General features: G+C 43.7%; 1 protein-coding gene across 1 annotated transcript; it reads left to right on the plus strand.

Annotated features, from left to right (window-relative positions):
• Positions 1-9,606: 9,606 nt before the first annotated feature.
• LOC309552894 (phospholipid scramblase 3-like) lies at positions 9,607-57,083 on the plus strand (the record flags this gene model as incomplete). Its single annotated transcript, XM_082253802.1, has 7 exons — positions 9,607-9,748; positions 16,849-16,949; positions 23,616-23,643; positions 29,219-29,373; positions 42,772-42,927; positions 51,564-51,704; positions 56,826-57,083. The coding sequence occupies 7 exons, from the start codon at positions 9,607-9,609 to the stop codon at positions 57,081-57,083; spliced, it is 981 nt and encodes a 326-aa protein (XP_082109928.1).
• Between the last annotated feature and the right edge of the window lie 15,006 nt (positions 57,084-72,089).

Raw genomic sequence — 72,089 nt, forward strand, 5'->3', positions numbered from 1 at the left:
TTTATAGCAGCATACATATAGCAAGAGCATGACAGATATACAAAAAAACGCCAAGAGATAGGCAAACAAAATACAGTTATGGCATGCAATTGGATATGTATATTGATATTATCTATATATTTATTAGGCGCTTTTTAGGGTGTTAATATGCAAATACTGACACATCCTCTCAACCTCCTTAGCGATATTCCCGAGTGTGGCTCTGGGTGAAATTTTAGTGCCATTAGCGGTAACCCCGAGCCACACTCAGGGTACAGCCAGGGAGCATACCTGGATTCTGTTAGAGGGTTACTTACCTTGTCCCCGGGAATCCTGCGATGTGTCACTCACTGCAGCACACGGGGGCCGGATCTTCCGTCTGATGCTGTGAGCCTCGGCTTACGTCTCCTGTGACGTGACGCTCGCAGGGGAGTAGAACCGGCAGCAAATTTAAAAAGTAAAACACACAAACACACTGATATATTGTAATCCTATTAGATTACATTACAAAATAAAATACATTGACATTAGTTTGCCCCCCAGTGCCCCCCTTTCCTGCAGTTTTACTGTACTTTATATATATATATATATATATATATATATATATATATATATATATATATATATATATATATATACACACACATTATATATATATACAGGGCTTTTTTTCTCAGACAATAGGTGCAGGAACTCCCCTCTTTCCGAGGTACTCCTTTTCTCTGGCCCTACAAACCTCCGAGCACCATTCCTTGGTCCCACCTCCGAGCACCATTCCTTGGTTCCACCCCCTACCCACCTCCGAGCACCATTCCTTGGTTCCACCCCCTACCACCATTCCTTGATTCCATCCCCTACCCACCTCCCAATACTGCCCCTTTAGACAATACAGAACCCAATATCATTTTGTGGTGCTAAGTAATTTTGTATATAAATTTGGGAGTGATAACAAGAAACGCAGTAAAATAGATCCCCTGCAGCCAGCAACAATAGAACCTCCTAACAATGGACCACAAAATCTCCCCCCCCCCAGGAACAATAGACTCCGGCAGCAACAAAGATCTCCCTACAGCTAGCATCAATCGACCCCTCCCTCAACAGTAGATCTCTCCCAGCAAAAACTGACCCCCCCAGCAACATAGAACCCATCCCCAGCAACAATAGATCCCCCACCAGCAACAATAGACTCCCTTGCTAAAATATATCCCCTCCAGTTAGAGTAGATCCCCTCACAGCAAGCATCAATAGACCCTGCAGCACACCCCAGCACCCCTTACTATTACATACAGTCAGTTCTGGAGGTGCCGGAACTGCGTTCCCTTGCGTTTCCGCTGAAAAAAAGCCCTGTATGTATATATATATATATATATATATATATATATATATATATATATATACTTTAACTTATTTATATTTTTTTACTATATTATAATTTATGATTTTGTGTTTCAAATTTTATCATACCCGAGATGTTATAAAGAAGAACGCACAGTAAAAAAAAAAAAATCATATGTAAATAGTTGGTTTGGGCTGCTCGTCCTTAAGAATTACATGCAAAATAATGGTACCGCTTTCAACACCTAAAATCGGAAACAATCATACCACCAGGGAAGTTAATAGATTGTTTAAGAACACTTTATAAGCTATTTCAAGGCAGCACTGATTCATTTGCACTCATTCACTTTCAAAGGAACTTTCCTTTTATTCAGCAGCAGCCCCCTCACCCAACCTTTTAATATAAGTGTATTTTCCTAAGCGCAGGTATACCCCCACTTTTTTTAACTTTACTGTTTATTTTTTTTTTAAATTGAATTCATTAAAGTGTATTTTTTTTTTTCTTTTTAATTGTGTTTGAAAGACCGCTGCGCAAATACAGTGTGACAAAAAATATTGCAACGGCTGCCATTTTATTCTCTAGGGTCGCTGTTAAAAAAAAACCCAAAATATATAATGTTTGAGGGCTCTAAATAATTTTCTAGCAAAAAAAAATGTCAGAAAAAGTCTGGGTTTTAAAATAATCCTTGCTGAAGGGGAATTCCTGGTGAGGGGACACCTGTGATTCCTGTGTATGTGTAGCGTGAGGTCATGAAAAGTTATTGACTAGCAATCAGAGCATTTATCATCGCAGCCCACAGACACTTCTTCCTGCAGAGCGACATTACACAATCCGAATTATGAAATAGGAAAATTATTGATATGAGGAGGGGTCAGAGAGGAGGAAAACACAGATTGACTTCCAGATCTGTCACTCCGCACAGAACCCAGGGAGCTGAGACACAAGAGCTGACAATCTACACCCAGCTGCTGCATACAGGTACTCACAGCACTCTCTATACATCTTTAGTGTCTAGATTGGCTGCTGACTCTCTTCCTGCTGTTATAGTAATATACAGACAGCCAGCGCTGAGATCCTCCTGAAAATACTACTCGCCTGGCTGACCCTCGGATACTTACCGAGCCAGGCGTCCTAATTCCAGGACCTGTGAGGCAGCCAGGCTGCTAGCATCTTCAGAATAAGCTCAGCAATGTAGAGGGAGCAGATTTTGAACCAGCATGCGCCCGTAGCTGGAATTTCAGTTTAGGTCAGAGTGAGCTCAGGGTAATATTTACAGAGCAGAGTTTGATTTTTGTACACGTGGCTGAAGTGGGAACATGGATTTCCCCTGGGATTGCATTGTGTGCGATGGGATTAGATTCACAGGTGTACAAGCCGGGGGGGAATGCCAGAGCTCCACCAGCCATACACTGACTGTGACAACAATGTAACAAAAGTCATCCTTTAACCACTTCAGCCCCGGAAGATTTTACCCCCTTCCTGACCAGGTCCTACTTTGCGATTCAGCACTGCATTACTTTAATGGACGATTGCGCGGTCGTGCAACGCTGTACCCAAACAAAATTGACATCCTTTTTTCCCCACAAATAGAGCTTTGTTTTGGTGGTATTTGATCACCTGTGCAATTTTTATTTGTTGCGCTATAAACAAAAAAAGAGCGACAATTTTGAAAAAAAAAAATATATATTTTTTACTTTCTGCTATATAACATTCTCAAAAAAAAAAATGTAAAAATCAAAATTTTTTAACACTTTAAGCCAATTTGTTTTCTGCTACATATTTCTGGTAAAACAAAATCGCAATAAGCGTATTTTGATTGATTTGCGCAAAAGTTATCGCTTCTTCTAACTACGGGAAAGATTTATGTAATTTTTATTGGTTTTTTTTTTTTTACTAGTAATGGCGGCGATCTGCAATTTTTATTGGGACTGCGACATTGCGGCGGACAGATCGGACCCTTAACTGACATTTTTGACACTTTTTGGGAGGACCAGTGACATTACTACAGTAATTGGCATTGATGCGGGATGCAGTGATTGGCAGTGATGCGTGGCACGGCCTGAAGAAGGAGCGCATGCTCTGATAACGCGTCGCCGTAGCATCCCGCATCACTGCCAGGAGTGACGTCAGGATCCCAGGACCCACGAGTGCCAGCGTTCCACCAGTTGACGGGGAGCCCACGGACACCACCGAGGCCATCCCTGTACACACGGAGGAACCCCCCCTGCCGCTCTCACCGGGATCCACTGCCTCCACCACCAGGACCCGCTCCAGTGATGCTCCTGATGATCAACATTACTTGACTAACTGCATCTTATTCACCGACTAAATGTGAGTGTAATACTGCTGCACATACTTTAATAAATGTCTTGCTGCACTTAGAAGGCGCTGCGCTGTCTTCCCTCTTGTCTTCCCCCAGAGATCTCTTCTGTCTCTTCTGCCGGCAGCTGCTACAGTGGACAGCTACCCCCTGAACTGTTTGGGGGTCCCCTTACCCCTGGTGTTTCCCTTCTCCCTTCCCCCCCTCCCCCGGGTCCTCAGGACCAGACTTTTTTGAGACCTCTTCTTGCGCCAATTCACCACTAAACCATTTTGTGAAACTGCCAGCGGTCTTCTTTCACATAAGGGTGGTCCCAGTGGCGAATTCGCCCCCCCCCTCCCTCCTACCGCTTCCCATTCACTTTCCTGGCTTACCGGACCTGCCGGTAGCGGGGAAAATGGTCCAGTCAAGGAAGGCAGGAAGTTGAGTGAGGGCAAGATGGCCCCCACTCCACTCTATGGCCTTGGAGGACCGGAGCAACAACAGAAAATTCCTATCAGATACTTACCGTAATTTTCCTTTCCTGATGGTCTCCATGGCAGCCTATGTGTGTGTTAACCCCACCTCCTCTCCAATGGTATAGGACCCCCATCTATAAATTTCAGCTTGCAGGTACAGCCAGTGTTCCATATCTTAGCCAAATCCAAGACCAGAGGGTGGGAACTCCGGCTGCCATGGAGACCATCAGGAAAGGAAAATTACGGTTAGTATCTGATAGGAATTTCCCGTTTTCCTGACAGTCTCCATGGCAGCCTACGTGTGGGAAATAACTAGCCCAAGCCACACGGGTGGGAATGTTTCAAAGAAAATTTTACTTCAAATTATTAGCAGACAAAACAGTCAAGCCAAAATTAACTGAAGATAAGGAGGCTGGCTCCACACAATAATGTGTCATAAACGTATTTACAGAAGACCAGGAAGCCGCTCTGCAGACTACTTCTGGCGCAACATGATGTGAAGCCGCCCAGGACGTTGAGATGCTTCTCGTTGAGTGGGCTGTCACCGCCTCCGGAGGAGCCAAACCCTCTACACAGTAAGCTTGTTGAATAGCAGACACAATCCAGGCTGCAATTGATCTTGACGAGGCCCGCTTTTCTCTATTTCTGCCTGAGAAGAGGACGAAGAGGTTATCTGATTGCCTGAAGGAAGATGTTGACTGGAGATAATCCGTTAGAGTCTTCCCTACATCCAAGGGATGAGGTTCATTATACTCAGAAGATCGAAAGGTAGGAAGCACAATCTCCTGGTTTTCATGAAAAACCAATGTTACTTTCGGATTGGAATTGAGCATCGGAATTAAGACCACTCGATCCGGAAAGAACGTAAGAAAAGGTTCTTTATGACCAAGGGAATTGATCTCAGAGATCCTCTTGGCTGAAGTGATTGCCACCAGAAAGGCTGTCCTAATGGTAAGTTCTCTGGTAGAGATGGAATCCGTTGAACTAGTTCTTGAAAGGACGTTAAGGACAAGAGGAAGGTCCCATTTTGGAAACCTTGGTTTCCTCTGAGGTCTGAGTCTGACCGCACCTTTGAAAAATTGCTGTATAAGTACATGCTTCGCCCAGGGGAACCCTGAAATCACAGATAAGGCTGATATTTGCAGGCTGAGAGTCCCAACTGAGAGAGATTTATCCAGTCCAGCTTGAAGGAACTTCAGAACTTCTTGAACTCCAAAATTCGAGGAAGAATTTCCCTCCGGGTACGTGAATTCTAAGAACCTAGACCAGACTCTGCAGTAAATTCTGTTCGTGCTAGGTCTCCTGGAGTTCATTAAAGTAGGGATTGCCCCAGGAGGGCATCCGAGTGATTCCAACCTCTCCCTCTCAAGAACCAGACCGTTAACCTGGGCAGAGCAGGGCAGGGGTGTAATGTTGTTCCCTGCGAGAGAAGGTCTGGTCTGAGAGGCAGGGGAATCGGGTTCCGATAACTGAGATGCAGGAGAAGTGGGAACCAGGGCCTGTTTGGCCAATGAGGGGCCACCATGACGATCTCCATATCTTTTGCTTGGAGTCTTTGAGGAAATCTGAGGATGATGGGAAACGGGGGAAAAGCATATGCTCTGCTGAATTCCCATCTGTCGGTCAGAGCATCTGTCCCGCAGGATTGGTGACACCTGCTGCGTGTGAAGTACCGTTCCAGTTTGTGGTTGCACGGAGATGCAAACAGGTCTACTTCGGGTGAGACCCCTAGTGACAGAATCCACTTGAATGAGTCAATGTGGAGAGACCACTCGTTGTGATTCAACTGGACTCTGGAAAGGAAATCTGCCTGGACATTCTGTGGCCCTGGAATGTAGGCTGCTGAGATGTTGGACAGATGAGCCTGGGCCCATGTCATGATTGGGTCTACCTCTTGAAGAAGGGAGAGACTTCTGGTTCTGCCCTGTCTCTTCACATAAGCCACTGCCGTGGTGTTGTCCATTCGGAGAAGCACGGACTTGCCTTCTATCATATGATGGAAAGCTTGAAGAGCTAGAAAAGCCGCACGGAGCTCCAGGATATTGGGGACCAGGGAGTGGGCTTGTGGAGGCCATTTCCCTTGAGCCACTTCTGCCATGCAATGGGCTCCCCAACCAGAGTCGCTGGCGTAGGTCGTAATGATGTCCCAAGAGATGGGAACTAAGGAATGGCAATTGAGCAGGATCTTGCGTTGGAGCCACCATAACAGGCTGCTTCTCATGCTGTGAGAAATAAAGATCCGCTGCTCAAATTCCTCCGGCTTCCATTGCAGAAGGAAGCCCCTTTAAAAAGGCCGTGTACGCCACAGTGCCCACTTGACCATAGGGGCCGTTGAGACCATAGTGACGATAATCTTGAGACACTGAAATGCCGTCAGAAAGGAGGAGGAGAGGGCTGGACGGATCCTCTCCCGAACCACCGGGATTTTCTCTAGAGGAAGAGAAAGTGTATTTTGAACGGTGTTGAACTGAGCCCCTAGATAGACCAGATGTTGAGAGGGCTCCAGATGACTTTTTTGTAGATTCAACAACCATCCAAACTCCATGAGAGTTGTAGTGACCAGGTCCCTGTGGGACAGAAGTTGATCCTTGTCTTGCGATAACAGTATAAGATCGTCTAAGTAGTGGTGAAGACGCACACCTTTTGTTCTGATTAGAGCTACCACAGCCAGAAGGACCTTGGAGAACACCCTTGGGGATATGGACAGGCCAAAAGGAAGGCAAATGAACTGGAAGTGCCAAAGCTCTATCACATAGCGAAGATACTTGTGGAAGTTTACTGCTATAGGCACATGGAAATATGAGTCTTTGAGAACTATTGACACCAGCCAATCTCCTGGAAGCACTGCTTTCTGAATGGTAGATAAGGTTTCCATTTTGAACTTTTTATTCTTTATGAATATGTTGAGATAGGTGAGATCTATCACAGGTCGCCATGATCCATTCTTCTTCTGTACCAGAAAAAGGGGCGGAAATATGCCTTGGAATCTTTCTTGCACGGGCACCGGAATTATTGCGCCCTGAGCCACCAAAGTGCTTACATAGTCGAGCAAAACACTTATTTTCTTGTCCTGAGAAGGCAAGCGTGTGGGAATGAACCTGGAAACAGGATCTGCCGAGAAGGTCTATGTGTGCCCAATGGACACTGTCCTGATGGTCCAGAAGTCTGAGATTGAGGCCGCCCAGACACGCTGAAAGTGGAGCAGGCGCGCCCCCACTTGGCATGTCTGAACGGGCCCAATCTTAAAAGGACTTTGAGGTTTCTTGTCCAGAAGGAGCTGAGCCTCTGACCGTCTTACGGGAAGATGCTTGACCTCCTTTCCATTTTCTCCTGTAGTCTCGCCCAGGCCTGTATGAGCGGGCATCTCTTGAACGCTCTGCAAATTGTTTTCTTGGTTGCTGCTTTTTAGGGCCAAAGAGGCGCCTATCTTGGGGAAGAAAATGTGACTTTCCACCCGTTGCTCTAGTAATAGCGCTATCCAATTTATTTCCGAACAAAAAAGAACCTTCAAAAGGGATCTTGCACCAAGCCTGCTTGGAGGCTGGGTCTGCCAGCCAAGGACGCAACCACAGGGCCCGTTTGGCTGTGACAGAAGATGACATGGTTCTGCATAGGAGTCGTAGCACATCAATGGATGCTTCTCCAAGAAACACAGAAGCTAACTTGAGTTCTTGAACAGGAAAACTCTCCACTGCATCTTCAGACACACTCCTCAGCTTCAGTTCGACATCAGAAACCCAGGTTTCCATAGCCTTAGACATAGCTGCTAATGCTAGCACAGGCTTACAAGCCGCACCGGCCGTGATATAAATTCTTTTTAAATCTAGATCCATCTTCCTGTCCAGAGGGTCTTTAAAAGAAACCGCATCATCCAGCGGTAGGGTAACATGCTTTGCCAGTCTTGTGACTGCAGCATCCACCAGAGGAGCCGAGTCCAGGTGACTGACCTCTTCTGGTTTAAAGGGATACAGTTTAGCCAATTTAGAAGATAGGGAGGCCTTGCCATCCCCTCTGCTCCATTCTTCCAGAATGACATCCTTTAACTCTGAAAGGAGTAGGGCTGAAACAACTAATCGATTAATCGACAAATAATCGATTAATCGACAAATAATCGATTATGAAGTGGAGAATCAGTGCTGCTCTGTGAAAAATCATTACATAGAGAGGGTAAGTATGATGAGATTGTTGTTAAAAAGAAAAAATCCAAAGTTTACAATCACTTTAGGGCTCTGTGCAGGGAAGGTGAGCATCTGAACCCACAGAAGGTGGAGACCGATAGACTAGATACGATATAAGGCATTACAATTACATTTAAAGTAAAAGTTTACTAGTTCTGTGCATTATATTTAAAATTATTATATCCCTGAAAAAAAAAAAAAAGTCTCAGCTTTTAGTACTACTTAAATATAAGAATGCTATTTTCCCTCCTCCACCCTTCATATAGCTTCATGTCTGACTCCCAGTTAAAATATCCTGCATATCCGACTTCTGGGCATATTTTTTTTATATACATACACATGATACAAGATAAAATACTTTCACTGTTTCACAGTAGAAATTATAATTATATTACAGTAGCGATATCTTCTGTTTTTTTACTGTAAAGGGCTATTTTCTTTTTGTTTTAACCCTATCATGACAGGTGATAAAAAAAGCATGCTGCTGCTACTAAAGGTCTTCTGCTGCCCATACATGTATTGGATTTTTGGACAAAAATATTTGCATCTATATTTGTACAAAAATTATTTGTATATTCATTGAATAGACGAGTGTTTGAAACATCCACTTGCTTTTAACATTACATTTTAAAATTAATATAACTCCTGAGCAAAAATCACATACAGTATTTAAAGATTTATTTGATTGAGAAGTTTTCTATTCTGCTCCTTCAAATTTTCCTGTCACTGTGGTTGACAACGAACACCAAATGGACCCCCCACTAATCGTTAGAAAAATCCGATGAATGTTTTTAAAAACTTTCTAAAAAAAATGTAGTTTGTGTATGGTCAGCATAAGTGACAGCAGGCACAAGGAGATTGTATCAAACTACCTGCCTATTAATAAGGGAGTCTATCATGAACATTCTATGACAATCCAGTCTGAAAATTTGCAAAACTGTGTTTTAGGTCTTTTAAAAATATTGATCTGAGTCTGATATGTACCACATTTAAACCTATAATAATACATTTATCTGTCTCAGAGTGGGTTAAATAGCCAACTATATAGCTGGATATTTATATTTACCACTGCATATAGATATTCAAGAATATTAACGAAATTATACACCCAACTTTTATTTTTTTTACGTTTTTTTATCCGATTAGTCGATTAATCGAAACAATGATTGGCCAACTAATTGATTATGAAAATAATCGTTAGTTGAAGCCTTAGAAAGGAGTGGAAAGTTCAGCTGCTCTTTCCCCAAGTGTTTGAAAAACCTTTGCTGTTTCGTCTGTGGGGTAATGGGATCTTCCCATTTCAGAGCCTCTTTGACTGCTCTTATGAGAGGTGAAATGAGGGCGAAATCAAAGCCCCCAACTGCACCTTCCTCTTCTTCCGAATCACTTTCTGAAGATTTTCCAGAAGTGAAGCTTGTTGGAGAGGGGCCTTGGTCTTCAGGGGCCTCAGCAGGAGAGCTGAAAGTAGCAGGCCCAGGTATGGGACTAGCACCCCACTCTTTCAGGGATTGTTGGACAATCCGTTTCACCAGGGATTCCAATCTCTGATCTTCAGACTCTCTCTCACCAGAAGCACGAGCAAAACAGGGCTCGCAAAGGGACTTGTCCTCCGGGACATGCGCCCCACAACCCCAACAGGCTCTCTGGGCCGTATGGCTACTGTGGCGGTGTGTGCGGTGTCTGGAGGAGGAATTTGAGCGTCTCCTTTCATGCCTGCTCCCTGATGGAGACTCATGGCGTCTTGACCTTGAAGAAGATTCTTTTTGTGGCCTGACAGGGTCTCTTTCTTGACCAGACCTGGAGTAGCTAGGAGAAAGAGAAATCCAGGGAGACACAGGATTTAGCCATGAATCATGAGCCAGCATCCCCCCTCCATATCCCCCTAGAATGTACCAGCACTCACCTGTTGTGAGAGGGCTGGCCACAAGGGGGCGGTGACGCAGGATCCATGTTTCAGGCAAAACCACAACTGACAAGGGAAATAGAGAGCATACAGAGAATCACTACAAAGTGCAAGGAACTCTCATGTGTCATCTCTAATATCCATCCATCCGCTCCCCCCCCTGCACACCGCCAAAAGTATACAGCATCCGGCCCCTCATACCTGGAATCACGAAGGATACGGCACCAGGAAGATGTCGCTATGCCCACAGTGCTTCCCACTCGCACTGGGGCTGACAGGCGCTTAAATTCCGCGCCAGGATGACGTCAGCGGTGACGTGCGCATGCGCAGGCAGAGAGCGGAGCTCCAATCCCACACTGCGCAGGCGTCCGCCGGACTGAGCGGAGGGGGAGCAGGAAGGAGATGGCTGGAATGCAAGGAGCGTTCCAGCCGCCATTGGGCCACCAGGGATAGAAAGAAAGTACTTTTAGACACACATATAAAACAAATACGCTGCCATGGAGGAAGACAAATCTTCAGACCCTGTCAGGATATCCGTCGGCCATCTGAAGCACCGCACAGTTATCAGCCAGAGGGGATTTTGAATGTCACTCACCCGCCCGTGGCTGGGCCCTGGACATAGACACCGTCTTTCATACTGAGGTAAGCCAACCAAAATTTCAACAGGAACAATCCAAATAGGGTCCTTGGAGGAGGACAAAAAAGGAACACTGGCTGTACCTGCAAGCTGAAATTTATAGAGGAGGGTCCTATACCATTGGAGAGGAGGCGGGGTTAACCCACACGTAGGCTGCCATGGAGACTGTCAGGAAATCAAATGTTGTCTCCTAGCAACGCATTTAAAGAGTCCATGTTTTTCATTATGAAAAAAAAGGACTTTTTTTTTTTTCTTTTTTTAGTGTAGATGTGAGATGTGAGGTTTTTTTGACCCCAGATCTCACATTAAAGAGGTCCTGTCATGCTTATTTCTATTACAAGGGATGTTTATATTCCTTGTAATAGGAATAAAAGTGATCAAAACATTTTTTTTTTAAAAAACAGTGTAAAAATAAAAAATAATAGATAAAATAAATAAGAAAAAGAAAATGAAAGCACCCTGTCGCCGTTAGCTCGCGCGCAGAAGCAAGTCCCGCCCACATATGTAAACGGTGTCCAAAACACACATGTGAGGTATCCCCGCGATCGTTAGAGCCAGAGCAATAATTTGAGCCCTCTGTAACTCTAAGCTGGTAACCTGTAGACGTTTTTAAAATGTCGCCTATGGGGATTTTTAAATACCAATGTTTGTTGCAATTTTGAAGCATGACATGTTGGGTATCTATTTACTCAGTGTAACATTATCTTTCACAATATAGAAAAAATTGGGCTAACCTTACTGTTTTCTTATTTTTTAATTAAGAAAAGTGATTTTTTTTACAAAAACATTGCGTTTGGAAGACAGCTGCGCAAATACGGTGTGATAAAAAAAATTTCAACGATCTCCATTTATTTCTCTAGGGTCTCTGCTAAAAAAATATATATAATGTTTGGGGGTTCTAAGTAATTTTCTAGCAAAAAAAAAACAACTGATTTTAACTTGTAAACACCAAGAAATAGACCCGGTCCAGAAGTGGTTAAAGTAGATATAAACCCCGACTGGATGTCATTTAGCTTTCTGAAGCACTTTAACTCATAAATAATTTCCATTCTATGGTTCCTAAAATGCTGTTTTCTCCTTTTTACATCCTTATTGTATCTTCTGCAGGCTCTTTCAGCCGCTTCTTATCCAACATGAAGATAAATGACACGAGACGGTCACAGGTTTTATTCCTTTTATTGCAGTCCAAAGTACAAAGTTATATGATGAAAATCCGGCCTGCAAGCTCTCACCTTAGATCCCTGTTCATTCTTAAAGCTGAAGTACCCCCCCCCCCCCCCATCAATGGGCTAATGACATTGCTAAATAAAACATTTCTGTTTTTATTACATATCTTATTTTAGACCACATAATGCAATTTTTGGGTCTCTGCTTCCCTATGCAACGCAGACAGATCATGGCTTTGGGGGGGGGGGGGTGGCACTGGATGACACCAGGTAATACATCTATGATAGTCTCTCCTAGTTTGTGCAAGAGCAGGTGCCTGGGAGCAGGGCCGCTGATGAGGCAGTACAACCAGCCATGGGCATCCGCAGAACATTTTCAGGGGGTGGGCATCATTTTAAAGTCACCCATGTTCCTCCCCTTTTCACCCTCATAGATCCCCTTAAGAGCAGGCCAGACCAGGGTCCCCCATAGATTCACTTTAGAGCAGGCCATGGTCCCCACAGATCCCCCTTTAGAGCAGGCCAGGGTCCCCATAGATCCCCTTTAGAGCAGGGTCCCCATATATCCCCCGTTAGAGCAGGCCAGGCCAGGGTCCCCATATACCCCCCTTTAGAGCAGGCCAGGCCAGGCCAGGGTCCCCATAGATCCCCCTTTAGAGCAGGGTCTCCAATGATTCCCCTCTTAGAGCAGGCCAAGAAATCACCTGGGGGGGGGGGGCATTTGCCCCCCCCTTGCGCACGCCCATGCAACCAGTCCTGTTGTACTGGACCCAGGCCCCATCAGTTAAACGGGGGGGGGGGGGGGGCAGGGCAGCTTTATTGTGCATTTCTGCGTAAATAAATAAATTGATTTTACTAGACCACACCCACACTCCTACTTGCCTAGCAGGGTTTAAATGAGGTGGGAGCAGAGGAGGAACTTTTTTCCATTTGCGAAGTGTAGGCAGATAAAGTCAGTGCTTTATTTCCGCTGAACCCAGAGGGGTGTGGGGAGGGGGTGGGGTCCTGTCAGGAGGGCTATATGGGGCCCCAAGATTTCTAACAGCGGCCCTACCTGGGAGGGCCATGTACATCCCCTTATATTCTATTCATTAGGCTCTTTCTTCCTGCCTCAGTACCTCTCGTGACAACAACAGCCTCAGATCCCACCAGAATATGTTGTATTGCACTCCCAGCCTCACCCTAAGCAGAGATTTTCCAGCTCACAGGACAACAGTGTAGGGCACCAGCAGACTGTGAGTGTTCAGCAGAGGGGTCATTTAAAGCGGAGTTCCACCTAAAAGTGGAAGTTCTGCTCATTTGCTTCCACCCCCCCCCCCCTCCGGTGCCACATTTGGCACCTTTCAGGAGGAAGGGGGGAAGGGTAGCTGTTTTTGACAGGTACCCTTCCCCACTTCCAGGAGACGGTGCCACGGCGCTGTCCCTCGGAAGTTTGGCCCCTCCTCCTTCCCCCATCGCTGAGCCAATTCAAAGCCGCATGGCTTCACTGCCGTGTTCTCTTACCGGCAATGGCGGTGGCAGCACCCAACAGCCGATGGAAACATCAGTGGACTGACATCGCTGGACTCCAGGACAGGTAAGTGTCCCAATATTAAAAGTCAGCAGCTACAGTATGTGTACAAAGTATATACACGGTGGCGCAAGCAGATAGCATTAACACTAAATGGTAGTCCGTTGGGTAGCCATGTAGGCTGCCCTAATAGTCTTTGATGTGGGAAGAGAAACAGTCCATGGACTCAGGGCCAGCCTAGTGGGGAGCGGAAGCAACCTGCAGACCTGCAAGACACAAAGAGAGATCTAACTTGAAAAAGGAGCGCGCGCTGGTATCCCACCGCAGTGCGCATGCTCCAAAATGCGTCATCAGCACGCCGGAAGATCCATAGACAGCGAGTGCGGCTCACCCTGCGTCTCACCCTCTGGTCCTAGCCTCAGTCTGACTTCAGACACACCACCCCACTTCCTGCGGGACAGGAACCGGAAGGACAGCAGTGGCCCCATCCCGAACATGGATCCTGGAGGACCCATCTACCCACATTTACTTACTCTGATGTAAGTTTTTAAATGTACCTTGCTCATTAAATGTTACATGGAAATTGAAGGTGTAGCGCTAATCTCATAAGTGTATAGCAGATATGCAAGTCCATGTAATAAGGAAAGTCCACAACATGAGAGTGTCCACTCCACAAGCAGATGTGAAAAGCCAGAAGAACTGCCACCGAGCCCACCGAAGACACACTGCCTCTTACCAAAAAACAAGGACCCTCGTTACAAAGGTCTTGTACAGCATTCAGGTTATAGTCAAACGACTCCTCCACTAGGCTGGCAAGTGAAATCTCCTCCACAGGTAGGTTGCTCTGTTCTTATAAGCCAAGCAAGCCTATCCTACCAGTATGTGGCTGTCCCAAGAAATGCCATGTTCAAGGCCACGAAGTACAGGAGGCAACCAGCCAGCGACCAACGAATTGACCTGTCTAACAGTATGAGTTAAAAACAGGGGTTTAGTTGCACACATTTGCAAATACATGCGTAAGCTGCAGGCCCCGGCAAGGCATCCTGTGGCCTTGGGACAGCCAAATACTGGTAGGATAGGCTTGCTTGGCTTATAAGAACAGAGCAATCTACATTTTTTATATTATATGATTGTGCTTTTAAAGGTTTTAGCGCAGCAATTTTCCCGTTTATTATCTTCATTAAATGTTACAGTCTTTACTCAGAGGCGCCTGTTTTCTCTCTTTGTGTTTTACAGTATGTGTACAGTATGTGTAGCTGCTGACTTTTAATTTTTGGAGGGGGAGGCTGAACTCTGCTTTATAGAGGTTGTAAACCTCCCCAAACATTAAAAAAAAATAAAAGACAAAGGCATAATGAGCTAGGAGGCATTGCATACTAGCTCATTATAAAATACTTACTTTAGAACTAAGCCCCCCCCCCCCCCACACGGCGTCACCCACTCACCACTCACATGGCGTCCATCTGTACCCGGCCTTCTTTGTGGGTTTGGGTCCTACGGCCATCCTGCGGCCGGAGCCGAGATGACATCACTGCCGCGCATGCTTGCGGGGGCCGCCGTTCATGGCACAGGACACTGAAGGAACGACACGGTCGGCCGTTCCTCCAGAGCGCATCCGCCAGTGATGTCAATGGCTGCATGCAAAGTAAATATGCAAAGTAAATGTCTCCTAAACGGTGCAAGAAGGAGAATCCGTGTGACAATAGGGAATATTCATTCGCTATTGTCACACAACTGGGTGGGCTCAGGGCGCAGTGCTCTGCGCCCCGAGCCCAACCTTTTGTTGAAGCCTATTAGCGCTTCTGGCTCTAATCAGGCTTAAAAAAAAATCCCCCATTGGAATCCAATGCGTCCGGCACCCTGCATGTAGATTAGGGGGCCGGACACATGGATAGGGGGGCCGGGCCCCTGCGCCCCTAATGGACGGGCCACCACTTGAAAGTTAGCCCAATTTTTTTGTATAATGTAAAAGATGATGTTACGCTGAGAATGGTGAGAGAATCATGATCTTTATTCTAAACAAAACAATCCTGATTCCTATTTTATACAGAATCATGCAGCTCTAGTTTGAATTAATAACAAAACTTCTGTCTGATACTGAAATAAATTGGGTAAAAAAAACTTATATTTATTTGGGTGTTTAAGAAGTTGTATAAGTGTGATTATTGAGTGTAACATGCCAATAGATTGACAAACGACCATGAGTGGCCTATTGCCAGTAGTCATTGATATGGAGAGCTTTTAAGAGAGAAAGGGGATAGAAAAGAAAAGGGGTAAGGAGGGAAGAGTGGGGTGTAGATGGGGTATGGGGGGAGAAAAGGGGGGAAGTTCCCTTTCTCAGTCTCCACTAACAACTGAACAATATCTATATAGTGACATAGTAAGGTGTGAGGATACAGGGAGTCACATCTTAGGTTATAGTAAGCTCCTAATTATACACATCGACATGGGTCCTTCCACATTCATCCCTTGGTTAGGGGTGAGAGGCCCTGTGTCACATTTTATAGTGAAGGGGTTGGGTAAAGCGTGTAGAGAGAGTCAGTGCAAGTCGAGTGAGAATTAGAGTGGGGGATCAGGTTGGGTTTGTCTTATCAGTAACTTGTATCTATGTGTGGTACGGAAGTGGTTCCAGCAAGCGCATGTATGGGAAAACTTAGCCGGAGAGTCTCGGGCTATAGAAATTAATTCCTCCATCTCTGCCATTTTTGCAATTCGTTTGAGCCATTCAGGGATGGTTGGGATGTGGGTTGATCCCCAGTGGAGAGGGATACACATTTTGGCCGCATTGATCAGGGGTAAAACCAAGGTTTTACTGTAATGAAGTGCTGACATGTCAGAGTGGTGGAGAAGAAGCTGTGCTGGAGTGTGCTTCAAGGGATAAGTGGAAATCTGTGTTATTTATTTGCGGATCTGCGTCCAGGATGGTTAAATTAGGTACTTGCTTGTTTTCGCGTGATTCGGCGTGTTGTATTTAAGGGGCCCATTCATTTCAATAGGCTTCCCAAAAGTGCAAAAATCACACGAGAGAAGTGCCTGATCCTGTTTTAAAATCATGTTGCAACAAACACATGGTGCTTTGCACCATTGGGGTGGGGGCGCCATTAAGAATTAATTTACTGAAAATATAAATACTTCTTATGATACTGATAATCTTTATTTTATTTCATTAGTGCAAGAAATAGATTCTGATTTTGTCTTCAGAAAAACATGTCTGAAGGTAAGGACCTCCACAGCAGGGACACTAACCCTTCCTTACTAGTTTGTGTGTAACTCTTCTTGCTCTGTAGAAACCCCAAATACCTTTGCTGCACAATATTTACCTTTGTTGCACAGTATTTTTTATTTTTTTTTTTTGTTACAGGATATTCTACACCTATCCAGTCTCAGCCACAATGGAAAAACGGCTCCACCTTCTCCAAATCAACAGCTATGGTGCCGCCAGGACTGGAGTGTCTTGTAGAGGTCGGTAATATGGCAACCAATAGGAGGATGGTTATGGTTGGGGGCGGGGGGGGGGGGGGGAGTTGCTGACATGTCTTTTCTTGCTGTGAGAATTTCTGTCAATTCAGCCAAAAGAGCATTGTGAGATTAAGAACTGATTTATGGGTGAGAAAACCTGATAATCACGTCTTCTCTTCTCTATCAGTGTCCCAATTAATTCCAAAGGTGATAAGTAGGGTTAAGGTCAAGGCTCTGTGCAGGACACTAGAGTTCCACCACACCAAACTCCTCACATGATGTCTTTATGTTGCTGGCTTTGTGCACAGGGGTACAGTAATACTAGAACATAATGCCCAGGTCTGTTCCTGCCCACCTCAAGATTTTGTGTGTTCCTGCCAACCTTTGCGTGTCCCAACTCCTCCGGTTGCATTCTCCATATTAAAAAAAAACATCCAGTAGGCATTTTTTGTGAGCCCCTCATGATGGGCAGAGCGAATGTGCACACCCAGAAACTCAGCACAGGGATGGTGGGAACCCCTCAAAATGGGCACAGCAGATGTTCAGACACGGGAACTCAGCACAGGGATGGTGGGAAATTGCCATTTTACTCCTTGACAGTGAGGTTGCTGGTTCCTTAGCTCATGTGCTTCAGGAAACCAGGGGCTAGATTTGCTTCTCTGCCTCAGGAGGGATGCTGGATCCTGGGGAGGACCCTGGTGGGGGCCCCCTCGATATGCCTGAGACTAGGCCTCAGTCTGTGGAAGACACTGGGACTGGCCCAAGGAGAGATGAGTCCCTGTCTGCCTTTAGAAGGAGGATTGTTGATAAGCTGATGCGGATTGATAAAGAGGAGGAGATATTGGCAGCTTTGAAGGCTGAATTTAAAAAGAAAAAGTTGTTTTGAGCCAAACTGTACAGCAAGAAAAGACCGGCTCTGAGGCCTGAGTTGAAGGACTTGGAGCAAGCTTTGAGGAAGCAGAAAGAACTGGTGAGCTCTCTCAAGGAGAGAAGTGTAGCATTTAAAGAGGAATATAAGAATGAGGAATGTTTCTGCCAAATGAGGAGAGCAGCCGCTTTCAGCATAAAGAGTGACCCAGTCACTGAGGAGATACAGGTACTGACAGAGTAAGCAGAGAGTGAGAAAGTGGGTCCGGAGGTTGAGCCTAGCTCTTCAACACCTCAGACATCTGCTGAGCCTCCATGGGTAGAGGCCTCTGTCCCCCTCCCTCTGCAGCAGCAATATGGAACATCTGAGCAGGAGGTAGAGGGGGGTACTGGCATGCTGGAGTTCATTACTGAGCTGGAAACCCCTCTGGATGGACGAAAGTTCAATTTTTCTGCATATTCCTCAGATGACGATGAGGAGATGGATACCATTCCTCATCCTGTGAAAGAGAGACCTGTGGAGAGAGGAAGACTCACCATAAAATCTGCAACAACCAAGAGGAAGCTTGATTCCACCGTCAGCCATGACACTGCAGAGGTAACAACACAGCAAGCAGGTACAGTGTGTGTGTGTGTAAAACTTTAATAATGACAATGTGCTTGCTGAGGTTTGTAGTGCTATGGGCAGTCAGCCCAGACCCATCAACGATGTACTGCATGCATTGCAACCTGATGCACCTCCTGAAAAAAACTTCACATTCAAACCCAATTGGCGGGAAATCTGGAAATAACTGTGAGGCTCTGGGGGGGGGGAAGAGTCTGCAGAGAGGAGTGCCAGGGACATTGAGGAGGCTTTGCCTGGACCAGATAAAGCAGGTGTTCCAGAGAATGGTGGAGGAGGTGCTGAGAGCAGTAATGCCACAACTGTCTGGGAGTCTGCAGTAGACAGGACTCTGTTTGAACCCAGGAAAGCAGCTAAGTGGTCAGAGCAGGGGGGGGTGGTCTTGTCTCTGCTGCTCCAATGACTGCTATGGTTGTTTCAGACTCCTTGTCAGAAGGTGTGGTTGTGCCTAAGGACAATGCTGTAATTGCTGGTGGTGTCTGCAAGGAAAACATATGCTGGTGCTGCTGCAGGATCTGGGAGGGGGGAGCGAGCAGGGAAGGAGTATGGAAATGTTTTATCTTCCTCATTATTTAAAAGTTGTGCAGCTTCAATGGGAGGGTGGGAGTATTCCTCCACATAGGAGGGCAGTGGTTGATAAGATTCTGCAGATGGGGTTTAGGCCCGCAGATATCTTCACCCTGATCAGTTTGGCCGGTTCCTACGTGTACGATTTGTCCTTTATCCGTCCAGAGTCTTTGGTCATATTTTGGGAGAGGTATGAGCATGTGTGTAGGGGCCTGCTTGACTGGAAAGGGATCATTCCCAAGCTTGTATCATGCCAGCCACTCATTAAAATGGTGACAATTCTTGTCGGCAATAAGTCCATACCACAAGGGGATTTATCTGTATGGTTAAGGAGATATGGAGACATCCTGAGCCCTTTTAAAGAAAATTGTGGATGATCAGGGAATATGGATGGGGGGGTGGTCTGTGCAGCTAAAACTGAGAGTCATTGACAATGTCATCCAGCATCTGCCATCCTCAGCTTTCCTGGGGAGGGACAGGCTTACCATCTTCTATCCAGGCCAGCCAAAGCTGTGTAATAAGTGTGGGATAAAGGGCACTTTGTGTCCTTCTGTCTGGTGATGAAGTGCTCTCTGTGTCAGGGTTTAGGGCATTTGGCAAAGGATTGCAACATTATATGGTGCAACCTGTGCAATGCGGTGGGGTATCCTTATAGTCAGTGTCCTGAGGCAATGCACAATCAGCCTGAGCTCATAAGAGAGTTCTTTTGCCTGGACATGGAGGATGCTCAGAGCTCAGCAGCTAGGGTGCCTGCGATTCCCTCTGAGTCTGTGCCAATGCCCAGTGTGTCAGTGTCTTCCAAGTCTGTGGTGCCCCAGTCTTTGTGTTTGCATAGTGTGCCTATGTCTTCTCAGTCTGTGGTTTCCCAGTCTGTGCGTTTTGCCTAGTGTGTCAGTGTCTTCCCAGAGGCGGCAATAGGTGCTGAGGCAGGGGCATCAAGTGCAGTGCCAGTCCCCCCCTAGACATTGCAGGGCTTCTATTAAGTACCATGGGGTGCAGAGGAGTGTGGAAAATGGTGAAGAGGCTGGCCTGATGGCAGATAAGGTAAGGGAGAGTGGGGGGAGGGGGTGAAGGGGAGGGTAAGAGTGGGGAAACTTTTACTTCCGGTTTGTCAAAGGATGATATGCAATGGTTGGAGGAGAAAAGGAGGAAGAGCAAAAGAAGGAAAAAAGATGTTCAGTTACCCCAAGTCCTAAGGTTTTGCCTTTGGCAAATAAGTTTGGGGTCCTGTCAGATGATGACGATGAATGGGACTTGTTAAGCACAGCGTCTTCTATGGATGATGAGTCCCAGGGTGCACTGAAACGCACTGGTTCTCCAGGGAGAGAGAGTAGTCAGGCTAAGAAACGGCTGCCTCAATTATCCTAATGACAGTTCCCACTCCGTTAAAAGTGGCAACCATTAATGTTGCCAGCTTAAAATCAGTGAGTGCTTGTCATATGGCCTTATTTTTGCTCAGCGTGTTTGATGCTGGCAAGAGACCCATCTGAGTAGCCTGGCCGATACGCATCTGGCAAAGAAGGAATGGAGACGTGGTCCCTCCTTTTGGTCTCTTGCAGCCGAGCCTTACAGCGAGGTTGCGGTCCTTTTTTCCGGTATGGTAACGTGCCGACAAGTAATTGAGGTAGAGATTGGGAGATGCATGATTTTGGACATCTCTTTGAGGGGGCAGGACCTGCGCCTGATTAACATCAATGGTCCCCAGACGAAATGGGACAGGAAATGCCTCTTTACAAAGATTAAGCCTTTTCTTTTTATGGCTCAGCAGGTTATCTTTGGAGATGACTTCAACCCCATTACTAGGCCTAAAGACAGGAGAGGTTTCAGAGATAAGCTGTGCTATGACAGCCTTTTCCTGAATGCGATGGTTAGGGAAGCAGGCATGGTAGATGTGCACATTAAGTGCTGCCCAGACAGCACGGGGTTCCCTTTTCAGCGAGGTAATAGCCAGAGTAGGATAGATACTGTAGGTTTTTTTTAATGGCACTTTTTTGGCACCTGTGTGTCGGGCAGTGGAGTTTTCCGATCCCTGTGTTCTATCTGTGATTCTGAAAGCCTCAGGTATGCAACCTAGGGGAAGGGGTATCTGGAGATTGAATTTGGCCCTCCTGGATGACAAGGGAGGAAGTAAGACAATCCTTTGAGACATTTTTTCAGGCACAGGTAACTATCCTAGGCTTTTGCAACAGTAAGTCAGAATGGTGGGAGTTTATAAAACAGCAGACTGTTAGGCTTTTCAAGGCCATAAGGAGAAAGAGATAGCAAGATAAGTATATCACCTACAAGTGTTTGCGGAGGAAACTTGACCGCCTTGTTTCGAATGAAGGAGATTGTGAGGCGATCTCTGAGGTAAAGCTCCTTAGTTACATAGTAACTCCTCCTGAGGAGACATCAATATGACCGGAACGCCTCTTTGGTTCAGGAAAGGGACTATGGGACATACCGTTCGCCTGACCCTTACCAGAACTGTAAACCAAGCGTAGCAGTTAAGATGGTCAATGGCCTAAAGGACAGTACAGGCTCTCTGACGAAGTCTAGGGGAGGGATCCTGAAGGTCGTCAGGTCATACAATGCCAATCTCCTGGGAGGAAGGAACCTTGATCGGGCAAGGATGTTTTTTGGACTCTACACCAGGTCTAGAAAGTTCCTTTGATGAATTTGACATATGAAATCACTGCAGATGAGGTGATCCAGGCTATTGATAAACTAGCCATCAGGAAAACGCCAGGGCTAGATGGTTTGACAGCCACATTTTATAAATGTTTTAAGGCGATCCTGGCTTCATACCTTGCAGAGATTTTTAATGGCTGTTTACATGAGGGTTCTCTCCCTCCTTCCATGAGGCAATCTGCAGTGATTCTTCTGTCAAAGGGCAAAGATCCTTCGATGATTGGGAATTGGCGCTCCATTAGGTTGGCATTTTTCCTTAAGGGAAAAGGTTGATCTGATCAAGGCTTACGTAATTCTTATTTTTCTGTATGTCAGTTTTATTTGCGTTTTGCCAGTGTCTCTCTATACCAGGATCTATAGCTGTTTCTTCCAGATGTTATTGGTGGAACAGAATAAACCTTGTTAAAAGGAGTGTGACTTATCTTCCTGCGTGGGAGGGTGGTCTAGGAATGATCAACCCTGTAGTCTTTTTCTCTCTGATGTTTGTAAAGTACAATCTGGGTAACATGTTGGCAGAGAGACCTGGGTGGGTATTTTCCAGTCCTGAATTAGGCCCTTTCTGTGATACTGGGAAAATGGTGGGCCAATGAAAAGCCTGAGGGTCAAGCATGATAATTCCCGGCTTATGTTGCCCCATGTTTGAAAATACTTTGAAAATGCCACCGTACGGCAGTGGTAAGTAATGGCAGGGGAAGTCAGATCTCTTCCAAGGAAACTTCTTGAGAAGTAGATCATGAGCTCTGTTTTTTGCGAACCACTGGCCTTAAGGGATTGCCCAAGCCTGGTTTTGGGGGAGAGTTTGCGTTTTATTAATTTGGAGAGAATCCCAATGAAGTTTAGGGATCGGATCAGGCTTGGCTCGCTTTCCATGGAAATGTCACAAGTTAGCCTGTAGTTTGTTTGTATCTCTTACCTCCTTGCTGCTATCTTCACATGTGGTGTTTGGCTGCTCTGTTCTCCTATGGGCGTCGCCTGCTTCACTGTGGGTTATATCCTGTTCCTGTCTATTACTTCCTGGGTCACCTCCCTGTGTGCTTCCCTATATATGCACATGCTCAGTGCTCTGCTCCTTGCTTGAGCAACATTGCTGTTCACTGAGCTCCCATCCCTGTAACCTTGGCTATTGTAGCTGATCTCCTGTGTACCAACCCGGCTTCGTTTCTCCATCTATTTACGTCTGCTGCATGTCCTGACCTCAGCTTTTTCTCTTGGATATCCTTGTAGTCTCCTGTTTACACTGCACACGCCAGCGGTCTCCACATCTTCAGCTGGGCCTACCTGGGGGCCACGACCTGGTTCCAGTCTGCTGCAAGTCCATCCCCACCACCAGGGGCCCTGGTGAAGAAGCAGGCTGAGACTTAGACTCCACGCCCTGGGGAATCCTGAGCTGGGAATCTATACGGGCTCACTACCACAGACCCGTTGACAGGAAAACTATATGTGAAGGGCAACCTGAAGTTTCTTTCTGTGAGTGATATGGGCTGCCCGAGAGTAGAGTGTGGAGGAGAGTCCATGGATAATTTTCTGCTTCAGTGCCCTTTTAATGTACAAGAGGGTAGGGAGGGCTCTGAGTGTACCCTTCCTCCCCCATATGAGTTATGCAGACTGGGTGTATGGGGCATTCCAGACTCACCGGGATTATGATTTGTCAACACTTTTTTTAGTTAGTCTAGTAGCCCGTTATTTCACGTGGAGTGCATAGTGCCAGGTAACCTTACAGAGTAAGAAGTCTGTGGTTGCTCTGTCTAGACCCACATAGTTCACCCATAACTGGGACATTGTTTTTTTTTTCGTTTACAAAGAAATAAAATAATAAGAGACACATTCACCAAATGGGGATACATAAAAGTATAAAAACAGAAACAGGAAAAATAAAGAAAAAATAATTAAAAATATTACCAAAATAATAACTTTATATAACACATTTCATTATTTACTTTCAGGTGGAAGAAGTGATATTAAGGGATAAAGGTAAGAGAAAGGAATGATTAGAGAGTATTATAGAGCTTCCTGTCCCTGGTGCTGGTTGTTGTTTTTTATAGAAGAACAAAAGTCTCTGACCAAAAGCATTGCAGAAGGACACTTTTGACGCAATGCTCTCCTTCAATCCAGAGCTGTCACCTGCAGAAATTATTTTCTGTTACAAGATTCCCTGGGTATTTTGGGGTGAATGATGCTGCCAGTCACTTCCCCTGAGCCCAGGCTGTCATGGACTTGACCTTTTTTTTTTTTTTTTACATACTGTTACCAGTGCAGTACAGCGTCACATGACTAGTGTCACTGACTGGTGACTGTATGTGAAAAATAAATAAATAAATAATTTTTTATTCAAATTTTTTAACACGTTTTTATTTAAACATGTTTTTCTTTTTTAACATTTTTTTTACAATTTTTTAATTTTTTTTTTTACATAATTTCATCAAAGTAGTTCAGTGTCCCCATAGTTACACTGTACTACTAACTACTATAGAGGAAGATCAGGTATTATTTTTTTAAATATTATTATTAATATTAATTTTTATTCTAATTACTTTTTATTATTAGTATTGTTTTTTTTTTATTTTTTTTACACTTTGATTGCTGTTACAGTGATGACAACTGTAACAACAATGTTTTGAACTGTCATGAATGGGTTACATTCATACCAGCTGTGCTTTTTTTTTAACTGTGTGCTGTGATTGGCCCACAGCTATCACATGGTACAGGTTGTTATGAGTGGTCCAGGTACCATGTGATAGCTGAGGACCAATCACAGCATCACAATACTAAGCAAAGCTGGTATGAATGAAACTCATTCATAACCGTTGTGTTTGCATTGTAATCGTGTGATAGCATAGCGATCATGTGATACCCTGGCTGCTGAAATGGGCTGGGTACAGGGAGCAGAAATCCATTGGAAACAGCATACATGTTTCTCCTTCTGCAGCTGGGAAAGATGGTCACAGACAGTCGGCCTGGTGAACCTGGAGGTGTTGCTGAACTCAGAGGTCCAGTGTATGCTGACAAGTGGAGTTTGGAGGCAACGGTGACTCTGGAAAAACAGTGTCCGTGAGTACAGAGGAACTTGCCCAGGGGTCTGCCAGGAAGGGGACCACTCCAGAAACTATGGTCAGCGGACAGGTGTCAGCACACCGGTATTGAGAGTAAAGGGGGTGCCAGTTTCAGAACCCTGAAGAGAGTAATTAAAGCAGGAACCTTTCAAAATATCTTCACTTCAGTGGCAAGGTGAAGCAGCGGCCTTGCCTCACACTACAGCTAGTTGTCCCAAAGATTGTGCATAGTTCATACTTGGAGTATCCCACTCATCCCTTCTCCTATCCCAGTTCTCAATAAAAACACAAAAACCAACATCCCCTGGATTAATTATTGACATAGCCAAGAACTTTTAATGCCGTTTGTCTGCTATCCGTTGCTAGGGGTAACCAAGGGGAATCAAGAAATCTCAGCAGCTCTCTAGGGGGCAGTGCTACATAAATTTAGATCTCCCCCAAGATCCCAGCAACATGTTGGTAAGTTGAATAATTTGAACAAAGAGAATGAAAAATAAATGTTCTTGGACATCTGCCCTCCGGTGTTTGGAGCTCCTATACTTCAAGTTTTCAGTCACAGTCTGGGGCTGATCTGGACCAGACCATATTGCCTAAAGTGTATCTAAAGAAACATTTCAAGATGATCGGATTAAAGCTTATCTGCTTATATTTTGCCTTCTTCAGTACCATGGGAACATAGTAATGAGGGCGTGCTTCCCTATGTAATGCCGGCAGATCCTGGCTAGTGGGAGGGGCAAAGTGCTAATGGGTGGGCGTCAATCTGGAAGAGTGGGTGTTCCTAGGTAGACTGTATTCACATGGCAACACCCATATTTCTGGATCTGGCCAGCTTAGTAGATTGCTTTTAAAAAGTCCTGTATTCTTTGATAAATGTATATAATATAACTTGGTACTAATATTTATAGGCAAAGTTCATCCAGGGAATATCCAATTGCCTCTCGGGGGATCGGGAAGGAATTTTTTTCCCATGCTGTAGCAAATTGGATCATGCTTTGCCTTGGGTTTTTTGCCTTTCTCCGGATCAACTGTGCATATAGGATTGTGTATATGGGATTGTATATATTTTTGTTTCTCTTTTATTGATTGAACTAGGTGGACTTGTGTCTTTTTTCAACCTGACTAACTATGTAACTATATTTGGCGGACAGCTTACATATTTGATTTTTCACACGTAAACAATTTGTTGGATGGTTGGCTGTACTATACTCTTCATTGGGTTTTCTATAAGAGGCTTAGTGGTGTGCAGAGTGGTTGGACACATAAGGTACCTTGAAAATGTCACATCTGACGAAACGTGCGTCGGTCGCGGCGTGCTGACGTCACCTGCTTGTGCGGACGCGAGTGGAGAGGACGGGCGGAGAAGCCGACCGGCCGGCGGCTTACTTCAATTTATGCTTTGACTCTTCTGATTTTGAGTCACTATTGGAGTCAGTACTGGAGTGATTGTTCCATGGGTTATCTGCTCTGAGGATCTGTCGTGGGATTCTTTGGCATACAACCCATTAGAGTCCGGTAAGAGGCAGCGGTGTTGGGAGAGGTCCTTTGTGTGCTACTTCTTTCCTTTGTTTCACCATTTAACATCTACTGTCTGGTAAGCATTTGGGACTCAAGGGTGTCGGTGCTTTACTTTATCTGGTATCTGGCTCTGGTGACGGTGTGCACTCCTCAGGGTGACATATGAGTATATAATAATATTACGCTATGGAGTTTATATTTTTCTCCCACATATGATTACCATCTGCTAATGAGAGGATCTTCTGAGTACACTGATCTGAGGCTGGTCGATTCAACTTATATTTGAGTTTTGGGCGAACTCTATTCTGATTTCTGGTAAGGAGACTACATGAATGTTGATTTATTCCTCTGACCCTGGGATTCTGGATTTTGGACTGTGTCTGTCATCTGGACAACATTTTTTGACATCATTGAGGACATTCGTTTGAGTGTTTTATCAATTATTGTGCTTCCGTTTGATAATCGCTTGTCAATTTAGCACAATTTAGCGCAACTTAGCCCTATACACTCGCGCTAGCTCCCCAGGGAACGAGCGGGGGCGGGAGCGCAGCGGCGCAGGCTCGCCCCCTACAGACTCGTGGGCGAGCAACGTAGCCTTGCCCAGCAGCGGCTGACTGCTGCAGTAAATCCTCGTTAAGTGGTCGGCAAGTGGTTAAGAAGTGGGCATTGTTCCTATAAACGCGTCAGTAGTTATTCGCATAAAAAGTTGCAGATTTTTAATTAAAGTGGTTCTAAAGGCTGATGGTTTTTTTTACCTTCGTGAATTTTATGCATGGAGGTAAAAAAACTTCAGTGTGTAACTGCCTCCACAGCCCCCCTAATACTCACAGAAACACAAAGACTCACACAAGCTCTACAGCTGTATTGGAAAATATACGAGCAGAGTGTCAGTGCTCTGGCTGTGCCATTCACTGCAAGTCCATAACAATCATAGGCCGGCAACTTGATAGCTTCTTCATTATAAAAATGTATTGTTGCACTACAGCAATAGCAAGCATTCTATGAGGAAGGCTTTGACTGAAACGTGTTAGCATCCTATGAATCTCCCTAATACTCACCTGAGCCTGATCCTGATCCAGCGGTGTGCACGAGAGCAGCAGCTCTCCTGGGCCTCTCCCTCCTCATTGGCTAAGAGATAGCAGCAGGAACCTTTGGCTCCCACTGCTGTCAATCACATTCAGTGAGGAGGGAGTGGGGGGAAGTGCCGAGCCGTGCTTTGTGTGTTTTATGGAAATACAGAGGCGGCTCGGGAGCGAACACGCACAAGTGCCCCCAGAGCTAGCTCAGCAGTGGAGGAGCCAGGAGCACTGGCTGGGGAGGGAGCTGCTCTTTGCAAAATTATTGCACAGAGCAGGTAAGTATAACATATTTGTTGTTTTAAAAAAATAAAAACCGTGCCTTTAGTGTTACTTAAAAAAAAAAAGAAAAAATGACATAGATTTCGAAGATTGTAATACTTTTGTAAAACTCTTGATCATGCAATTATATAAAATCCAAGGACGGTAAAAAATTCCCCCATACATTTTTAAAAATGATACAATAATTTGTTTAACCAGTTCTGGACGGGAAGGATTTGCCCCCTGAATGACCAGGCCATATTTTGCGATTCGGCACTGCCTTACTTTAACGGACAATTGCGCGGTCATACGAAGCTGTACCCAAATAAAATTGACGTCCTTTTTTCCCCCCACAAATAGAGCTTTCTTTTAGTGCTATTTGATCAGATTCTGAAAACAAAAACAATATTTTTCAATTTCTGTTATATAACATTCCCAATGGAAAAAAAATAAATAAATAAAATCACATTTATTTTTAACATTTTAGGCTGATTTGTTTTCTACATATTTTTGGTAAAAAAAAAAAAAAATCGCAATAAGCGCGTTTTGATTGGTTTGCGCAAAAGTTATCGCGTCTACTAACTACGGGAAATATTTATGTCATTTTTATTTTTTTTTTATTTTTTTACTAGTAATGGTGGCGATTTGCATTTTTTGCGGGTCTGCGACATTGCGGCGGACAGATCGGACCCCTAACTGACATTTTTGACACTTTTGGGGGGACCAGTGACATTACTACAGTAATCAGTGCTAAAAATATGCACTGTTACTGTAATAATGACACTGGCAGGGAAGGGGTTAACACTGTGGGTGATCAAGGGGTTAAATGTGAGCCTAGGGGAGTGATTCTAGCTGTGGGGGGGGGGGGGCTTGTGAAATGACCATAGAGATCTGTGATCCTATATAGAAGGATCACAGGGGCTCTGTGATCATTCCAGAGAGAAAAACGGTCAGCTGTGTTTACAACAGTCGACCGTCCTTCTCTCTCAGCGGGGAACGATCGTGGGTGTCAGGTGGGAATCAGAGCCCCCTGCCCCGTGCATTGGAGTCCCCGCTGATGAGTGGGGGCGGGAGCGCGCTGCCGGTGCTGCGCGCTCGCCCCCTAGCTGCAGGCGCGTGGCCGACGTATACCTACGGTGGTTCGCGCAGGAGGGCAGCCTGCCACAGTATTTCTGCGGCGGGTGGTCTGGAAGTGGTTAATAATTGTTAAAATAATTTTCTAAACATGATGCCCAAAATGGTTTATTAGTTGATGTGTAACAGGTATATACAGTACAAATGAATTCAGGCACCATTACCCTACCACTATGTGTGTAGGGTGTAGACCAGGGATCTTCAAACTACGGCCCTCCAGCTGTTGCGGAACTACACATCCCATGAGGCATTGTAAAACTCTGACATTCACAGACATGACTAGGCATGATGGGAATTGTAGTTCCTGAGCAACTGGAGGGCCATAGTTTGAAGACCCCTGGTGTAGATTCAGGGCAGGCGAGTAGGATGTTGTTGGCAAAGTCAGGTGAACACTGCTTATCCTTGCCGGCAGCGGGAGCTCATCTTTAGTACATAAGACTCCTAGTATAGTGTCTGCCTTTTATGTTTAGAGGAACTCTTTAGCAATCACTGACCTGACTCATCATTCAGTTTTTCAGACCAAGAATGGGCAGGATCTGTTCACTGTACGGCGGGAGTCGGAGTGCTGTGGACCTTCACTGAACCTGCGCCTTCGTAATCCATACAAGAGGGATGTGGTTTCCCTTTACCTGACCGATGGTGACTGCTGTGGAGGGCAAACCTATGTAAGCATTCTTTTCCTGTACAGTTTCCTAAACCTTAAAGAACATAAAAATTTGCATTCAGACATCATCGGGGATGTAAACTTATTGACTAGCGGATCTGATTTCTATATTGGGTATATTGTCTGCCTGCTAACTACATTTCTCTGGCTGCTGGTATTCATATCTAGTGATGTCGCGAACATAAAATTCGCCGTTCGCGAACGGCGAACGCGAACATCGGCGAATATTCGCGTACCGGCGAACATTGCGAACCGCCATAGACTTTAATAGGCAGGCAAATTTTAAAACCCACAGGGACTCTTTCTGGCCACAATAGTAATGGAAAAGTTGTTTCAAGGGGACAAACACCTGGACTGTGGCATGCCGGAGGGGGATCCATGGCAAAACTCCCATGGAAAATTACGTAGTTGATGCAGAGTCGGGTTTTATTCCATAAAGGGCATAAATCACCTAACATTCCTAAATTGTTTGGAATAACGTGCTTTAAAACATCCAGTGTGTGTATACGATCAGGTATGATGTTGTATCGATCAGGTAGTGTAAGAGTTATGCCCGCTTCACAGTGACAAACCAAACTCCCCGTTTAACGCACCGCAAACAACCGCAAACAGACCAGAACCGACCAAAATGGGACAGGAACTGGGCTTTAAGGGTTAGGGTTAGGTTTAGTGTTAGGGGCTAGGGTTAGGGTTACGGTGAGATACTTAGGGTTAGGGTTAGAGTTAGTAACCCTACCCCTACGCCTCTAACCCTAACTTCACAGGTACACTTTTTAGACCCCCAGACACTGAATCACACAAAAAACGTTCTTAAAAATTGTAATTTTTTGTTAGAGAGCCAATTATTGGAAAAATTAAAAAAATAAATAAAAATAAAAAGTTTCTTTGGATTTAGCATCTGGGTGGTCTAAAAAGTGTACCTGTGAAGTTTCAGCTCTGTAGCATGTCCAGAACAAGAAAAAAAATATGAATTAGGGTTAGGGCTAGGGTTAGGGTTAGGCTTAGGGCTAGGGTTAGGGTTAGGGTTAGGGCTAGGGTTAGGTTTAGGGTTAGGGTTATTTTTATGGCTAGGCTTAGAGGGTTAGGGTTAAGGTTAGAGGGTTAGGGTTATGGTTAGAGGGTTAGGGTTAGGTTTAGTGTTAGGGGCTAGGGTTAGGGTTACGGTGAGATACTTAGGGTTAGAGTTAGTAGCCCTACCCCTACCCCTCTAACTCTAACCCTCTAATCCTAAGCACTAAAAATAACCCTAACCTTAGCCCTGACCCTAACCCTAGCCCTAGCCCTAACCCTAATTCTATTTTTTTTCTGGTTCTGGACATGCTACAGAGCTGAAATTTCACAGGTACAATTTTTAGACCCCCCAGACAATAAATCCAAAGAAATTTTTTTTTTTTTAAGTTTATTTTTTTTTTAAGTTTTCCAATAATTGGCTCTCTATCAAAAATGACAATTTTTAAGAACTTTTTTGTGTGATTTAGTGTCTAGGGGGTCTAAAAAGTGTACCTGTGAAGTTTCAGCTCTGTAGCATGTCCAGAACCAGAAAAAAAAGATAATTTTTCAGTAGAGCAGGGATGGTGGGAACCCCTTTTACACCTATATGATCTTTTTTTCTGGTTCTGGACATGCTACAGAGCTGAAACTTCACAGGTACGCTTTTTAGACCCCCCCCCCCAGACACTAATCCAAAAAAAGTCATGCCTGCCACCGTATATATCAGTGGTGGGTGGGCAGTGGCACTGCAGTGGGCACAGTACACTCTGTGGACCTGACAGTCACTGGCACCCAGGCGACTGCAATTATAAAAAAAAATATATATATTATTACTTTGCAAGCTGCTGTGCCACCGTATATATATCAGTGGTGGGTGGGCACGCAGTGGCACTACAGTGGGCACAGTACACTCTGTGGACCTGACAGTCACTGGCAGCCCAGGCAACTGCAATAATAAAAAATATATATATTTATTTCAATTTGCAACAAGATGCTGTGCCACCGTATATATATCAGTGGTGGGCAGTGCACTGCAGTGGGTACAGTGCACTCTGTGGACCTGACACAGCACTCACTGCAATTATGACAGAGGAAAAAAAAAATATTTTTTAAAATGCAAGGTACTGTGCCTGTGCCACCCGAAATGAGTGTGGTGTGCACACAGTACAGTCTGTGGTGGGTCTGTGGCCTCTCACACACAGCGGGCAGGCAACTGCAGTGTACAATAGGTACAATAGATATATATATATATATATATATATATATATATATATAAAAATACTCAATTACCAGCCCTTGAAAAGGGCTTTTGGGAACACTAGATATATATATATATATATATATATATATATATATATATATAAAAGAAGAAAATCAATTACCAGCCCTTAAAAGGGCTTTTGGGGGACACTAGATATATATATATATATATATATATATATATATATAAAAAAATTACACAAATACCAGCCCTTAGAAGGGCTTTTTGGGGTGCTGTCAGGATGCTGTCCTTACAGCAGTAGTGGACCAAGAACACTGACTAGCAAGACCAGGAACACTGACTAACAACTGTCCCTAGCTATTAACAGCAGCAGCAGCAGCAACACTTTCCCTGCTCTCACTAACACACTGCTTCAGAAATGATCTAAGATGGATGCTGCCCTTGCTTATTTATAGGAGGTGGTAGGGTTTGGGAGGGAGGTATGCTGATTGGCTGGAAATGTGCCTGCTGACTGTGAAGTTCAGGGTCAAAGTTTGCCTCAATGATGTATTATAGGGGGCGGACCGAACATCGCATATGTTCGCCCGCAGCGGCGAACGCGAACATGCTAAGTTCGCCGGGAACTGTCCGCCGGCGAACAGTTCGGTACAACTCTATTCATATCATCTCAGAGTGAGCTTCCAGAAATGCACCAGTGTGTTCCCTGGTCCGAGCACTGCCCTCTTTCTAAAGCCCCGTACACATGAGTATAAATTTGGCCGGGAAATTTCATCCGACGACCGATCTGCCGATATTCGGCTTGTTAGTATGGTGCTTCCGACAACCGACTCTGACTTTTCGGCCGAAAAAATCCTGGTGTGCAGGCTATATAATTTTTGTCGACCATCAAAACACGGCCGATTTTCGTCTCATTAGTACAGATTTCGATGGGGAAAAATCTTATGAGCAAGACTGGGCATGCTCAGAGATGAAAGAACACAAAGAAAGCAATCCAACACATGACGTCACTTCTGAAGTAGAATTCCGTCGTGCGGGAAAATTTGTGTGCAGTCTAGAGCACATTCCAACCAACAGACACCACTCTGGACAAAAGACGGATGACCGGTCGGCGGAAATTCGTTGCATGTGTACGAGGCATAAGCCTCATTGAAACATCCCTGACACACTTGAGTGGTGGTCAACTTAACCAGTATAGAGGGGGTACCATACAAGCGTGGCCTTTGAAATCACCAATGAGCTATTCAGGGTATGCAATGTTAGAAAACTGACAGAGACTTCAGCCATGCTACAGGAGATGGTCAGAGACTGCAGACTTACTTCAAAAGAGCGCAAGAAGCTTTGGATATGCTACAGGAGATGATCAGAGACTGCAAACATGTTACAGAAGATGACTGCAGACTTACTTCAGAAGGCTGTCAGAAGCTTTGGATATGCTACAGGAGATGATCAGAGACTGAAAACATGTTACAGAAGATGGTCAGAGACTGCAGACTTACTTCAGAAGGCTGTCAGAAGCTTTGGATATGCTACAGGAGATGGTCAGAGACTGCATACGGTGCATGTTACAGGAGATGGTCAGAGACTGCAGACTTACTTCAGAAGGCTGTCTGACCATCTCCTGTAGCATATCCAAAGCTTCTGAGACTGCATACTGTGCGTGTTACAGGAGATGGTCAGAGACTGCAAACATGTTACAGGAGATGATTAGAGACTGCAGACATACTGCAGTAGACGGTCAGGTTAGGTGCAGCATGGTGCGGTGGCAGTAATGACACTGATGCCAAGATGTGGAAACTAGTTTTATGAGAAACTTGCAAAACAGTCACAACCCAGCAGGGAGAACACCCGTCCTGGAAACTCCCAGGTCATTGCAATGGAGAGTAACGATAGACATCCTGGGCTGAAGCCAGCCCCTGGCGAGAGAGGTGGAGTGTGGTGTGGCCAGTCTGACCCAAGTGGGAGATTGCACAAGTGTAGATGTAGGCCCTATGCTTTCTCTACTACTCTGGAACTTATCCCTACCGCTGGTGCTGTCCCTGACAGACAGGAAACCTCTCCTTACACTAGCCACTTCTCCATTGTGCACCGAAACCTGGGGGCAAGCACTTTAAAAGGCTCTGCTTGACCCAAGATGGCCACCAGGGTCACCAGAATGCAGTGTAGCCAACCGGAACACTGCTCCAGGGGATCGAGAAAACCATAGAGAAACCAAGTTTCTCCTGACTTCCTCTAGAGCTGCAGTAGTGCTCAGGTCGAATGTCACAGTGGAGAAAGCAGATTGCACCTGCCTACAAGAGCCGGCAAGCACATTATATTATGGTCAGAGACTGCAGACATGCTATAGGACACATATGTCAAACACAAGGCCCACAAGGCCTTGTTGTGTGGCCCTTACACCCATTTTTTCTGCCAGAACAATCAGCTCTTACCCTCTGCTCCCTTTCCCAAACCGTCACTTATGTAGCACCCTCCTAGATAGGTGCTAGGTTAAAAGCATTGTTGCTCCATTCTGATTATCAGGGGAGCCTGATCTGTTAGTTATGTCTGTTACATGTGTCCAAGTGTGAGCCATTTGGTCTAAGGGAGTGTCCCCACTGTATCCAATAGGGGAGCCTGTTAGACAGTGGAGGAAACCTGGCCAGTGACAAATGGGCTTTTGTGGCAGTCCCAGTAGGAAGGCACCTTTGCAGTGCATCCTGGGATTGACCATAAAAGCCAAGGGCACATGTGACAGGGCGTCTTTGGCAGGAAGCAGACTCCCAGGAGGAGGGTGATGGCTGTCTCTCCTCCTGCTGTCTGAGGAAGGTGGTCACTGGCGGTCGGCCTAGTGGACCAGGTGTGGAGCTGAGCCTAAAGGATCCTGGAAAGCTGACCGTGGAGTTGCTGGCAGAGTCCTCTGGGAAAAACAGTGTCCGTGAGTACCAGGGGGCTTGCCAAGGGGTCTGCCTAGGAAAGGGGATCACTAAAGGAAAGTCAGAGGCTAGACGGTCAGCTCACACGGTTAGCAGGAGTAAAAGGGGGTGCCAAACGTGACCCCGAAGAGGAAGGGAAAAGGGGGTACCAAGCGGGGCCCTGAAGAGTGATTCACTGTATAGTTTGCTTATCTTATACTTTACTACTGTGGCAAGGTGAAGCAGCAGCCTTGCCGCATTCAACATAGCTAGAAGTCCTCAAGTTGTGCATAGTTCATCTAGTTGGACTATCCCACTCATCCCTTCTCCCATCCCAAGTTCTACAATAAACAACAAAAAAACAAATTCCGTAGACTGGTTTCTGACTGAGCCAAAAAACCTAAAGTACTAAGGATCTGCATGTTGTTGCTATGGGTAACCCAGGGGAACCCACTTCAAGCAGCTCCCAAGGGAGTAGTGCCACACTTATAAACACAGAAGCTTTCTCTGGCTGCTGCCTTGCACTCAACAGATCCCAGATCTAACAGATCCCTGCATGCACTCACAGCGGGACAGATCTCCAGAATCGGAGAGAGAGAGAATGATCTCCCTGCAAGGTGAGGCAGAGCTGCCTACATAGGGAGGTAATAGAGCCGAATACACAGGTAGTACAGCCGCACACACAGGGAAGTACTAGAGCCAGGCCAGATAGAAGAGAGTAGAGATACGAGGCAGCTTTTCAGGGGGGGGTGGGAGGGTTGGGGCTGCACACTGCTTAGCGTACCCCTAAACCCTGCACTCTGTACACAGGGCACCCCTGAACTCTGCACTCTGCATGTAATGCACTCCTGAACTCTACACCTTGTACGTGCCGCACTCCAGAACCTGTGTTGGCTGGTGCTCGGTAATTTGGGGGGGGGGGGGGGCGTCAAACCATAGTAAAGTAGAAGTCTGGAGTGCTGTTAAACCTTTGCACAAACAATGTCATAGAATTAAGGGCATGTTAAGCAGCCAAGGAGACAGTTTTCCCTTTAGAATAACCAATTCTGCAGTAAATCGCTTTAAAAAGAAAAAACAAAAAAACAAGGAGTATTGAAGTACAAGTGCAAAACAAATCCCTAAAACTGGAATTCCAGGGTTGCCAAAGTGCAGGGCGTTTTATCTACTCGGATTAAGAATGCCTGGTAGAAGAAAATGCTATTATCTCTGCATTGTGAGGCACAAGTTATCAGCAGACTCCAGCTTGACACCTGGCCACTAGAGGCTGACAGCGATTGTTCCTTCCCACCTCCCTACTAAAGACACAGCAGGTGTTGAGAAGACATTGCACACGAACACTCTACCTTCCTCCCCGGCCCATCTGCCTCCTTACCTCCTCACCTTCTCCTTCCTCCTGTCGGGAGTCGGGGAGTGCTGGATGGCAGAGCCGCTGTCCTCCTCCAGCCGCATGTCTTCTGCCTCTTCCTGGCCACTGGCCAGTAAGATCGCTTCTCCTTTTGGCCAATCGGGAAAGGGGTCTCACAACCCTCTTCCTGATTGGCTGGGAGGAGAGTCAGTGTGACAATAGCAAATATTCATTCGCTATTGTCACACAATGGGTAGGCTCAGGGCGCAGTGCTCTGCGCCCTGGAACCACCCTTTTTTGAAGCCTATTAGAGCCTCTGGCGCTAATCACATGCTTCAAAGAAAAAGGAAATCCCCATTGGAATCCATGCGTCCGGCACCCTGCATGTAGAATCCATGCGTCCAGCGCCCCGCATGTAGATTAGGGGGCCGGACGCATGGATGGGCCGCCCCTGTCTGGAACCCTGCACTTTGTTCGGAACATACTCCTGAACTAGCACACCCCAGACACTACTGGCCCTTTGAGGGCAGCCCTACTGGTGAAGCGGCTCGCGGTGAAATTGAGTTTGACACCCCTGCTATAGGAGATGGTTCAAGATTACAGACATAAAACAGGAGAGGATGATGAGATACTGAGAACATGCTGCAGAAGATGGTTAAAGAATGCAGATGCATCAAAGGAAATAGTCAGAGACTGCAGAAATATTGAAGATGACCAGAGACTAGTGACATACTACAGGAGATGGCTAGAGACTGCAAACATGCAATTGGAGATGATAACATACTGAGGACATGGGGCAGGAGTTGGTCACAGACTGCGGGCATGCTACAGGAAGTAATTAGAGACTGCAGACATATCACAGGAGATGGTCAGGGACTTCAAACAGGCTACAGGAGATGATGAGATTATTATTTTTTTATTATACAGGACTCCTATAGCTTCAACAGTTTGTGCATCGCTTTACATTATAAAGGGAGACAATACACCAACAATACAATTCAATACAAGAGGGTCAGAGGGGGCCTGTTCCTGCGAGCTTACAATCTAAGATGGAGGGGCTGGTGAAACATAAGTTAGTTACTGTGAGGGATGAACTGATGAGGGAAGTAGAAGATTTGGTTGTTAGCTGGAGGCAGAATAGGCCTCCCTGAAGAGATGAGTTTTCAGGGATCGCCTAAAAGTGGACAGAGTAGCAGATAACCAGACAGATTGAGGTAGTGAATTCCAGAGGATGGGAGAGGCTCTGGAGAAGTCCTAGAGATGAGCATGTGAGAAGGAGACAAGGGAGCTAGAGAGCATAAGGTCTTGGGAGGAGCGGAGAGGACGTTTTGGGTGATATTTAGAGATACGATTGGTGATCTAGCTAGGGGCAGAATTGTAAATGGCTTTGTATGTTATTGTTAGTGTTTAGAATTTTGTTCAATGGGCAATGGGAAGCCAGTGGAGAGATTGACAGAGAGGAGTGGCGGACACTGAATGGTTGGTAAGGTGAATGAGTCTGGCATCAGCATTCATGATAGACTGAAGAGAGGATAGCTTGCAGAGAGGTGGGCCAATAAGGAGGGAGTTGCGAGAGATAACAAGAGAGTGCATAATTTGCTTAGTGGTGTCAACGGTTAGAAATGGGTGTATGTTGGAGATGTTTCAGAGGTGAAGTCTGCAAGATTTGGACAGTGATTGGATTTGGGGCTGAAAAGACAGGTCAGGGTCCAGGATTACACCTAGCACCCTGGCATGAGGGACTGATGGATGTATTATTGATCTTCATGGAGAAGTCAGGGGGGCATGGGCTGGAGGAAAAATTATGAACTCAGATTTAGAAAGATTGAGTTTGAGGAGGTGGTGTGACATCCATGCTGATATGTCAGTTAGTAAGTTAGTAATGCGAGAGGAGATTGAAGGTGTGAGGTGAGGAATAGAGAGATGATTTGTGTGTCGTCAACAAAGAGGTGGTACTGGAAGCCATGGGAGTTTATTAACTGGCCAAGGGAGAAGGTATAGATGGAGAAGAGAAGGGGTCTTAGGACAGAACCTTGAGGTACCCCTACAGAATGCGGAAGTGGAGAGGAGGAAACAGAGTTATAGGTAACACTGAAGGAGTGCTGTAAATGGTAGGAGGAGAACCAGGAGAGAGCCGAGTCTTGAAGGCCAAGAGCAGGGGAGGACTGGCAAGGGGGGCAGGGTGGCAATTGCCCCCCGGGCCACTCTGAAAAGTGGTAAAAACTGGTAAAAAGGCCGCACTCAGGGCTGGATTACTGTAGGGGCCAGACACTGTATACAGCTGCAAGTCCAAAACCAGGTGGGCATGGATGGTGAGCTGATTCAATGGTTCAATGGGCCACTTGACTGGACTTGCCCCCCAGACCTAAGGCTGCCAGCCCTCCCCTGGCCAAGAGAGTGGAGTTTTTTGAAGAGGAGGGGATGGGGGTGGAGAAAGTAGAGAGTTAAAAGTAGAGAAGAGACAACGAGGACTAGAGGACAGAGTATTAATGAGAATGACAAAGTAGGCTTGTTTGGCAGCATTGAGGGAGGAATTGTTTTTTAAGAAGGCAGATTTACATTGGGTGAATACATGCTGGGATTTGGTTTTACGCCACACTCGCTCCAGTGCTCAGCTATGTCTCTTAAGGTTTCTGGTTCATCATTTAAATGTTAAAAAGAATACTGTATAACAGAATATGTAAAAAGAAAATAAAGGACACAAAAATTCTAAATAAACTACAGATTAAAAAAGGAATTAGAACAAACCCCAAACAATTCTTCAAATATATTAAAGCGGTAGTAAACTCAGTCATTGCATATCTGAAAATGCAATCAATAATAGTAACATGTAATGTTCAATAAAATATAATAAAAGCAATCAATTATAAGTTTTCCTTACCTGTAAAATTTCATTTGTTCTGGTCGGTGTTTTGTGATGTTGAGCGCCGCCATCCTTGCTGTGGTTTCCGTCTGCTTACCTGTGCGGTATTTCCGCCCACAGTTTGTGTATTCTTCGCAAATTCCGCGCATGCGCAGTAGACGCTGAAACCAAGCTTTGTTTTGGTTTCAGTAACCATTTGGACAGCCAATAGGAGGCTGTCCACTAACTATGGCCCTCCACACGTCTTCTTCTCTCTCCACTACTCCACTAGCACTCCCCTGTGACGTAGCAAGTCACAGGGGGTAGTGGAGAATTTTTTTCATGGGGGAAGGTCGAAGTCTCGCGTGAGCACGGGGCTGACGTCTAGCAGAGGAAATGACGCAGCCCCGCAATAGACCCTGCATTATTCCGGCAAGATCACTATCTTGCCGGAAAATAAGGCTACATTGAGCATGCGCGGGTGACATCATTGAAAGGAGCGATGTAAATAGAAAAAGAACGGCTGAAGTGACAGGCAGGATAAAAGGTGAGTAATGTAATACGGACATAGCTGATTTCTATTATGCAAAGTTGTCAAAATGAGTATACTACCGCTTTATTAGTAAAAAGGTTAGGTCTGAGCATGTAGGCTCTTTACAAAATAATCTGGAATGGGTGACTGGGGACAAAGAGAAAGCAAATGTATTAAATACTTTCTTCAGCTCTGTGTATACAAAGGAGCATGGGGGAGCTCATGGCCCTAATGAGGACGGTATTGACAAAGGCCCAAATGATCCACAATGGCTCAAAAGTGATATGGTCCAGAAATATTTAGACGGAATAAAGGTGAATAAAGCACCTGGACTAGATGGAATCCACCCACGTATCCTAAAAGGATGGAGCTCTGTCATTTCAAAGCAATTGTTTCAAATTTTTAGAGATTCTTTAATGACTGGAATAGTACCACTGGATTGGCGTAGGACCAGTATGGTGCCTATATTTAAAAAGGGGTCAAAGCCTTTACTAAGTAGCTATAGAACTGTTTGTTTAACTTCTATAGTCAAGAAGATATTGGAGAATTTAATGAAAGACCACATAGATGAGTTCTTGCTGGAAAAAATATTTTAAGCAACAGACAGCATGGATTCATGAAAGAGAAATTGTCAAACAAACCTGATTTCTTTTCATGAGGAAGTAAGTAAATCCTTGGACAGAGGGGGTGGCTGTGGATGTAGTATTCTTAGATTTTTTTCAAAAGCATTGACACAGTTCCCCACATACGGCTAATGTGTAAGGTAAAGTCTACAGGCTTGGAAAGATTGGTTGGCAAATGGATAGAAAATTGTTTTAGAGATAGAATTCAGAGAGTAGTGGTTAATGATTCTTACTCTGAATGGTGTAAGGTTATCAGTGGTGTACCCCAAGGTTCAGTGTTGGGACTCTTACTGTTCAACATCTTTATAAATTATATGGGGTCTGGGATTAAAAGTAACATTTCGGTCTTTGCTGATGACACCAAGCTTTGCAGTGGAATAACTTCCTTACAGGATGTCCCCAACCTACAAGCCAACCTCAATGCACTGTTTAATTAGGCAACTATGTGGGAAATGAGGTTTAATGTTGATAAATGTAAAGTTATGCACTTGGGGGCTAAGAATAATCATGCATCATACATAGTAGGGGGAGTACAACTGAGGGAATCAATGGTGGAGAAGGATCTGGGTGTTCTGGTAGATCATAAACCTAATAATAGCATGCAATGCCAACCTGCGGTTTCCAAAGCAAGCAAAGTCCTTTCTTGTATTAGGAGAGGTATGGACTCCAGAGAGAGAGAGATATCATTTTGCCCCTGTACAAATCATGTGGAATATGCAGTTCAGTTTTGGGCACCAGTTCTCAAAAAGGGTATTGGGGAACTGGAGAAAGTGCAGAGAAGGGCAACCAAACTGATAAGAGGCATGGAGGAGCTCAGCTATGAGAAAAGATTAGAGGAACTTAATTTATTCTCTCTTGAGAAGAGCAGATTAAGGGGGACATGATCAATGTGTATAAATACATTAAGTAAATAACTAGATGTTGAGTTATTTACTTAAAGGTCATTGCAGAAGACAAGGGGGGCACTCTTTACTTCTGGAGGAAAAGAGATTTCATCTCCAAATACGGAAAGGCTTCTTCACAGTAAGAGCTGAGAAAATGTGGAATCGACTCCTTCAAGAGCTGGTTCTGGCCAGCTCAGTAGATTGTTTTAGGAAAGGGATGAAAGTTATGTTATATTGTTATATATACAGTATAAACTGTGTATGTATTATGTTATATTGTTGTCATGGTATTGCTGTATTCTTATATTTTATTATAGTTATGTTATATTGTCATGTATATTTTTTGTCATATTATTAAAGAGGAAATTCAGTTTGCTTTTTTGCTTTTTAAAAGTCAGCAGCTACAAAGCAGGTACCTGGGGTCAGTGGCTGGGGTCTAGTGCCGCCATCTTGCCTACAGGAGCCAGCTGTGACTTCCAGAGGACCAACAACTGGCTCCCCATTGCGCATGCACAAACTCACCCAACACTTGTGAAAGATCCTGCAGCGTCCTGTGACATGTGACGTGTCCCAGGAGACAGCAGGGCAAGAGACGCCATCCTCACCTAGATGAGGATTGCAGATGTGGGACAGTACCAATAAAAATTGGTGCTTTCCCCCCCACAAAAAATCCTGTAACTGGGTTACAGGCTGGGGAGCAGAAAGCAAACTAGCAGGACTGCACACTTTAAGTTATGTTATATTGGTATATATTGCTATATTGTTATATGTTATTGTTGTTACTGTTACATAATAGGTGAGGTTGACTAAAGACAATAGTCCATCCAGTTCAACCTGTGTAGGTGTGTGTGGCCATAATCATCTCGCATACCCCTGAATGTTCTGATCCTTGAGATGTACGTCTAAGAGTCTTTTGAAAGCCACCATACTTCCCGCAGAAACCACCTCTTGTGGTAGAGAATTCCACAATCTTGTAGCCCTAACAGTAAAGAACCCCCCAGGTTGCCTGATGTTAAAACGCTTCTCCTCTAATCGCATTGTATGCCCTTGAGTCCTCATGCAAACCCTTGGACTGAATAGCTGTTTTTCTATCCCAAGGTCACCATTGAGATATTTATAAATTGCTATCATGTCCCCTCTCAGGCGTCTCTTCTCCAGGGAGAATAAATCAAGCGATTGCAGACGCTCTTCATAGTTAAGGTCCTCCAAACCCCTAATTAGTTTAGTTGCCCTTCTCTGGACTCTCTCCAGCTCCAACACATCCCTCCTCAGGACTGGCGACCAGAACTGGAAAGAATACTCCAGATGTGGTCGGACTAGAGTTTTATAAAGTGGAAGGATTATAGTCTTATGTCTGGAATACATCCCTTTCTTTATGCATGCTAATAGTCTACCGGCTTTGGCAGCTGCCGCTTGACATTGCATGCTATTGCCTAATCTATCATCAACCAAGACTCCCAGATCTTTCTCCATTTTTGATTCCCCCAAGGGTTCCCCTCCTAACGTGTATTTTGCTTTTATGTTTTTAGTCCCCAAGTGCAAAACCTTACACTTCTCCACATTAAACCTCATTTGCCATGTCATTGCCCACTCCGTTATTTTGTCCAGGTCATTCTGTAGGATATCTGCTTCATGCTGTGCAGTTATTGCCCTGCCCAATTTTGTGTCATCTGCAAAAACTGATATCGAACTACTGATCCCGTCCTCAATGCTGTTTATGAATAAATTGAACAAGGTTGGTCCCAGGACTGAGCCTTGTGGGACTCCACTAATCACCTCTGACCAGTCTGAGTATGCGCTGTTTATTACCACCCTTTTAGCCAGTTCCGTATCCAAGAGCAAACCCTGCGGTCAATAAATTAAGCGCTTGTGGGGAACTGTATCAAACGCCTTAGCGAAATCCAGGTACATCACATCCACTGGTCTGCCCCTATCTAGCTTAAATTATGTCATTGCTATATTGTTCTGTTACATTGTTATGTTATATTGTTATGTTATATTATGTTATGGTATTGTTATGTTATAATATTAAATTATATTATATTGGTATATTATGCTTCCTCCCCCCAGCTGAATGTAAGTGCTCAGCCTTCTCACCACATTGGGATTGTCAGGATCCTCACCTACTCCGGCAATATGAAAGTTTCCATTGAGAGAGGGAACAGAGAGCCGATGTTCAGCGCCAAACTGCCTGTATATGTTGGATCCAAAAACAGTACTATTGAGGTGAGGCTTTTACTGGGTTGGGCAGCGGAAGGGAACTGGAAGCAGAATCTCAATCTAAAATTTATACACATACATACCAATGAGTCTGTAATGTTCCGGTACCTTTGGTACCCTAAATTACACTTTCCACAAGTGTATGCGCCCCACCATTTACTTTTGGAAAGGTGCGCATACACCTTTAAGACTGGAGCTGTCATCACCCAGCGCCGGACTAGATGGCTATTTAAATCGCCGGTTCTCACTCACATGTGTTCGTTCAAACACCCTTACCTGGATGCTAACCTTGCTTGAAGCTTCCATGCTTGCAAGCTTACCTCGCTGACGGAACCTCGCTGCGCTGATCCCTGTATCCCGCTACTGGATCATCCGCCTCTCCTGAACCACCCTTCGGCTGTATCGCTAATAGTGCTAAGTACCCCACAGGGGAATTCTCTATAAACTTATACTAAGCTTACACTATCTAGCTCTGCATAGTAAAGACTGTTTATCACATCTGCATAACTAGATTGCTAGCTCTTGAGACTACTGCTACTTTTCTGCACTGGGTTGATCTCTTTTGTATGTCCACCTGCTATTCTGTCATCTGCTACCATACAACATTGCTAAACCTTCCTGCATCCATCTGCTACTGTCTCACCTTCAAGTGTCTATCACCTACCACCTCCACTCAACCTATCCCTCAACCTTCATCATTGTGTTACCACATACATAAAGTCACTCTAGGAACCAGCTTGCTAATTGTGTGTATTTACTGGCTGAAATAAGACCTTCCACACATGATGAGTCATTGAGGTTGGGAATGGTATCTCAGCATATCTCTTACATGACTACTGACGTGGAACTATTTCTGCAGCTGAAAATCCACACCATATAAGAAACGCAGGAGCGTTACAGAGTCAGAGCATTGACTGCTCCCCCGTACCTCTCAGACAGGCTATCTCTTATTGAAAACCTTGGACTGAGCCATACGGAGATAAAACATAAGGGCACTGCTCTGATTTACCCATTCCTGTGTTTATTTTTGATCTTGAACTGTTGAGCTTTGTAGACAACAGACTTTTGCAACACAGCAGCTAATAACAGACAAGTTGATATGTGACATACAGTGCCACATGCTGGCTGTAAATGTAATGATGAAATATCACGTACAAATATTTTGTATTCTTGCTTTTCAGCTCCTCCTTACTTTCTCTTGGGTAAAGCTCAAGCAAAAGCTTACACACACAAATCAGAGCAGCGACTCCTCCTCACTCCATACGACTTTATCTACGATTTCACTGACAGACAGCCTGCCTGAAAGGAGACAATTACTGCAGTGCTGGCCCTTTAAATAACCCATTGTACTGTGGGAACTCTGTGTATATATATATATATATATATATATATATATATAATATAAATATATATATATATATATATATATATATATATATGTATATATATATATATATATATATATATATATTGTGAGGGGTTAGCTCGGTAGCGAGAGAGGGTTCATTACACAGAGAGACAGCCGAGGAGTGGTTGAAAACAACAGTCTATGGTTTATTCTTCCAATTTCCTTCACACAAGGGCAAGCATCAAAACAGCATAACTCAAAACAAAAATAAATCCTGGCCACTGTGGGCGTCTACCTTCACAAACAGGAACCTACCTATGGTGTCTGTCCCAACCTACTGCTGGGCAGACACTGCTGATCCTACAGCAGACAATCAATAGTCCATTTATTTTCTCTTCACACAGAAAATGTGCATTTGTTTTTCTTCACACAGAAAAAGTCCATCACCTCACCTTTTGAAGTCTTTCATCTGACTGCTCTCCTCAGCGCACATCACTTCAGGAGGCAGCAATCAGTAGTCATCCTCTTGATAGCTTATAGAGGCCTTAATTGCCTCATTCTAAATAGCTGAAGCTTTTTCAACATCCTTACACCTTCCTGGCTACCTCTGCAGCCGACACCCTATAGTAATTGGTGAATTGTCTTAACAAAGCAGAAATGTATCTCCAGTCTGTGACAACCTCCACAGATTTAACTGACTTCCTGTCACATACCCCCCCCCCCCCCTCTTGGTTGGGACACAGGTTGCCAGGCACGCATCTGTCAGGCACTGCTCTTGACTCTCACTGATAAGCCTCCTAGTATCTTCCCAAGTAATGTTGAGTCCATTCGATTCTTTGTCTGCTTCAGCTGCCAGAGATAAATCATTCTGAGCAATCTGCTTTGCTTTTTCCATCAGCCACTGTCTTTCATGCTGATATGAATTAATTTCCCCCTCCAGTTCCTTAACAGATGCTAACCTTTGTTCAAATGCTTGTAGGGTTGGCTCTTTCATTAAGTCCGTTAGCTTGTCTATATACACTTGTTTTGGCTGATCCTCTCCATCTTAATATAGCCAATTCTCTGTATCTTCAAGCTTCAGGATGAAACTGTTTCTGTCATCTTCATTGACAGCTTTCACATAAATGCCACCCAGCTTGTCCCTCATCTCATATACACATTCTTCAACTGCATTTTTGGCATCATTTCGCTCCTTCTCAAGTTTGTCCTGCATAACTGTCTGTCCTATCCACCATGGAGGACCGTGATCCATAGGCAACTCAATTGTGCTAGTCTTAACTTTAATGTCTTCAACAGTCTTGAGCCGCCTCTCTCTGTAATCAATAAATGATTTCCACAAAACTTTGAGAACCTCTGCTTCACTTAGCTTTGTTCCAAGTAATGTCTGTACTTTTTCTAGTGGATCTGTTTTGTCTTTATCCACACTGACTGCTCCCACTACTGTTTCTTTTAAGGTTTGAAGGACCCCTAGAGAGTCCGCATGTATTCTTAAGAAGTCTCCTAATTTGGACAGGGATTCTTGACGTCTTTCTCTGACTTGAGTTGCTTCTTCATACAGCTGTACACAATCATTGTAAAAGGGAATGATTTTCTTTCTTGAGCTTGGCTTGCTCTACGATGCTGCGCAGAGGGCCTTCAATTTGCGACAACAGGCTGTCACACATTTCTTCAAAATGAGCCCTGTTCATTTTTCCAGAGAAATCAATATCATTCATAAAACATTCAATATTTAGAGGCAGATATTGTTTATAGATTCCATATCCAAGTTCCACTGCAGTAGTTTCATTAATTAGCTGTAGACAGTTGAGCCCAGCGATCTGTGTGGTATCCATTACAGACCTCTTCTCTGCATCAGTGAAGAAGCTTGGAACTGCACCAACACAGTCTACTACAGGCTTCTTCAATGCACTTTCTGCTATTGCATTACTTTTCCCTTGTAGCTCCTTTAGTATTTCCTTGATTTGGTTGAATTGCATATCTGCTGAAATATTTGACCGTTCAAGGTCACCTAGTTCCTTTTCTTTATCTGAACTCCACATGGAATGCATCTCAAAATCACGATCAAACTTCTGCCACCTGTCTTTCACCAGTTCCATTTTGGTACTATTCTCGGAAAGGCACTTATTAATCTGCTTCACGTTTTCATCAACTGCCTTAGTTTTCTCCATTAGGTGGTGTTTGCTTTTTTCTCCAAGCTTTATATCACTTGACTTCTTCACCAGACTTTCCTTTTGAACTGAGAGATCATCACTTTTCTTACACAGCTCCTTTGCTTGCTGAAGTTCTAGTGATACATTTTCCAGTGCTTGAAATTTTTGAAAGTTTTAAGGCTCGCTTAGACTTTTCTAGCTCATGAACGCTTTTCCCAACATCATCTTTGGAGCTGACCAAATCTTCCATCTCTGTACGCAGCTGTTTGTTAACTCTTTCTAGTTTAGCCTTAAACTCTAGAGCTTCCTTCAAGGAGCGAGCCAAGAACAGGGCTTTGCTCTCTTTCTCATGAGCCTCTGCTTCTGCACGCTCACGTTCTTCTGCATATTTTGCAGACACAGTCTTCTCCTCACCAAGCATCTGATCAAACTTTTTTTGCTTCTTCTCCAGCTTGTCATAAGCAGCTGCCTTTTCCTCATAGCGTTGATTAGCAGCTTCAAGGTCTTTCTGCAGTTTCTTTTTCACCTCTTCAAATTTTTCCAGGAAGCCATTTTTCTCATCTTACATTTGTTTGAGTTTTGTGCTAAAGCTCAGTTTTTGACATGTCTCTTCTTGTACGAGTTCTTGAGTGTCTTGCAGCTGTGATTCCCACTGTTTATCACCCCCTGAAGGCACAACAGGAGACTCCTTGTTGCCAGGGGTGACAGCAAACTCATCTGCCCCGGAACCTGGGCTTGCAGACAACGCCTTTTGCCCAGCAACATTGTCTCCAGCAGTCTTCCATAAGGTGGGACAAGAAAAAATGCCATGCCCAAGTTGGCCACATTCCAGGCATGGTACTTGGTGACTTTCTCCTGTTGCTAAGGGAGATGGCACTCTCCCAACATGCCGAAACTCACTGGCATCCCTGTGGACATGGTGGGCCACCTTACCTCTGTAGCTCCTCCTTCCGATTGGCACAATTTTTTCTGTTGCTATTGGAAACTGCATTCTCCCACCTGCATTTTTCTGGCTCTCCCAAACACGATGACTTCTCTCTCCACGAAGCATCGGTGTTTTTTTCAACTTGCCATAATCCTCTGCAGGCAATCTCTTTCTCATGCGGTCCACAGCCTTGACATCACAGGCATTGCTATGGGCAACCGCACTCCTTTCAAACTTCTGGTAAGCTGGTTGCTCACTCCTGGCATTCAGAGCAGGCTTCCCAAACACAGATACAGACATTTGCTTTGTTTGATAAGTTTGCACTGGAGTCTGGGACAAAGGGCTCTTGGAGACAGCATGCCCCAACTCACTGCACCGCAAACAGCGCTCTTCCCTCCGTGTCTTATCCAGACTTCCCACACTGCATCCTCTTTCGGCAAAGAAATCTTTGGCAAATTTGCTAGATTTTCTGTCTGCTTGAGAAAGAAGACTTGTGACATTGTCCAACTCAACTTGCAGTCGGTTTGTCTTCTCTGACAGCTCAGCACAAAATCGGTCACCTTCTGATACTTTAACTTGCAATTCCTGAAGCTGTGCCTCTACTTTTTTCCTCTTGTGTTCAGAGTCTCCTTTGCCCTGCATAAGAGCCTTCACCTCATTGGCTAATTCATTACGCTCACTTTCAAGTGCTTGTTTGGCCTTTTCCAAATTTCCTTTTTCCTGTTTTGTCTGTTCCCACCATTCAGAAAGCTCTTCAACAGCTTGTGCATGCTTCTGTCTGAGCTCCTGCATTTGGCTTTCATGAAGCCGAGCTTCCTCTTCCAATTTTTTCTTCAAGTATGATACCTCCTTGCACTCCACACATTCTCTAACAGTGCTTAAAATCTTCTCATTCCAAAAAGTTGGTATGTTACTGGCCTGACTCCCAGCCTCGGTCTGCTGTCTCTGAAGCTGTTTCACAATGGCCTCCATTTGCTGCTGGTGTCTCTGTTTCAAGCCTACAATGTCCTCTCGGTGAGCTGCCATGCTCTCTTGGTGAGCCTGTTGTTGAGCTGCAAAGCTCCGCTGAAAATCCGCATTTGCTTGCTGTTGAGCTGCATTTTCCTGCTGTTGAGCTGCATTTGATATAATCAGTTTTTTCAGCATCTCTTCTATTTTGGGTTTACTTTCCATCTGAGAACACTGCATCTCCATAACTGGTCCATTTGCACCAGTGTTGCTAGGGACAACAGCCTTTCTCCTCAGCAGACTCTGTTCAGGCATGTATGGGGCTCGTTCAGGTGGTAACATCCCCTCCATCCATAGAATTCGGTCTCTCATCTCAGCTATCTTTGCTTCTTTTAGGAGTTTTGACCGCCCCATCTTTAGTCACTCCACAATATTTATAATAAGTCCAGCAAAAAAAATTTGAGAGCACTGTCTCTTTAAAGCAAGTAGCTTTTCTCTCTCTTGCAGGATCTCCTCTCCTGCACACACAGGTTGTGCAGTCTCATGCACCAGACAAAGTTCATAGAACAGATGAACTTACTTCTTTGCAGGGATCTCCACTTCTGCCCGCATTCTCCACCATATGTGAGGGGTTAGCTTGGTAGCGAGAGAGGGTTCGTTACACAGAGAGACAGCCGAGGAGTGGTTGAAAACAACAGTCTATGGTTTATTCTTGCAATTTCCTTCACACAAGGGCAAGCATCAAAACAGCATAACTCAAAACAAAAATAAATCCTGGCCACTGTGGGCGTCTACCTTCACACACAGGAACCTACCTATGGTGTCTGTCCCAACCTACTGCTGGGCAGACACTACTGATCCTACAGCAGACAATCAATAGTCCATTTATTTTCTCTTTACACAGAAAATGTCCATTTGTTTTTCTTCACACAGAAAAAGTCCATCACCTCACCTTTAGAAGTCTTTCATCTGATTGCTCTCCTCAGCGCACATCACTTCAGGAGGCAGCAATCAGTAGTCATCCTCTTGATAACTTATAGAGGCCTTAATTGCCTCATTCTGAATAGCTGAAGCTTTTTCAACGTCCTTACACCTTCCTGGCTACCTCTGCAGCCGACACCCTATAGTAATTGGTGAATTGTCTAAACAAAGCAGAAATGTATCTCCCGTCTGTGACAACCTCCACAGATTTACCTGACTTCCTGTTACAATATATATACGGTATATACAACACAATATCTCACAAAAGTGAATACACTCCTGACATTTTTGTAAATATTTTATTCCATCTTTTCATGTGACAACACTGAAGAAATGACACTTTGCAACAATGTAAAGTAGTGAGTGTACAGCTTATATAACAGTGTAAATTTGCTGTCCCCTCAAAATAACTCAACACACAGCCATTAATGTCTTAACCGCTGGCAACAAAAGTGAGTACACCCCTAAGTAAAAATGTCCAAATTGGGTCCAATTAGCCATTTTCCCTCTCCCGTGTCATGTGACTCGTTAGTGTTACAAGGTCTCAGGTGTGAACGGGGAGCAGGTGTGTTAAATTTGGTGTTATCGCTCTCACTCTCTCATTCTGGTCACTGGAGAATCAACATGGCATCTCATGGCAAAGAACTCTTTGAGGATCTGAAAAAAAGAATTGTTGCTCTACATAAAGATGCCATAGGCTATAAGAAGATTGCCAAGACCCTGAAATTGAGCTGCAGCACGGTGGCCAAGACCATACGGAGGTTTAACAGGACAGGATCCTCTCAGAACAGGCCTCACCATGGTCAACCAAAGAAGTTGTGTGCACGTGCTCCGTGTCATATCCAGAGGTTATCTTTGGGAAATAGATGTATGAGTGCTGCCAGCATTGCTGCAGAGGTTAAAGGGGTGGGGGGTCAGACTGTCAGTGCTCGGACCATACGCTGCACACTGCATCCAATTTGACTGCATGGCTGTCATCCCAGAAGGGAGCCTCTTCTAAAGATGATGCACAAGAAAGCCCGCAAACAGTTTGCTGAAGACAAGCAGACTAAGGACATGGATTACTGGAACCATGTCCTGTGGTCTGATGAAACCAAGATAAACTTATTTGGTTCAGATGGTGTCAAGAGTGTGTGCGGCAACCAGCTGAGGAGTACAAAGACAAGTGTGTCTTGCCTACAGTCAAGCATGGTGGTGGGAGTGTCATGGTCTGGGGCTGCTTAAGTGCTGCCAGCACTGGGGAGCTACAGGTTATTGAGGGAACCATGAATGGCAACATGTACTGTGACATACTGAAGCAGAGCATGATCTCCTCCCTTCGGAGACTGGGTTGCAGGGCAGTATTCCAACATGATAACGACCCCAAACACACCTACAAGTCGACCACTGCCTTGCTAAAGAAGCTGAGGGTAAAGGTGATGGACTGGCCAAGCATGTCTCCAGACCTAAACCCTATTTAGCATCTGTGGGGCATCTTCAAACGGAAGGTGGAGGAGCGCAAGGTCTCTAACATCCACCAGCTCTGTGATGTCATCATGGAGGAGTGGAAGAGGATTCCAGTGGCAACCTGTGAAGCTCTGGTGAACTCCATGTCCAAGAGGGTAAAGGCAGTGCTGGAAAATAATGGTGGCCACACAAAATATTGACACTTTGGGCCCAATTTGGACATTATCACTTAGGGGTGTACTCACTTTTGTTGGCAGCGGTTTAGACATTAAAGGCTGTGTGTTGAGTGGTTTTGAGGGGACAGCAAATTTACACTGTTATACAAGCTGTACACTCACTACTTTACATTGTAGCAAAGTGTAATTTCTTCAGTGTTGTCACATGAAAAGATAGAATAAAATATTTACAAAATTGTGAGGGGTGTACTCACTTTTGTGAGATACTGTGTATATATAAGCTGCAAGTTTCAACTTGCTGCCTGCATACAACAAATACAAAATATACATAGACTTCAGAAGCAATAATCCATCTTTTATTAAATGAACACCAACAAATGAGAAGGGTGGGCCAAGGACAATCTGGGTGGGGAGGAAAGGGCTAAATAATGCTTTATGTCCTCCAGTCAGGATATTACACTGGCTTTATCTGACTTTGTGTAGCTTCTAATGCACATTGTGAGAAGCTCACTGTATGCAAGGAAAACAGAGTAAGTCATTTCAGTACAGTAGAGGAGCCGGTACAATTGTGCAAGACTGAAATCAATAAAAACAAACAGCTGCATTGATGTGTATCTTTTCTATCTGCCTGCAGTTCATCTTTAATGTAATCTCCTTCTACCCCTCAGATACTCGGCATGGACGGCTCTCAGCCTGTGGCTTTGATCACCAAGGAGAAGAAAGGGAAGTCTTCTCAGGTCATCTTCCAATTCCCGTTGAACATGGAGGCCGCTCTCAAAGCCGTGATCCTGGCAGCCTTCCTCTATATGGTGAGTGGAAAGGTCCCAGGTCTCCTAGAAGGTCAGAATAGAGAGAGCAGGGAGTCCATCCAATCCTAGTAAATACAATTATATAAAAAGAAGAATGAGGAGCTCCTCAAAAATTCAGCAGCTCCTCCAAGTACCATAACTCTGTCCAATGTCAGTGCTCTTTACAGGCCATTGAGTTGCTAGGGCAGTGATTTCCAAACTGCAGCTCTTTGCTTGTCTTCATTCGACCCTTAAGGCACCATTTCTCCCACTGATATGAGGTACTATCCCTCTTATTGACAGCAACAATTGGGCACCATTGACACCAACAGTGGGGCCTAAATTCTTCTACTTCAACTATTCAGCTGTAGGACATTATTTCTTTCAATGACACCAACAATTGGTCATACCTTCTCCCACTGACACCAACGATGGGGCACTATTCCTTCCACTGACACCAATGATAGGGGCAGTGTCCCTCAAATTGACACCAATGATGGGGCACTATTCCTTCCACTGACACCAATGATGGGGCACTATTCCTCCCACTGACACCAATGATGGGGCACTATTCCTCCCACTGACACCAATGATGGGGCACTATTCCTTTCACTGACACCAATGATGGGGCACTATTCCTCCCACTGACACCAATGATGGGGCACTATTCCTCCCACTGACACCAATGATGGGGCACTATTCCTCCCACTGATACCAATGATGGGGCACTATTCCTCCCACTGACACCAATGATGGGGCACTATTCCTCCCACTGATACCAATGATAGGGCACTATTCCTCCCACTGACACCAATGATAGGGCACTATTCCTCCCACTGATACCAATGATGGGGCACTATTCCTCCCACTGACACCAATGATGGGGCACTATTCCTCCCACTGATACCAATGATAGGGCACTATTCCTCCCACTGACACCAATGATGGGGCACTATTCCTCCCACTGACACCAACAATTGGGTGCTATTCCTCCAATTGACATTAACCACATAACAACCGCCCACTGCAGATATACTGCGGCAGGCAGCTGCTGCTGGGCAAAGTGACGTATGGGTACGTCACTCGCTCAGCTGCCTGTGGGGGGCGAGCGTGTGCCGCCGGAGAAGCGATCCCGCCCTCGCTCGTTCACAGGCATCTCCCCACGCGTGTGACCGGCGGCTCCAATGTCCACCGGTCACTCGCGATCTCCGGCAGGAGAGGGAGAAGGACGGACGGCTGATGTAAACACAACCGTCTGTCATTCTCCCTGATTAAGTAGAGAGGCTATGCGATCCTGCTATATAGGATCCTATGTCTCTGTGGTTACATCACAAGCCACGCCCCCACAGTTAGAATCACACCCTAGGGATACATTTAACCCATTAGTCACCAATAAAGTTAACCCCTTCCCTGCCAGTGTCATTTTTACAGTAACAGTGCATATTTATAGCACTGATTATTGTAGTAATGTCACTGGTACCCCCAAAAGTGTAAAAAATGTCAGTCGGGGGTCCGATCTGCCCGCCGCAATGTCGTAGTCCCGCTAAAAAAAAAAAAAAAATCGCAGGTTGCCGCCATTACTAGTTTAAAAAAAAACTATAAAAATGACATACAGTGCTTTGCAAAAGTATTCGGCCTCCTTGAACTTTTCATCCTTTTGCCACATTTCAGGCTTCAAACATAAAGATATAAAACTGTAATTTTTTGTGAAGAATCAACAACAAGTGGGACACAATCATGAAGTGGAACAAAATTTATTGGATATTTCAAACTTTTTTAACAAATAAAAAACTGAAAAATTGGGCGTGCAAAATTATTCAGCCCCCTTAAGTTAATACTTTGTAGCGCCACCTTTTGCCTTTTGCTGCGATTACAGTGAGGTTTGATGCTCAGTGAGGTTGGATGGAGAGCGTTTGTGAACAGCAGTTTTCAGTTCTTTCCACAGATTCTCGATTGGATTCAGGTCTGGACTTTGACTTGGCCATTCTAACACCTGAATATGTTTATTTGTGAACCATTCCATTGTAGATTTTTCTTTATGTTTTGGATCATTGTCTTCTTGGAAGACAAATCTCCGTCCCAGTCTCAGGTCTTTTGCAGACTCCATCAGGTTTTCTTCCAGAATGGTCCTGTATTTGGCTCCATCCATCTTCCCATCAATTTTACCCATCTTCCCTGTCCCTGCTGAAGAAAAGCAGGCCCAAACCATGATGCTGCCACCACCATGTTTGACAGTGGGGATGGTGTGTTCAGGGTGATGAGCTGTGTTGCTTTTACGCCAAACATAACGTTTTGCATTGGTGCCAAAAAGTTCGATTTTGGTTTCATCTGACCAGAGCACCTTCTTCCACATGTTTGGTGTGTCTCCCAGGTGGCTTGTGGCAAACTTTAAATGACACTTTTTATGGATATCTTTAAGATATGGCTTTCTTCTTGCCACTCTTCCATAAAGGCCAGATTTGTGCAGTATACGACTGATTGTTGTCCTATGGACAGAGTCTCCCACCTCAGCTGTAGATCTCTGCAGTTCATCCAGAGTGATCATGGGCCTCTTGGCTGCATCTCTGATCAGTCTTCTCCTTGTATGAGCTGAAAGTTTAGAGGGACGGCCAGGTCTTTGTAGATTTGCAGTGGTGTGATACTCCTTCCATTTCAATATTATCGCTTGCACAGTGCTCCTTGGGATGTTTAAAGGTTGGGAAATCTTTTTGTATCCAAATCCGGCTTTAAACTTCTCCACAACAGTATCTCGGACCTGCCTGGTGTGTTCCTTGTTCTTCATGATGCTCTCTGCGCTTTAAACGGACCTCTGAGACTATCAAAGTGCAGGTGCATTTATACGGAGACTTGATTACACACAGGTGGATTCTATTTATCATCATTAGTCATTTAGGTCAACATTGGATCATTTAGCCTCGGTTCACACTAGGGCGACCTGTGAGGCGACCTGGTCGCCTCACAGGTCGCCGCAGGTCTCCTCCCATAGGGAAGCTGCGGACCCGTTCTAATAGGAGCGACACAAGTCGCTCCGACCTAGAAAAAGGGTCCGGAGCTTCTTTGGGGCAACCAGGAGGCGACCGCCATAGACTTCAATGTTATGAAGTCCGTGGCGGCCGCTCCGAGGTCGCGGCGCGCTGCTCGCACCGCGGTCTCGGAGGTCGCCCCGGGAAGTAGCGTCGCGGTAGTGTGAACTGGCGTTTAGAGATCCTCACTGAACTTCTGGAGAGAGTTTGCTGCACTAAAAGTAAAGGGGCTGAATAAATTTGCACGCCCAATTTTTCAGTTTTTTATTTGTTAACAAAGTTTGAAATATCCAATAAATTTAGTTCCACTTCATGATTGTGTCCCACTTGTTGTTGATTCTTCACAAAAAATTACAGTTTTATATCTTTATGTTTGAAGCCTGAAATGTGGCAAAAGGTCGCAAGGGGGCCGAATACTTTCGCAAGGCACTATGTATATATATATATATATATATATATATATATATATATATATATATATATATGGTTCCCTAGAAGGGTCTGGTATGGACTGGGGGGGGGGGGGTGGAGGGGGAACTCTGTGCCATTTTTTTTTTACATTTTCCTATTGCATTCTTTTCTTTAGATTCATCTGTCTGTGGGAAAGCCCACTGACAGATGATTACTCATGGTTGTTAAGGACGCGGGCGGCCAGCTTCCCGGCCCACTGCCTAACAACCAGGTACTTCTTCACACAGAATTGGAATCAGTTGATAGTTTTTTGGCCGATTCGAATTCTAATCTTTCTGAAAAGTTAGAATTTGTTAGAAAACGAATAAACAAAACAAATTTTACCAGATTTCAATGAAATTCGTTACTAATTCATTTGGAGATTCGGATACATCCGAATATTGGTTACTATTTCATTCGGAGATTCAGATACATTTGAATATTGGTTACTATTTCATCCATAGATTCGGATACATCTAAATATTGGTTACTCATTTGGAGATTTGGATACATCCGAATATTGGTTACTATTTCATTCGGAGATTCGGATACATCCGAATATTGGTTATTATTTCATTCGGAGATTTGGATACATCCAAATATTGGTTACTATTTCATTCGGAGATTTGGATACATCCAAATCTCCATTCAGACCGGAACTAATTGCACATGTTTAATAGGTATCTTGATACTTTGATGTGCTCTGATTGAGCATGAAGACCCGTATGGCGTTTATGGTGATATGGTTATCTTCATATATTAATGTGTATAATTTTGTCATTCTGAGTCCGGACTCTGTTGTTTTTAAATAACAACTTTGTTAAATTTAAGTGATGGGTGGAGGGGGTTAATTGCATTTTTTTGTGCTTTTTTCATAAATTCCTAAGTCCTTAATAAAGTTAAAGTGGATGTAAACCCTCACATATACCCAGTGAAGTGAACAGCCAAAGATGATACACAGAGATTAAATAAATCCTCCTACAAAAGTTTTACTTGTATATCTGCTGTCTTCAGCTTTCTAGACTGTTTAGAAAGTGCAAGTCCTGTTAGTATTTTCTCTTCCTGATTCACCTGTGGGAGGGAGGTTTGGTCATACACTGTGAGACAGCTGATTGGAGGAAAGGCACACACCCCCTCTCCACATAGGCAGAAATGTGAAGAGCTGTGCTGTGAATAGACCAGCTATCTGCTAATCTATTTAGAGCACCCAACCCGACCCAGAATTCAGCCTGGCAAGTTATAATGCTGATAACAGAAGAACGGAGCAGGAAAATGCCATGGGACTTAGGGCTTTGAAGAGAGATAGGTAAACACTACAGATAGATGTGCCTAGGTCAAATTTCATGAATCAGGTATACATCCACTTTAAATTCACTTTTTTTGACATTACCATTTGGGGGTCACATTTAATACCTACTATTTTCTGAGGTCTTTTCTCCTCTCTTTTTTGCATATTGGATAGTTGGGTATGCTGATCCACGGCGGACTTGGTTTATTAATGGAATATTCAATTTTCTCTCCTCCCCGCCATGGTGTCATCTTTAGGAGGACACTATAACTCATTTATGTATATTTGTGGTTAAGATGGGATTTATAACTCATTTATGTATATTTGTGGTTAAGATGGGATTTACCTTTATCATACCTGTGTATTTTCCTTTTATTACAGAGTTTCCGCATTCGGGAAATGCCTATCAGCCACAGCTCTACTGACAACGACTTTGGTTGGGCCAGTGCTGGAGGGGTAGTCTTTGCTGACATTGGAGGCAGTGACTGGGGGGGTGGAGGAGACTTTGGTGGTGGGGACTGGGGTGGTGGTGGTGGTGGGGACTGGGGCGGTGGTGGTGGGGACTGCGGCGGTGGTGGTGGGGACTGCGGTGGTGGTGGGGGCTGTGGCGGTGATGGTGGGGGCTGCGGCAGTGATTGATTTTTTTACTAATGCTGTAATTTTTTGAGTGTATCTGCACCTAACATTGTATTGTAAAAAATTGTAAGAAAATTCAATATGTGAACTCTGCAAATGAAGCAGGATGAAGACTGTTGACATTGTTGCATTTCTTTAATATTTAGATGTTATTATGTTATGCTATATTGTATTATTTTTTTCAAGTTTTGTGATTACTGGTTTATACAGGAACTCTTTAAATAACCAATCTAATCTGCAAGGCCTGCTGGTTTACAATGGGCTCTTTTACCCTACCTTATGGTGACTTTCCTTATAGCTGAACCTGACAATACACTGATACGCCAGTAGTGATAATTGGGGTTCAGTCGCTTTCATTTTTTTTATAGTTAGGGAGAGGGTTAAGGATACAGGATACCCCCAAAGAGCACCATTTCACAGGCCTTCTAATGTCAACCATAAAAATTGACGCTGGCTCTAATTTCTTGAGTAGCGGCCTCCCACTAATCTCAAAAATAATGGTGGCCCTACTGTTTAAGTGGAAGCCTCCCAGTTACAAATAGTTACAAATAGATCCTTCAAGATCCTACAAATAGATCTTTCAAGAACAACTAGCGTTGGCCCTAGATTCTTCAGTGGAAGCTTTCCAAAGACAATAGATCCTTTAAGTACCTCTGTTGGTGGCCCAAGCTTAATCAACAGCAGCCTCCTGATAGGAGTTGGTCCTCTGGCTCTAGTGAGTAATTTCCAGTTATTAGTTAAACTTCCCTGAAGCTCTCCTGGATATTGTTCAGCATAGCAGACTCCTCTGAAGATGCTCCAAATAGGTAGCCATCTACCTGATTCCCCAAGCCCTAACACGGGACAGCTTAGATTTCATGGGACTTGGCTTGGTCCTCAAACAAAGACCTTCTCTACAGTATTGTCTCCAGCCAAAAGCCTGGGAGGAAAGACAAGGACTCCCACACTGACATCCTCTTGAAGCATCAGCTTGGGTTGGAAGAACCCTTCTAGAAAGTCACCCCAAATTTCCTCTCCCCTCAACTTTTACAAAAAATGGTGCACACAGAATCTGGTGCAGCTATGCATAATAACCAATCGGCTTCTAGCTTTTATTGTTAAGGCTTAACTCAACAAGCTGAAGTTTGAAGCTGATTGGTTACTAGGCACATTCTGTGTGCACCAGTTTTAATAAATCTACCCCATTGTGTGGGCGGTGTTCACTGCACTCAGGGACCCAGAGAAAACGCTCGCTAGTGCCCCCAGAGGTGTGCTGAGGCTTCCATTTAACACAAGATTAGCATCCTAACTTAAAATCGATACTTCTCCATAAAGATACAGTTAGCTCCTTGTAACCTTTAGATTGTAAGCTCAATGAGTAGGGCCCTCCTATTCCTTCTGTATTGATCTGTGTTGTAATTGTACTGTCCCCCTTTATATTGTAAAGTGCTGTGCAAATGGTTGGCTCTAAATAAATCCTTTATATTATTAATAATCTGTGGCATAGCTCCTTAACTCATTACACTCTGTACACTATGGATAACAGTTCCTAATTACTTTTGTAACTCTTCTCTCTGTATTGTGTAGCAAATCTGAGTTGCTACCGCTGAGTTTGTACCGGACGCCACCAGCCCTGTTACCCGTCACCTCCCTCCCAGTGACACCTATCCATATATTGCACTTGAATACTAGGAAGCTTGATTCTTTTACAACATTGTGCTTATACTCTCTTGAGGCCCCATCTTCTGTGACATACAGGCTGGGTCCCTAGGATGCCCTGTGCCACAATTTAAGTCCCATAGTGGGGTACCGTTCATTAGAAAAGAAGCTTAACCACACAAGCACCTTCACTACCAGGGCCCTCTAATATCTTTGCCAAGTCACACCACTTCCTGACCAGCTGGTTGCTTACGCACTTGATACTAGTACTGAAGTCAATAGCAACAGCAATATAACCTCCTCCAAATAGCTTTGCCGCACATTAGACATACAGTATGTACTGCACCTTCTCTAACTTGTCTCCCCCTGTTGGTAACCCTGTTCTGTGATACATCAATCATTCATGCACCCCTTTAATGTTGTCCTCAAGTAACTTCAGACCAAACCAAATAAAATAACAGCAAAAGTTATTTTACTGAAGTTTTCGAAATCTAATACATGAACAATTTACAAAGTTGTTTTCAATACACATTCCTGTACGTGATTTGCTAAGTGTCCCTTAGTTATTCTTCCAGGTACCCCCTGCCCCATGATGTAGTCATACCTTGGATAGGTGTGAAGGGTCCTTTAGAGTCCTTGAGTAAAAGCATTAATTCATGCTTCTGGAACCCTGCATGGGTTCCCACAAGGGGTTATTAAGCAGAAAGTTGCAATCACATCTCCAACGTCCTCCTTGTTCCATAGTGGGTAGGCTGGAACTGTATCCCCAGCCATCTTACCATCTGTGGTGCCCCTGAGAGGTGGTTCCCTCTCTTTTTATAGGTTTTCCCTGCCAAAAATTCATATATTGCAGCTTTCCATGCCCTGGACTTTACGGAATCTGAGCTCTGGACTGTGTATGATCTGAGGGCTAGACTGTGTGGGACCTGTTCCCCAGACTGTGTGGGTTTCAAGTCCCAGAATGTGTGGGAACCAAACCCCTGGACTGTGTGGAATTCAAGCCCCTGGAATATATGGTGCCTGAGCCCATAGACTATGTGGAATCTTAGCCCTGGACTATGTGGGTTTCAAGTGATGAGCAGTGTGGGAACTGAATCCCTGGACTGTATGGGGCCTGATCCTCAGACTATGTGAGATGCAAGTCTTGAACTGTGTGAGGGGCCACTATTTTCTTTTTGCAATCATCTAAAATAAGCAACCCCCAAATCTTTTTCTTCTGTATTTTTGGCCAACAATGTACCCCCAATATTGTACTCTGTCAGAGATTTCTTTTTGCAGAAATGCATCATTTTACAGTACATTTAGAAAAGTTGAACTGCAGTTTCCACTGCATTAACTGATCTCCCATGAACCAAAAATCATATTGCATGTTTCATCAATATCAGCCATAGCACACCTTTGTGTCATTAGAATAAAGACAAACCTTACCCACCAAACCTTCAGTTATATGATAAACAGTTTAAATAGAACAGGACCCAATACAGAGCTTTGTGGTCCACCTTTAGTGACTGGTCTCTGTTTAGAATGAACCCCAATTACAGTCACACTCTGATATCTGTCCTTTAGCCAACTGCATATCCACTGACCCAACCAAGAGTTAAACCCATAGTGTATACAATATTTAATGAGTTCATTATGTAGAACTTAATGATCTCCTAAAATAAAGTTGTATAAGCTAGAACTTAGTAGTGTCACTTTGCCATACTCTAGGACAGGGCATCCCAAACTTTTTTGGGCTGAGACCCACTTCTGAATACAGGTATTTTTTGGGATCCACTTGCTTGTAATTGAATATTGTAAAGCACTACAGAATTTGTTGGCGCTATATAAATGCAAATAATAATAATAATGCATATTTTAAAGGGAGGGGGGTGTTAAATTAAAAATATCAATATACTACTTTTCAATTTATTATTGAATGCACTTGCCAGATGTTCTAAGTGAGGGGTCAGAAACCTGTGGCACAATTTAAGTGAGCCTGCTCTCAGTGATTTACTGGCTCAGCGCGACCCACTCAAACACAGCTTGCGACCCACCAGTGAGTCCCGACCCACAGTTTGGGAACTCCTGCTCTAGGAGATAGCTGCCATGTGTCGTCAGCGGGGACACAGACAGCAATACAAAGCTGACAGAAGTTCTACCTAATAAAGAGCTGATCCACACAGTTTCAGTTCACATGGGGTCCGGTTCAAGAACTGGAGAATCTGAACTGCTGCAAACTACAATAAATCTATATGGGCAAATCTTGTTAGTTAATTCTGTTCATTTTTAGGACGAATCAGCAAGCCAGAAGGCACGCTAAGCTGGATACTAACATGGGGGGCAGTTGAGCAGTAGGAAAATGCCTGTCAATGCCGTGTGCCTTTAGTGCATTTTGGCCAAGTGCCTTGTGTCTTTAGTACATTTTTGCTTAGTGCCTTGTGTCTTTAGTACATTTTGGCCTAGTGCCTTGTGTTTTTAGTACATTTTGGCCTAGACCCCTGTGTCTTTACTACGTTTTGGCCTAGAGCCTTGTGTCTTTAGTACATTTTAACCTAGTGCCCTGTGTTCTTAGTACATTTTGGCTTAGTGCCTTGTGTTTTTAGTACGTTTTAGCATAGTGCCTTGTGTCTTTAGTACATTTTGGCCTAGTGTGTAGGGATGATCGAAATTTTGAAAAGTTTGGTGCGGCCAGAACACCCGAACTTCCCGAAAGTTCGGGTCCGGATTCCAGAACCCCATTGAAATCAATGGGACCCGAACTTCGGTAATCAAAAAACATAATTTTGAAGCCCTAAAACCCAATAAATGCTCCTATAAAGTGCCTAGGGTTCTGGGTCATGCCCCAGGGACTATTAATCACACAAAAAAAAATCTTAAAAATTTAATAGAGAGGCAATTATTGAAAAAAATTATTGAAAAAAAAGAAAATGAGATTTCTTTGGATTTAGTGTCTGGGGGGGGGGGGGGGGGGTCTAAAAAGTGTACCTGTGAAGTTTCCGCTCTGTAGCATGTCCAGAACCACAAAAAAAAGATAATTTTTCTTAGAATTTTTATTAGTGCAGGGATGGGGTTCCGCTACTTTCACACCTGGGCGTTTTTGTTTCAGGCGTTTATTGGGCATTTTTTGGGCGTCTTTGGAGGCAGGCATGACATCTGAACTTCTGTATAGGGGTATATATACACACACACATATATGTATTTATACACATACACACATATAGGTGTGAATGTAGCGGAACCCCATCCCTGTGCTAATTATATTATTTGCAGGGATGGGGTTCCACTCCTATGTGTGTATATATGCTTCTTCTCTAATCACATTAAACGGCCTCATGTCCTCTTGCACTCCTTGCGACTGAATAGTTTCCCCTTCTTTATGCATGCTAATATTCTGCTGGCTTTGGCAGCTGCAGCTTGACATTGCATGCTATTGCTTAGTCTATCTTCAACTAAGACTCCCAGATCTTTCTCCATTCTTGATTCTGCTAGAGGTTCCCCCCCCCCCCGACGCGTATTTTGCGTTTATGTTTTTAGTCCCCAAGTGCAATACCTTACACTTCTCCACATTACAAGTTAAAGCAGTTGTTCACTCTGGGGAAAAACAATAAAGGTTTGATCAACCTTTTTTTTGTCCTCACCCGGGCTAGTTCTTCACTAGCCTTTGGGTTTCCGGCAACGGCATCCTAACTGTGGGCAGCTGGCTATGCTGCTTTTGACTTTATAGCAAGTTGCCCACTGCACATGCATGAACCATGCTGAACTTTGTGAATGGTCCCACGGTCTTCTGGGACCTGTGACATGTCCCAGAAGACTGCGGGGAGGGATGGGAGGGGGAGAACTGCTGCCTAGGCGATCCAAGCAGAATTGGGAGCTGTTATCTGTTGAAACTAGGTACCCACTCCCCCCCCAATTATATGCAAAATAATGGCAGAGGAAGGGGGGAGGAGGACTTAAAGCAGAACCTCCCCTTTTAGGTCAGCCATAAACACAATGCCTCCTGCGCTTAGGAAAATAGCCCCTCCAGAGGGGTATGTTTAGATCTTCATTACACTTAAAAGTGGATGACCACGGTCTTGCTGCCCTCAAAGACTTTGGGAAGTCTACAACACTGCAACCATACAAAAACACACAGAGGGTGCACCGACCTAGTGCATTATCCTGAGACAAGTAATTTATTGTATAAACCATGATAAGTATTATACTCACAAAATTGCAATTGTTAAAAGCGCATCACAGATCTTAGCATATTCCATCTGAATGTATCAACATGTACAGAAACAAAAGAAACTGAGGACCCCCGTGGACTGACGCGTTTCGAGGAGATCCTCCTCTTCAGAGCCACCCCTTTTGGGTGCAGTTCCCCAAAACCGTTGCCGTTTTGCTATTTTAAAAATTTTGTAAATATATAATATACTCTTAAAATATTATATTTAATATTATTATTAGAATTATTAATAATAACAACATTAATAAATAATACTGTTATCTATGTATTTAGATGTTTTTTGGGAGTTTGACAACATAAACCCTAAGCCTGTTTTTTTTTTTTTTTTAAAGTTAAAAATAGAACCCTTGTCAAGTTTTCATTGCTGCTTGTATCGCCTATGGGGGAAACTCACCCTCTTTTTTATTCTGGTGACCTCTGTAACTAGCACAGAAATTAAAAGAAAATAAAAAATTCTACAATTGTCACTGAAACAGGATAAAAGGGGTAATCTTCCCATATGAACACTTGTTCCAGTGACAGTCAAATAGGCAATTTCCCCTCAGCCCTCTGTGGTGTAAAGTGCAGGCAATTCCTCCTAGTGGGACCTAAAAAAAAATATAAAGTGACCCTTCTTTTCTCTATTGAAATTTAAGAAAAAATATTTGGCTTTATATAAATGTTACCAGGCATGTAGGAAAGGAGAGGAATCATTGATCTGACTCGTTTACTTGTGCATTTAAAAAAAAATCAGACTGTGCTATTGAGCTCTATACACAACAGTCCTTTATTCAGCAAAGCAAGAAACACTTGAACAAGAAGCTTAGAGCTCAACATCTTGGCTGACACCGTGTACAATAATAAGGCAAAAAGAAAAAACAAAGTTTTAAAAACTGAATTTTAACTTTTATTTGTGAACAGAATAAATAAATAAAATGTCTATACAAACCACTATACATCCCCTTAAACTGACTTACATTGATTGCAAAGGTTAACAAAAAAGCATAATTGGGTATCTTGTTGATTAGCCTTTACCCTGGAGGTCAAAACCATCTATGATTGTAAAATATTAATTAGCTCTGAAGATTTATCACTCCCAATGCTGTTTGACTTGACTCATGGGGCAGATAAAAATAAAGTCCTTTGTTAATTTTATTGTTATTTCTCTTACCATCGTATATAAATATAATGTGTTGTTATACACATTATACTTGCATGACATGAGTTGGAGACATGTAATATACTAAAAGTATGTTTTTTTGTTTTTATAGATTTTGAAATAGTTTTATTTCAATGATGGGGAAACGTGTAGAAAAGTGTCTTTATCCCTTTGGAGCTTTAACTGAGCAACTCCAAAGTCTTTCCTTCAAACCTCTCCAACGTTGGCCAGTTTGGTTCATTTGTGGTTTTCTCCTCTATAGATGGACCCTTCCTCCTCTTTTTCCACTAAAAGCTCTTGGATAAAAAAAAAAAAAGGCTTGGATAAAAAAATACATAACTCACATTTTTCTGAAGGCCAGTGGGGCTGGTAGCATACAGGCCTGCTCTTCTCCTACATCAAATAGGTAATTCCAACTTAGGCTGGGTTTATGTGTAGCCAGCAGAGGGCACCAGGACTGCCATGGTACTGACTGTCAGTAACAAATTGCTGGGCATAAAAAAGGAACCCTAATTACACCCTTGATGTATTTAGGATTTCAATCATGTCTCCCTTCTCGTCTTTCCTCCAGACCGTATATTATCTTATGTTCCTGAAGTCTCTTCTGAACAGATCTTTAATTATTTTTGTTGTCCGTCTCTGATCTCATTCTGTCTTATCAATATATTTCTGTAAGTGAGATCTCCAGAACTGGGCACAGTATTTTAAATGAGGTCTAACTATATATCTATATAAAGAAACCAGGACCTCCTTCCTCCTGCTGGCGATCCCTCTAGTATTAACTAAAGATCTATATAGCGTAATCAGGACCTCCTTACTCCTGCTGGTGATACCTCTAGTGATAAAAAGATCTGTTTAGAGGAATCAGGACCTCCTTCCTCCTGTTGGTCATCCCTCTAGTGATAAGAAAATATCTATATAGAGAGCAATTAGAACATCCTTCCTCCTGCTGGTGATCCCTCTAGTGATAACTAAAGATCTATATAGAGGAATCAGGACCTCCTTCCTCCTGCTGGTGATACCTCTAGTGATAAAAAGATCTGTTTAGAGGAATCAGGACCTCCTTCCTCCTGTTGGTCATCCCTCTAGTGATAAGAAAATATCTATATAGAGAGCAATTAGAACATCCTTCCTCCTGCTGGTGATCCCTCTAGTGATAACTAAAGATCTATATATAGGAATCAGGATCTCCTTCCTCCTGCTGATGATACCTCTAGTGATAACTAAAGATCTATATAGAGGAATCAGGACCTCCTTCCTCCTGCTGGTGATCCCTCTAGTGATATAAAGATCTATATAGAAGAATCAATACCTCCTTCCTCCTGCTGTTGATCCCTTTAGGAATGCATCCTTGAATTCTGTTCACTTTTCCCAAGGCAAGACTGCTAATTTTGAAATCATCGGACATAAGTACCCCCAAATCTAGTAGTAGTTGGTCTCATTGTCAGGGTTATTTGGGGAGGTTAAATTTAATAAGAAGAAAATGAAATGTTATATTTTGTTCTGTATAGAATTATGAAGCAATGACATCCATTTTTGTCAGGTTACTAAAAGGTTAAATATCCTTTAACAGAAAAGTGCCTGTTCAGGAAATTCTTAAACAGGTTTAACCCAGACATGTTGTGTTGACCTAAGGTAATAAATAAATAGTCTGTTGACTTTCTTTAGACAAAGACTAGCTGACAATATACCAAGGTAATCTTGTTTGTGTGGGATCATAAAACAAGTCAGTATTTTCTAAAAACCTTAGTCAGTATTTTCTATGCTTAAACCCATTTAAAATAAAATTTACAGATAGGTTATAATCTTATATGTAACAGAATATTAACAATGAAATATATATATAAATAATATACATAAATATGTAGGAAAGCATTATATATTATAATTGTTTTATATATTTTGCTAAAATCAAACTTTACTGATTTTGATGACTCATCACTGCATGTTTAGTAAGGCTTCAGTAAATAAGCTCTTGTAAGTTGTAGAAAGCATCATAAAATTTTGTTTGACCTTGCTAGAGTCTAGGAGGGCTGAATTGTAAGCTCTTTGTCAATATAAGGTGCGAAGTTTATTTGAAGATAAATAATGCTGCTATATTGCTACATACTGAACCTAAAGGGCAATGCAATACTGCCATCACTGGTCACTGAATGCTACTACGGTAATTGAAGTCTTGGGTTAAAAAGTAAAATCCAATATATTTTAAATAAGATATATTAAATATTAGAATGGTGTTATCAAGATTAATTCCTTATTCAGATACCTGGTGGATATTAAATGGACATGTAATAGATGAGAGCATGGTTACATTTTATGTTGTTTTATAATAGTCTTAAATGGAGAAATCTTTATTTAATTTTAATATACTGGTTGACCAAGAGGTGTCACCCAGTGACATCACCAGTTAATGGTTAAGATGTTCCAACCAATGGGGATCATGTTACTTCCTCTGGGTTTAACTTATGGTAATTTTAATAGTCCTTTGTTCTATACCATATAAAAGCGCAGATGAGAGAGACACAAGACACATGACATCTTGCCCAATATACATCACACATACAACATTTACACTACTACAGCTATGCATAGACTCATCTACACAGACTCCATTTCGCTCCATCATGTATCTGAACCTTTGAGGGACGCCAAACGAAACTCCTCCCTAATTGGCCACCATCTTGGAAATGCAGCCATCTTAAAGACTCTGGTAACTACCATTCTAAGCTAGCGGCCATTTTAAATATGGTAAATATGCCTTGCTAATTATTTGATTATTATTCAATATTGTTTATGTACTGCCTTTAAATGTTTTACATTTCATGCTAAAGGGTAACGAGAGTACAATCCCAGCCGTATAAACCATATGTAGATTTTTCTCTAAAGAGATGATTTTTGTTTTTATAACATTTTTATTAAATATCAGATTTAGCGCACACTGGCGTATTAGTCTCACGTTTTGCATAGACTATTCCCGCTTCATCTGCAGTGAAGTGACTATCAGACTGTGCATTGCGCAGACAATTGTGGTCTGATTATATAGAACATTCAAATATGGTTTCTACTACATCTGGGGAAAATGTAATCTTGCTTTATTTTCACTTTCATTTTTGAGCTACAAATCACATTGCATTCATTGTTTGAAGTTTGTATTGTTATGTAAAGTTATCTTTTTGTGTCATCTCAAGTCTGATAATTTATCGTGAAATCAACCAGTGCCATTGAAATCAACAGGCTGTGACTTTCCATGTGACTTTGTGTGTCCAAAGTCGCTTCACAAGTCACACTAGTGGAAACGGAGCTTTAGTCTACGTTTCCACAATTGCGATTTAGAGTGCGACTTTGATGCAGCTTTGAGCCAACTTTACACTCTCTGGATCAAAGTCACACCAAAGTTGCATCAAAGCAGTGCAGATACCCTTTCAAAGTGGCTGATTTTAAAAGACGTGTAGATGGGAACAGGTGCCATTGATTAGTCTCACTAGTGGAAACATAGAAACATAGAAATATAGAATGTGTCGGCAGATAAGAACCATTTGGCCCATCTACTCTGCCCAATATATCTGAATCCTATGAATAGTCCCTGGCCCTATCTTATATGAAGGATAGCCTTATGCCTATCCCATGCATGCTTAAACTCCTTCACTGTATTTGCAGCTACCACTTCTGCAGGAAGGTTATTCCATGCATCCACTACTCTCTCAGTAAAGTAATACTTCCTCATATTACTTTTAAACCTTTGCCCCTCTAATTTAAAACTGTGTCCTCTTGTGGTAGTTTTTCTTCTTTTAAATATGCTCTCCTCCTTTACCGAGTTGATTCCCTTTATGTATTTAAAAGTTTCTATCATATCCCCTCTGTCTCTTCTTTCTTCCAAGCTATACATGTTAAGGTCCTTTAACCTTTCCTGGTAAGTTTTTTCCTGCAATCCATGTACTAGTTTAGTAGCTCTTCTCTGAACTCTCTCTAGAGTATCTATATCCTTCTGGAGATATGGCCTCCAGTACTGCGCACAATACTCCAAGTGAGGTCTCACCAGTGTTCTGTACAGCGGCATAAGCACTTCTCTCTTTCTACTGCTTATACCTCTCCCTATACATCCAAGCATTCTGCTGGCATTTTGTGCTGCTCTATTACATTGACTTCCCACCTTTAAGTCTTCTGAAATAATTACTCCTAAATCCTTTTCCTCAGATACTGAGGTCAGGACTGTGTCAAATATTCTATATTCTGCCCTTGGGTTTTTACGCCCCAGGTGCATTATCTTGCACTTATCCACATTAAATTTCAGTTGCCAGAGTTCTGACCATTCTTCTAGTTTTCCTAAATCCTTTTCCATTTGGCGTTTCTCTCCAGGAACATCAATCCTGTTACATATCTTTGTGTCATCAGCAAAAAGACAAACCTTACCATCGAGGCCTTTTGCAATATCACTTATGAAGATATTAAACAAAATTGGTCCCAGTACAGATCCCCGAGGTACCCCACTGGTAACATGACCTTGTTCTGAATGTTCTCCATTGACTACAACCCTCTGTTGTCTGTCACTCAGCCACTGCCTAATCCACTCAACAATATGGGAGTCCATAATCAACAAGCAAAAAATTAGCAAAAAATTTGGGGGAGCATACCCATGTATTTCTAAAGCTGGTGCAGCTATGAACCAAAAGACATGTATATTAAAAAAGAATAGCGCACACATGCAAAAGAAATTACTACCAAATTTGAAGACAATCCATACATAAAAATGGGGATTTGGTCCCACCATATGGCCATATAGTGCTCAAGCCCACCACTACGTCAAAGTACCCCATTATCAGTGGATCCTACACTATCCATGAAAAAGAGATGAATCCAGCCTTTCTAACCCTTGGAGATAATACTCCTTGCTTGGAAAGATGTGCAAATGCACTACAGGGGACTCCTCCTATATCCACTTGATAGTGGACACTGGTAGAGTACAGAATATGGGAGTCCATGCTCAATGACTGCAGTTTATTGATAAGTCTTCTATGTGGGACAGTGTCAAAAGCCTTACGTAGACTTAGTGTGGTTGCCTGTACTATGATTATTGTAGACTGTGAGCTGAGACCCCAGAGAACTTCCAGCTACAATGACATGCCCCCCCCCCATGTCCAGCTTCCTTCTCCTATGGTAGTCTTTATTCAAAGCCCGGCACAGCTATACTGTATATGTGCCCCTCCCCCTCCCCCGTGTCCTGTGTGATTGGCTCTTTTTTTATTTCTCCATTTTCTCATAAATTAGGATCTACAATGCATCCTTACTGATGACAGAACACTGGGCAGGAACCTATGATCAGCTCCTCCCATTCTGTATACGCCCATGGGCTGCTCAGGAACAGTGACCCTCCCTGGAAGTGATGTCACTAGCTTTCAGTAACCACGCCCACTTGCTACTCTTGGACTCAGCAAGAAGAGGGATTGAAGTCATGTTACAGCACTGAATACTGCAGAATAAAGGTGGGAAAATTTGGATTTTTTTCATTTTGACATGTAAGGCTGAACTCCGCTCACATTAATGATTGCAGGGGAGAATTTAGGGTATTAGGCTGGACTTCCTCTTTAATGTATTGCCTGGCTGAAGAATAAAGCAAGTGACCTGTATTTTGGTCACCCGTGTCATGCACTGCACTTTCAACAATGGTTCAATTCGCCAGTAACAATTCCAACCAGAACCAAAAATATCACGTTCAGGGGTAGCTGACCTTTACAGCACTGCACCCAGTTTTATAATCTGAACACAGAATTCTCAGTGCTTGTAGAAGGTAGGATATTGCTTTCAGAAGATTAGGATGCTCCACATGTGGGTGCAAAAACACACCTGAAAATTAAAAAAAAAAAAAAAATCATGTAAAATACTAGAGGATAAAAGCTTATATAACTTTTTTTTTTATATTGTAGGCAAGGATGTTCAAGCAAAATTCAACTTCAAACACCAATTTTATTCTTGTCGGCTTCAGGGGTTTGACAAATTTCAGATTTTTGCTTTTCATTGTCTTCCTTGTGATCTACATCCTGATATTAGCGGGAAATGTGTTGACCATCGTCTTAGTGTCAGTCACTCCAAGTCTTCGTTCATCAATGTACTTTTTCCTTTGTAACTTGTCAGTGTCGGATATTTTGTACTGTACAGGGATAGTGCCCAACATGTTGTACGTGGTCTTCAAAGATGGTGGTTCCATAACTCTGGTCGCTTGCCTCACCCAATTTCAGATCTATGGAGAATCATTGGCAGTAAGTGCTATCCTGTTAGGGATGATGTCCTATGACCGATACATTGCTATTTGCAAGCCATTGCACTATTCCATGATTATGAACATCCGACTTCAGTATCAGCTGGCCCTTTTCTCTTGGTTGTCAGGCTTTCTCATAACATTTAATTTTTCCATCAAAATTTCCCAGCTGATATTCTGCGGTTCCAATGTCATTGACTATTACTTTTGTGACTTTTACCCCTTGTTGGATCTCTCCTGCTCTGAAGTCTTGGTTTTGGAGATACAGTCCAATGTTTTTTCTTTTATTTTGGTGTCCGTTCCATTTTTCTTCATTTGTGCGACTTATGTATGTATCATTCTCTCCATTCTGAAGATCTCCTCAGTCTCCGGGAGACAGAAAGCCTTCTCCACTTGTAGTTCCCACCTTTCCATTGTCTGCCTTTTCTATGGGTCCCTCACTGTTGTCTATTTGTCATCAGCCAAAAATTATTCTTTGAATGTGAATAAAGCTTTATCTCTTCTTAACACTATGGGCACGCCACTGCTTAACCCTATAATATACAGCCTGAGAAATACAGAAATTAAAGAGGCGCTGTGGAGATTAGGTCTCAGGTGTTTTCTGGAGGTAATGAGGATTTATGGAAATCGGAAGCCTAAAGAATAAAGTAGAGACATTTTAATCAACCAAGGCTGATCTTACAGGGATCAATCTTTTCATGATATTATATAGAGATCTATATAGTGTCATGAAAACTATTCCAAACATATACAAATCCCAGTTTAATTATGCAGGTACTCATTTTTTTTTGTGTTTGAATGTTTTGAAGAATTCAACCCTTTTAAAAGGGGCAGCATGAAGAGCTCCTAAACAAAGGGAGCTGGAAGGAACAAGTTATTTTGTGATTTGGACACAGTGATGGAGATTGACATATTTCATCACAACCGAGCGTTTAAATCCCAATTGGTATTCATGCAACTTGGAGATGTAAGTGAGGCCTGTAGGAGAGGATAGACAGAAGGGCGGCATGACTAGGTGAGGAACAAGATATAGGGTCAAGGAAGGGTCTGCTAGGTCAGTGTAGTGTGAAAGGGAATAGACCTTACCTGATTGGAGGTAGAGGTTGGTGGGCAGGGTGCAGATGTGTGGGGGTTTGCGTATGTAGGTTCATCCAGTCAATCGGAAGAATTTCAGGAGAAGAGGTGACTTCCCTCCCTCCCGCCCTTGGTTTAGCGGTTATTGGAGGACATGGGTGGTGGTAATGTTTTTTCTTTTGTTTGCTGTACAGGACTGTGGATGTAGTTAAAAAAAAAAAAACTGTGACAGGAGTCACTTTGGGCATGGGGGTTGTGGACCCCAGATTCCTTTAAAGAGGTTGGGAGGCACCATGTCCAGCCTTGTGTGGCTTTCTTATGTTTAAGTCACCCTGCATCTTTTATGGATGCAGGGTGACTGGGAGGGTGGTGCACACTGAGAATATGGTTTGGACTATTTCAAATGGGACAGTATATGCATTACCCATATCTCTCAGGAAATATGGAGATCTACCTTATTCCTGTAAACTGTAAGGCACAGGAAGTGCAACTCCTAATTTGGGTGTCCAGGAAATAGGAGAGAAACCGTGTCTGCTAATTCAATGTGTATTAGCTGCAGAGAGAGGGGGGATTGTTTCCAGCAGGCCCCTCCTAAAGAATGCCTACTGATTAACTAAGTGTTTTTGTCTAAAATAGGACAGTATGTTAATTGGGTCTGAGACTATTGATAAGCATGTTAATGAGCTCACCTGGCTGACT

The sequence above is a fragment of the Pelophylax lessonae genome (genome assembly GCF_965119305.1).
Source record: "Pelophylax lessonae genome assembly, chromosome: 4".
Taxonomy (NCBI): Eukaryota; Metazoa; Chordata; class Amphibia; order Anura; family Ranidae; genus Pelophylax; species Pelophylax lessonae.